Raw genomic sequence first — 72,089 nt, forward strand, 5'->3', positions numbered from 1 at the left:
TTAAATGAGTGTCTTAGGATGCAAGAACATATTTTAATTTTTAATTTAGGAGTTATTTTTATTACATTTTTATTGTTAATTCTCAGATTTAGATATTTCCATTGTAATTCAGAACTAATAATTTCTTAGCTTTTACTGCTGTTAAATGGCTCTTATGGTCTTATTTATATTTTTCAACACAGGATCATGCTCGGGAGAATCTTGATAATATGTAACTAATCTTTCCTTTCTCTCAGATAACAATTTTTTAAATGACTCTTCCCCTCATCTACTCCTGAACCTGAAATTCTGACCAACAGAGGTAATGTAATTTATTAAATTTCTCAAAAAGAAGGTATATACACAAATGAAAGAAGTTTTCCCAAAATGTTTTGTGAAGTAGATTCAATATTTTTATCCTCATTATATTACTGATTCTTATTTTTTATTTCACTTGTTTCAAAACAAAATGATCTGACAAAAATTTCTTAAAATTTTGATCTAGAAATATGGCAATGGGCAATATAATTGGCTTTTAAGCCAGGAAATTCTTTTCTGAATTTTCATTTACATCTTAGCTTCCTCTGCATGTATACCCATTCTGGCATCTTCCCTGGAACAGAATGGTTATAAAGTGTTTGCACCTAGTATGTAAGAAGCCTTGCACTCTCAAGGTCCATTAGGTTGGTTACTTGTTCAGTGGGTACTAGCAAAAGGAATTCTTTTCTCTGCCAGTCACTATTAGTTAAGTATTGCTATGTTAATACTGTTATCTGAACAATAGAGTAAACAGGTGTGCTTTTGCAGCCTTTAAAACATGTCATTCTGGCTATTTTACCACATTTGAATATTCTAAATAAGCATATTCAAGACAGTTCCAAAAATCTCTTGTGTGTCATTTACTTTACCTTAGACTTAAGAAGATCTTCACTACAAGTTATAACTTGAATGCTTAACAATATTTGAAAGTGAATACTGAGATATATAGAATAAATCAAAATGCTGAAGCCAAAGCCAAATTACTGATTAAACACCTCAGTTTCTTTTTACTTCTAATCTCACCTTCCCTCTGCTTTTCCTTATTATCTTCATTACTAGCTTTCTTTTACCGTTTTTCCTCAAATACATTTTCTCTTTCTTTTAACTTTTATATATTTTACCATCTAATTGGTCCAAATGCTCATTGTATTTTTTGAATAAGCCAGTTCATACACCACCAATCAGCATGATATCATGTGCCAAATATATGTGGAAGAATTTTCGTTGAAAGTCTGGTGGACATGGCAACTTGTTTTGTACTGTCTAATAAAAGAGCATTACAAACAACATTGCAAAATACATCAGTTTACAATAATGGCATTTATTAGAAAGTTTAAAATTCCTTGTAAGGTTTGTATGAGTTTTTTTTTTTTTTTCTTTCAATTTGCTTACTACTTTTATTTATCTTATTTACTATTACAAAGTGCAGATAAAGAGCTGGGTTTGTTGAGTGAGATAACCATTTTATCTTTACTGTGAGGGCAGCATAAAGTATTTCTACATCATGGTCATAAGTTTCATGCTTATAAAAGTCCTCCTCAATAAAAAGAAGTATGAATAAATTCTGCTAAATAGAGAACATATAATCATAAATGAAGTAAAGAATAGCATTATGTTTGAAATTAGAAGCTATAACAGATTATCATGAGGGATCTAATCACAAAAATTAGTGGTTTGGAAAGTAGGAGTTGCAGAGGGAGAAAGGAAGAAGACAATTACCTTTTATTGTGTTCTTACTGAATGCCTGGAGTTGTTTTTTACATCTATCATTTCACCAGTTGCTAATCTTTGACCTAATCCCCAGGGCTCTTTACATACAGTTGTCCATTAATAGCTAATGCACACAGAGATATCAAAGGAATAAGAATTTTCTTCATGTGTCTGCCTCACAAAGGAATAAAAATTAAATGAAAATGTAGGAAATATCATATTGTCTATAAAATTGTATGTTCATTTGCCAATGCAAAATGCAACAGTCTTTCTCTGGCATATCATAAATATGAATTAACTTCTCTTCCCTGTTTGCTTTTCCAAATTTCCTAGATCTCTGTTCTGTTTTATTCATTCATATAATAATTTTGAATTCGGAAGGCCAGGACATTAATTTATTCTCTCACCAGAAAACTTATTAATATTTCTTAAGATATTAAGTTTCTTTTTGCTTGAATATTGTGGCATTGTTATTCATTATCCATACCTCACACATCTCCTGCAACATGGCAGACTTTCAACAAAAATACATTGCATGAATCAGGGTAATGCTATTTACATGTTTACAACTAAACACAAAGAAACAATATTATTACAAATGTATCCCAACAGCAGAATTTTCTACATCCTGGAAACCTACTTGGCTTAATGTTTTTAAACTGGTTTTTGAAATCCTTAAAAATAACTTTACTGCAACCCATAGGTTTTGGTATGTTGTGTTCTCATTTTCATTCATCTCTATATATTTAACAATTTCTCTTGCTATTTCTTCTTTAACCCACTGATTGTTTAGGAGTGTGTTGTTTAACTTCCAGGTGTTTGTGAATTTTCTAAGTCTCTGATGGTTATTGACTTCTAATTATATTCCATTGTGGTCAGAGAATGTGCTTTGAATAATTTCAATTTTTTTCTAAATTTATTGAGGCTTGTTTTATGTCCCAGCATATGATCTATTCTGGAGAAAGTTCTGTGATCACTAGAAAAGAATGTGTATCCTGGTGATTTAGGATGTAATGTTCTATATATGTCTGTTAAATCCAATTCATTAATCAGATTGTTTAGGTTTTCAATTTCCTTATTGGTCTGCTGTCTGGTTGATCTATCAATAGGAGAGAGTGATGTGTTGAAGCCTCCCACAATTATTGTGGAAACATCAATTGCTTCCTTTAGTTTTGCCAGTGTTTTTTTCATATATTTTATGGCACCTTGATTGGGTGCATATAAATTTATGATTTCAATCTCTTCTTGTTGAATTTCCCCTTTTATTTGTATGTAGTGACCTTCTTTGTCTCTCATAACATCCTTGCATTTAAAATCTATTTTATCTGAGATTCATATTGCTACACCTACTTTCTTTTGGCTGTAGCTTGCATGAAATATTTTTTTCCATCCTTTCACTTTCAATTTCTTTGTGTCCCTGTGTCTAAGATGAGTCTCTTGTATGCAACATATTGATGGTTCATATTTTTTGATCCATTCTGTGAATCTATACCTTTTAATTGGGGAGTTTAATCCATTTACATTCAACGTTATAACCATGAAGGCATTTGTTGAATCAGCCATCTTATTCTTTGGTTTATGTTTGTCATATATATTTTTTCCCTCTCTCTATTAATATCCTTTAATGTACCCATACTGAATCTCTTTAGTACTGAAACTTTCTCCATGTCTCTCTCTCTTTTCTTTGTTTTTCTGTCTATAGGGCTCCCTTTAGTATCTCCAGTAGGGCAGGTCTCTTGTTAGCAAATTCTCTCAGCATTTGTTTGTCTGTGAAAAATTTAAGCTCTCCCTCAAATTTGAAGGAGAGTTTTGCTGGATAAAGTATTCTTGGTTGGAAATTTTTCTCACTCAGAATTTTAAATATATCGTGCCACTGCCTTGTCGCCTCCATGGTGGCCGCTGAGTAGTCACTACTTAGTCTTATACTGTTTCCTTTGTATGTGGTGAATTGCTTTTCTCTTGCTGCTTTCAGAACTTGCTCCTTCTCTTCTGTACTTGACAGCATGATCAGAATATGTCTTGGAGTGGGTTTATTTGGATTTATTCTATTTGGAGTTTGCTGGGCATTTATGATTTGTGTATTTATGGAGTTTAGAAGATTTGGGAGGTTTTCCCCAACAATTGCTTTGAATACTCTTCCTAGACCTTTACCCTTCTCTTTCCCTTCTGGAACACCAATGAATCTTATATTTGGACGTTTTATATTATCTGTCGTATCCCTGAGGTCCACTTCAAATTTTTATTTTTTTCCCTGTTCTTTCTTTTGTTCTTTCATTTTCCATTGTTATCTTCCAGGTCACTGATTCATTGTTCAGCTTCCTCTAGTCTTGTTCTGTGAGTATCCAGAATCTTTTTAATTTGGTCAACAGTTTCTTTAACTTCCATAAGATCATCTATTTTTTTTTTTTTTATTTACTCTTGCAATTTCTTCTTTATGCTCTTCTAGGGTCTTCTTGATGTCCTTTATATCCTGTGCCATGCTCTTCTTCATGTCCTTTATATACTGTGCCATGGTCTTGTTGTTCATCTTTAGTTCTTTGATTAATTGCCCCAGGTACTTTGTCTCCTCTGATCTTTCGATTTGGGTGCTTGGGCTTGGGTTATCCATATCATCTGGTTTTTTCATACGCTTTAAAATTTTCTGTTGTTTTTGGCTTCTTGGAATTTGCTTAACTTGATAGGATTCTTTTAGGATTTGTAGACCAATTGAAGTCCTTATCTCTAATTTGTCAGATCTACAGCTTTCTGGAGTACACTTTCTCTGACTAACCAGCAGGTGGCATCCATGAGCCACCTATTCTCCCAAGCCAGTTTTTCCCCACTTTGTCTTTGTGGTGAGTTGGGGTGTGAGTCTTGTGGGGTCCAATTGGTGTACCAAGCTTGCATGTGTAGTTGGTGTTGCCTGCCCTGCATATGGGGCATATGTCTGAGCAGTTAGGGAGGGGGGCATCTTTAACAATCATATCTCCCAGGTGTTCCTGGAGATTTAAGGTTTAAAGATTTAAAGATTTAAAGCTGTTGCAATAGTCTAATCCTTCAGTTCAGACTTGCCACAATTCGTCTCTCTGCTGTTGACCCACAAGTCCTTGGTACTGGCATATGGTCCCTGGGACTTGTGAGTGGGTCCCTCTTCCAAGCCATGCACTCGTAGGTCCTCCAACTGTGCTATGAACCCATGAATCTCAAAGTCAATTGTATAACAGTGTAGCTTATGAGGGGTGACAATGGGATTGGGAAAGCCATAAGGACCACACTCCCCTTTGTCTAGTTTATGGATGGATGAGTAGAAAAATTGGGGAAGGGAAAAAAACAAACAAACAGAGGCACCCAGTGTTCTTTTTTAAGTTAATTGCTCTTTTTAACTTTAATTATTATTCTTGTTATTTTTGTGTGTGTGGTAATGAAGGTGTCAGGGATTGATTTTGGTGATGAATGCAAAACTATGTAATGGTGCTGTGAACAATCAAACGTACGATTTGTTTTGTATGACTGCATGGTATGTGAATATATCTCAATAAAATGAATTAAAAAAACATGTTTAAGAACTTAAAAAAAAATAACTTTACCATTTGAATTCAAATGTGCTAACACCAAATAATTCATACCAGGGTTATATGTACTTCACCCTAATGATGCTAAGTCTCTACCATAAATTAAAAAAAAAAAAACAAATGAAAACAAAAAAAAAAAACTAGAATCTTATCTAGTGATGACAGAAATCTATCCTAATAGAATCTGTGCTTGAAATAAATCAATACAATACAAGGGGAAGAGAAAAAGTAAACATTATTCTTCATGCCCAAAGATATATATTTTCCACTTTCCTCTTTCCTGTTCATGCATTTCATGTGGGTTATAAAGAACTTAGAAGAAAATGTTAAACAGATATTAAATATATATATGGTCCTTCATGGCTAAAGGTAGAAGACTCAACAGGAAGCACAGGAGGATGGTCATAAAAAAAGGCATTTAAGTCTGAGCAGCTGGGAAGGCCCTGGAGAAAGTTCAAATCTTTATACCCAGCTTTTGGTTAAATTGCAGTGTGAAACATTTATTTGGAATTTCTTAAACTCTGTAGTTGGGCAACCTTTGTTAAACTCTGGAGAGGACAATATTTTATTTTGAGCCTAACAAATTAAAGATCAACCTGGGCCATCTGGGTCTGCAACAAGAACAAATAGCAAAAGCAGGGTTAGCAAATATCATAGAGTGGTTAAAGGGATGTTGCAAACATAGCTATCTATAGATGCTGTAATTTACAGGCATTTTTCTATTTCCTCTGATAATAAATTTAATTTATTCCTTTGGCCCTCTATTTTGGATAAATTTTCTCCCATTTTGCCAATACTGTGCCAGGGAATACAGAATAGTCAATGTTGGGTAGATAAAACTCAGGAATTTGATATGCTATAATACAATTTCAATTTTCTATAAATACGTTACATATAATTTTTTCCTACTTTTTTTATTTTAACAAGTGAAAGTTATTACAGTGAATTGTAAATGAGATATTTATAGCTTATTCACTATCTATTAGATTCACTTGGAGGAAATAAAAAAAAATAACAGGAATTTTCCATGAGATAACAATAATCATATGAAATATTATTAGAAAGATGGCATCTTTGTTGTATTATTTACACTAATGTTATTTTATTTTTTCTATTAAGTCAAATACATTATCTTCATTGGCAATTTAAACTAATGTCTTAAGGTAGAAGATGAAAAAAAAGATACAAAGCAATTGCATGGGAAACTACTCCTATATTCCTGGTGGCATTTGGTTCCTACTCACTTCCATCATTTTGTATTACTTTAGGATTCAGGTATTTGTTATTTTTTCTCAAAGAGTCACTGCTGCTTATTTATCATGTTGAAATATTAAATATTATAAAGTTAAAGTTATAATGACACTGATTTTAAAATAAAGTTATCCTGATGACTGGTGGCAATGGATGGATTCTGATGCGAAGTCTGTGATTTAATCAGAGGAGTTTTTAAAAAGTTGGACACAAATACTTCATGCGATACTTTATCAATATTATTTACATAAATAAAGTTCTTAATCATTCAAATGACTCCATATTTTAGAAAAATCTCCTTGACCACACACTTCTCTGTATCTGCAATTTTTAGATATGCACTCCAATTAAACCTTCTCTTCTTCTTCATCATGATTCATTTTCTTTCAGTTCACTCATCTTTCAAACATCCCTACACAGCAGGAACCCTAAAACTTATCACTTTAGCAGACTTGTCACTAGGATCCTAGGATCGCTGCCACCTTGAAATGTGCTACATTTTTTTTTTTTTTGCAACAACATTCCTTTATACATGCTGCTTAACATACTCTGAATTTCTATCTTCTATTCTGCTTACTCATTTTAAAAGAGCCACTGTCTCCCTTGAACTAGTCTGAAAAGCATTTGAATATTCAAAAATAACTACTTAGAGAAAGTAGTCTTTAAAGCCAATCTGTTAATTTCATGGGTATCAGGGGTTAAAAAAAATCATTTTTCTTCCTCTTTCCTGGTTCACAATCAATATTTGGAGGAAGACATGGAACTGTACCTCAGTTTCATGTCTTTCATCTTTAAGTTATTCCTCAATGTGGCTGAGAGATAACTTTTTACCACCTAAAAATTTCCGACGTCAAAATTTGTTTTCTTCACAGTCCTAATTCCTTCCCTCACTTGAACTTAAGTGAATACCTTAAGAAATCAGTTCACACTGTCATCTGTAGAGGTATTATGATGAACTCTAATGAATTCTTTCATATACCCCCTTTGTTCACCTCAGCCAATCATTATCCTCAGCTCTGTCTCTGTATTCTCAGTGGAAGTCATTTGTTTTCTGCCTTCTAATGGCAGCTTAACCATCCATATTGTTGATCACATCTACTACCCCACTGGGACTTAATTTCCACAGGTACAGATCTCCAACTCTCTTTGTTCAGGTTATCTGAACAATGTATCAGGTACGTTTACATTGATGTGATGAAATGAAAACTTTGCTAAAGTTACTTTAATCTGTATGATGCTTACACAACAAAAAGGGAAAGAGTAATCAATGCAGGGTTTTTACAGATGTTCAGTGCTATCAGAGACCCCACCCCATGGCTGATGCATCTTTAGACTTTGTATACCCATTCCAGGCAGCTGCAAAAGCCATTACTTGTGAAGATCTGTGCTTTATATTATTGAAGGGAAATAATCCCCAGGGATATCTGCATGTCTATTGACAGAATTGTCATATCGGTACCCTTAACTGAAAGGAAATTTTAATATGGTTTGTTCCCCATTCCTTATAATCAAGAAAGGAAAGGATAAAAAGGATTAGTAATAGCCATGGGTATACAGTCTACAGTGTCAGCCACAGCATTTAAATATACCACCTCACCATCTATTTTTGACCATATTTTGGTGTCTTCTGTCTGTAATTTTTTTCAATTGGGATCGCTACCACTTACTTTAGTGGTATTTGGAAATTAGTGGAGGAGAGTTTCTGATTATCACAGATGGAGTAGGGCTACTGACATGCAAAATATGAGTGCCAGAGATGTTAAAAACTGCATTGTATAGGGCAGTGTCAAACAATAAATGAGATTCCCATCAAAACTGCCGGAGGCACCCAGTTTGTCAGGAAAAAAAAAAAAAAAAAAAAAAGCTTTGGTTAACCTTTCAAGATAAATCAGTTTAGTCTTCCTTTTGTTGTCAAATCCTAATTCTTGTATATTTTCTTTGTGTCAAATTCCTAAAACATTCAAGTTATTTGAATGAATCAATTTGTTTTTGAGTTCTAGTTACTGGCAAATAATGGGATAGGCACAGGTTATAGATATACTGCAGGACTATAGATACAATCTGTATCTTCATGGACCTTCCTGTCTAGAGGGCAAGTCACATTTTACACAAATGTATTCTAGTGCAGTACAGATTATGAAAGGAGGAGTAATTGATATCATGGGAATTTACACTTTGGATGCTTACTACTTGAAGGTACTATTCCAAGCACTTCATATGTACTTTCTCAGTTAGTAGTCTTACTTTTATAGCTACATTTTAAGAACTATTTTAGTAATTATGTTTTACATGTAGGTAAAATGAGGCAAGGGCAGTTAAATGAATTACCCAAATTCAAACAAATGGAGGTATTGGAGCCATTTTTAATTATAGGTAATCTGATTACAAATGAATGTAGGAGTAAATCTTGAGGGTTTTAGGCTAGGGAGGGATATGAAATATAAGGCTATTATAAAATAATGACAACATGGAGAATTCACCAAAAACTGGGGATCCCAAGGTCAGGCAAGGGTAGCAGGAATAGGCCTGAGAGTTTGCTGAGGTGATTCAGTAAAGCTTGGAGAGGGTTAAAGTCTTCAGCACATGAGGTGATAATTCCGGGACATTTTTGTAGTAGTATTGAGGCAGTGTTAAAAAGGCTCAAGCATGGGAGGCAGAGAGCTATCTCAGCCATCCATCATCACAAATAGGAATGCTGATTCACTTAACAGAAGCCCATGAAAAAGTGTTATTTTCAAAGTTGAAGCCATGGATGTCAAGAGGCAAAACACCTTCTCCAAGATGCTATGACCCCCCCTTCCCGTGTTGTGGACATACCTATCCTCAGTACAGGAATGAGTGCCACCTCTCGTAAATGGAAAGAAGAGTTTTCTGAGTCTTTGAAAAAACTTACTTTATCTAAGGACAAAGTACCATCTCTGAAATACCAGCAACTTTTTGAAGATATTTGGGGACAATCTAACATAGCAATTACCAAAGATATGTTTGAAGAAGCACTGCATGCCTTGGCTGTTGATGACTTGTTGACAGTGACCAGAAAAACTGTTTGCTGCTTCTAGAGATGTTGTGAGAGGACTGCATTTGAACACTTGAATTCCTTGCACACATATGCTGCATGGGGAATAATCAGCTAATTCGCTGTCACCAGTGGGAATGGATTCTTAAAGTCATTATTTAGCTACATGAATTTTTTTCTATTTAGAGTACCAATTTTCATAATGTCTGTTTTTTTAACATTTTAAATAAAAATACTGTGCCATCTTACAAGTAGAACACTATTTTCTTGTGGTGCAGATTTTTAGTACTAGGGCTTCTAATCCATCTGTGTACTGGTATGTATACATGTATACACAGATAGCAATTCTTCTGAGTTTTTTGAAGAGGACAGATGGGGTCATAATCTTCTGTGCTAGACTTTTTACTAGCAGACATCCACATGCTTGAAGTTTTGTAATATGAGATAACAGACTCAACCAGGGCAAGTCAGTGTGAGTTCACTGAAGGACTGGAACCAAGCTCCCTTTATAGTCCCTGAGTGTAATTCTTTTAGAGCCCATCACACACTATTCTCACATCTACCATAAGATCCAAAAGTCAAAAGTGGTCTACAATGAGAGTGGTTGGAAAGGATTAGAATCGGGGTTTACTTCTGCCATGGACTTGATCTATTACATAAAGCTTTTTCTTAAATAAGTGATTCAGAATAAATGAAAACCCTAAGTTAAACTATGGACTATGCTTAACTGTGCAATTATAAAAACGTGCTTTCATCAATTGTAGCAAATGTACCTCACCAGCGCAGTGTCAATAATAGGGCCATAAATGAAAACCTTTATTTTATGCATGATTGTTCTGTAAAACCAAAAGTCTCTAATAAAAAAAAAGTTAGGAATGAATATTTCCCTGATGCCAATTACCCTGTCGTCATTCAATAAAAACTCTTTCATTTCTCCCATTAATTAGTGAAACCACATTTAACATGTGTTAAATACTGATCTATGTCTGGTTGTTCACTGTTCGTTGATCTGTGTGCTTCTTCCTGTACCAGAAACATTCAGAATCCCTTATTTTAGATTTACAACATGGTATAAAATCTGGTAGAGCAGGCACTCCATATATCTTCTTGTGGGATATTTTCTTGGGTGTTTCCACCTAGTCACTCTTCCAGGTTCATTTGGGAAAGTTACTTACTTTATTTATTTATTTTAAATTTTATTTTGAAATAAATTCAAACTTACAGGAACAGTTGCAAAAAGCAATACAAACCCCATACATAGAACTCCAGCATACCCCGACCCTCCTCCCCCAATACCCCGATCCTCCAACTTTAACATCCTGTCATGCCACCATTTCTTTCTTTTGCTCGCTCCCTCCCTCCCTCCCTATCATTCATCATCTATTGCTCTGTCTTCTGAACATATGAGAGCAAGCTGCACACATCCTTGAACAAACAATGTAATTTACATATACAATGTAATTCACATATACAATGTAATTCACATATGCCCCAGAGGCTACAGACCCACATGAGGATTTAACCAAACATGGAAAACAAGGGCCATTTCAGTACAAGCCATGATTGGAGTTATAGCTATCCAGAAAGGATTTGTGGAAAGTCCTATTGTCTGATGGTTTTAACCCCTGTATGCTTCATGCCAAGGCAACAAATTTTTCATGAGATATGTATAAATGGAACCACTGCCAGTCTGGACTTGGGGGCTGAGGGGCAGAGAATGGACAAAATGAAGGATAAATGTCTTCAAAGGCAGAACCATGGAAGTTGATGTCTGGAGTCAAGAAACCTCAGGCAAGGAGAGCAGATCAACCCACGCACATGGAAAGGGTGAGATTGTCCCACAGGCAGAGGGCAGGCCTTCTGCCTTGACTCAGGAAGAGGGCTGCCACCCCAGGCCTCAAAGAGTGTGGAGCACATTTCCCAGGGATTAGGGAGAGCCTGGTCACTGCCCCACTGGTCAGAGAGGAGACAGAGTGTGCCCTGTAGATGGAAGAGAGTCCAGGTGGCACCCCAATGCTTGAGGAGGGTGGAGATGAGAAGAAGGTGGTCTCTCTAATGTGTGGATATGTTGGAGCACTCATCCCAGCATTTGGAGAGAGGAAGGCTGCCACAAATCCTTTGGAAATAATTGAATCATTTGATAAATGATGTTCAGATTTTGAAATCTAATGAAGTGTGCCCTGCAGGTTTTAGAAACTGTTTTGGTCCTGTGAACCCTGTTTTCCTCTCAATTTCTCCCTATGACAATGGGAACATTTATTCTATGACTGTCCCTCCTTTGTATATTAGAAGCAGATAACTTGTTCTAAGTTTCACAGGTTCACAGCCAGAGGGCAATTTTGCCTTAGGACAGACCATGCCTGTAACTGATTTTGATAAGTTCTTATACTACCTATTGTTACTGGAATTATTTAAATTTTTATGATATTGTAATGGGATCAATGTATTTTAAATTTGGAAAGAAAATGTCTTTTTGGGGTGCAGGGATGGAATGTGACAGTTTGCATATATTATGTCCCCCCTAAGCCATATTCTTTAATGCAATCTTCTGGGGGTCAGATTTAGTAATCTTTCTGATTAGGGTGTGACCTTTTGATTGAATGCTTCCATGGAGATTTGACCCCACCCATTCAGGGTAGGTCTTGATTAGTTTACTGGAGTATTTTAAAGGGAGCTCACACAGGGGTCAGTGGGACAAAAATGCCCCAGGATATGCTAAGACAGGAGACCCAGATGCTTGCTGACACTTTGTGATTCTAGCCCAGAGTTTGCTGCTGAGTAGCTAAGAGAGGACAAAATGATCCAAGAACTGCCGAGAGAGACTTTTGTGGAGATGCTTGGGAGTTGACAGAGGTGCTCAGAGATGCTTAGAGTCACAGACAGAAGGATGTTTTGAGATGCTAAGGATGCACAGCAGCTGAAGGAGGAGCTGAAACACAACCGGGACCAGCAGATGCCAGCCACATGCCTTCCCAGCTGACAGAGGTATTCCGGATACCATTGGGTGTTCTTCAGTGAAGTTATCCTCCTGTTGATGCCTTAGTTTGGACACTCTTATGGCCTTAGAAGCGTAAATTTGTAACCAAATAAACCCCCTTTATAAAAGCCAATCCATTTCTGATATTTTGCATAACAGCAGCATTAGAAGACAGGAACACCTAAAGTGGAAGTTTTATTGCTGATTTTATATCTTTTTTCTTTCCCAATTGATTCAGTTTGCTAGGGCTGCTGTGCCAACATTCTGGTTGGCTTAGAACAACAGGAATTCATTGTCTCACAGTTCTGGAGGTTAGAAGTCCAAAATATTTACATGCTGGCAGAGCCATGATTCCTCTGAAGCCTGTAGGATTCTGGTAGTAGCTTGCATGCTGTCCATGTCATAACTCATTCTCTGCCTCTTTCATATGGCTCTTGTCTTTCTGTCTGTCTCTAAGTCTCTTACAGTAACCTCAGAAGGACACCAGTTATATTGGATTAGGGCCTAATCCAATTTGGCCTCATCTTAAACAGTAAAATATTTAGACCCTATTTACAATAAGTTCACATTCAAGGATATTAAGACTTTAACATGTACTTTTTGGGGACAAAATTCAATCCATAACACTAATGTATGCACTTAATATTGTAGATTTCCTTCTAATCAGTGTTTTTGCCACATACTACACATTTTAATAGGCTGTATTTTCACTTTATTTTAAAGTATTTTTAACTTATCTGAGATTTCAGATATGACCCATGTATTATTTAGAAGTGCTTTGTTTAAACCAATACTTGGGAATTTCCTGGTTATCTCTCTGTTATTGCTTTTCATTGTGGTTTGAGAATATACTTTTATGATTTCTATTCTTTTAAATTTGATAAGGTGTATTTTATGACACACTATGTAGTCTGTCTTGATGAACAGGCCATGTGAGCTTGAGAAAAATATGTATTGTACTGGTGTTTCATGATGTATTCCTTAAATTTCATTTAGATCAATTTGCTTGATAGACCTTTTCATGTCATCTATAACCTTACTAAGTTTCTATCTGCCTGCTCTATCAATTACCAAAAGGGAGCTTTTGAAGTTTCTAATTGTAAGAGATTTGTCTATTCCTGGAAAGTCTATCAATTTTTTGCCTCACACATTTTAATGCTTTGGTTTTAGATGCATATACCCTTTTAGACTTATGCAAGGTCCCTCTACAATCCTTATAATTTTCCTTGTTTGGAATTCTTCTTGGTCTGGAATTAATGTAGCTTCTCCAACTTTCTTTTGATTAGTGTTAATATATCTTTCTCAATTCCTTTATTTTTAACCTTAGTGTTTATATTGAAAGCAGGTTTTTTCTAGACAAAATACAGTTGAGTTTTGCCCTTTTTATCCACTATGACAAGCTCTAGCTTTACTTGGTGTACTTTCCATTCGGATTTAAAATATTTAAATCTGAATGGAATAGATAAAAATAGATAGTATTAATATCTCTCACTTTGTGACTGTTTCCTATTCACATCAGCCTTTTTCTTTGCTTTTCTGTTTCTTCCAGTTTTATTTCTGCATTCTCTGATTTCAAATGGGCATTTAACATGATTTCATCTTTTCTCCTCTCTTATCATATCAATTATACTATTATACATCCTTTTTTAAACTCTTTCAATGGCTTCCATAAGTGTGAAATAAATTTACAACTAATACAACTCCATTTCCATATAACACTATATTGCTTCACAGATGACACAGGTAACATATACCAGAGTATTTCCAATTCCTCTTTCTCATCCCTCATAAAATTGCTCTCAGTCATTAATGCATATAATTCATTGTTACTATTCTTACTTTGTACAAAAATGTATCTACTGGATCAATTAAAAATAAGAATAATTAAAGAGTTGATTTAATGTTCGCTTATTACTTCTCTGATGGTTTTCCTTTTTCAATGTGTTTCTCAATTTCTGAACTTTATCATTTTCTTTCTCACCAAAAAACTTCCTTTAACTTTTCTTGCTGGGCAGGATTGATAGTGATGAATTCTCTTAGGTTATGCTTGTGCAATTTTTGCAATATTTCATTACACTCTCTATGTGTGTGTATTGTTTCTGATGAGAAATCTGCTGTAATTTTTAAGTACATTCCTTTATTGGTAAGATTTTATAAATTGTAATCTACGGATTCTTTCTGAAATTTCTTTTTGGTTTGCATTTTCTGTAGGTTGAGTGTCTTATGCCTAGTATTATTTCTTTTCTCTGCATCTACACTAGTTTGTTTTCTCTGAGATTATTGAATCTATGGTTTGGTTTCTGTCATTAATTTTGGAAAGATTTGACCCTAATCATTTCAAATATTTCTTCTGTTCCTAATTGTGTCCCTTTCTGGCATTCAAATTATGCATATGTCATACATTTGGAAATTTTCCCATAATTCTTGGTTATTCTGTTCTTTTATTCTCATTCTTTTTTCTCATTGTATTTCAGTTTGGGTAGTTTCTGTTGACATATCTTATGGCTCATTGATTCTTTCCTCAGCCTTGTTGAGTCTATTTATGAGCCTATCAAAGTCTTCATTTCTGGTACAGTGATTTATTTTTTATTTCTAGTATTTCCTATTATTTTTCTTAGAATTTACATCTCTCTGTTTACATAACCCATTTGTTGTTGCATGTTGTCTATTTTTTCCCATTAGAGCCCTTAACATATTAACAAATTCATTTTAAATTCCCTATCTGAGATTGCTAAAATTTGAATCATGTATGAATTTGGTTCTTATGCTTGCTTTGACTATTCAGACTTTGTCATGGTGGTGGTTTTCTTTTCTTTATTTTAAAATTTAATTTTATTGAGATTGTTCACATACCATACAATTATTCCAAGATCCAAAGTGCACAATCAGTTGCCCACAGTACCACCATACAGTTATGCATCCACCACCACAATTATTTCTCTTCAATTTTTAGAATGTTTTCATTACTCCAGAAAAGAAATAAAGACAAAAAAAAGAAAACTCAAATCCTCCCATACCCCTAACCATGCCCCTCCATTATTGACTCATAGTATTAGTATAGAACACAAGTCACTGAGGAGTGCTGCATACAAAAAGGCCCCCAGAGGGGGATAAAGGAAAGACCACAGCAGAACTGAGGGCAAGATGTGCACACATGCAATCCAGTCTCTGTTTACTGGACCACTTAAGTGCAAAATGGACCTTTATGTATTGACCACCTTTCTGGATTGACTCCATTTGTGTCCCAAGGGCAGCATACCATAATGCAGACCAGAAGCAGAAAATTCTCACAGAAAAAGGGAGGGGGTACTGAGGTGCTGTAAGACAGGATGGGTCCAGAACTGAGGAGGAAAAAGGGGCATCAAATAAGGGAAAGAATTTAAACAAATCATAGAAGCTGGGGAGAAAATTCTGCACAAAAAATAAAAATAACAGTTCAGAATTTCCAGAGAAGGAAAAGAGGAAAGACGATTTCTCCTGGAGGTGAAACAATTGTACAATAATTGCAATCTTAAAAATTATACCACATCTCCAGGGCAAGAAACAGGTGAAGAATAGCAGAGAAAATCAGAACTTTTAAACATGGGACATGCCAAATGTCCAGAATAAGTTGGACCATGGGTCAAAGAAGAGCCTTAACGTAAAGCCAACTGATGATAAACTACTTGACAAGAGGGAGAAACTGTCTTTCAAAGTTACTGCATCAAAATAATCACAAGCCCAGACATCAGCAAAAAATTACAAGCTATACTAAGAAATAGGAAGTTATGGCTCAATCAAGGAAACAAATTAAAACTTCAGAGGAGACAGAATTTGGAAAACTAATCAGAAAAGTTTAAACAAATCTCCTCAAATAATTCAAGGAGATGTAGGAAAATATTAATATAGAAAATATGAAGGGAAAGATTTTTTTAAATTTTATTTTGAAATAAATTCAAACTTACAGGAACAGTTGCAAAGACAGTACAAACCCCATACACAGAACTCCAGCATACCCCGACCTCCCTCCCCCAATACACTGATCCACCAACTTTAACATCCTGTCACACAACCATTTCTTTCCCTCCCTCACTCCCTCCCTATCATCCATCATCTATTGCTCTGTCTTCTGAACATAAGAGAGCAAGCTGCACACATCCTTGAACAAACAATATATTTCACATATACATTTCCAATATACAAAAACATTCTTTTATGCAATCCAATTAAGTGCAACTAAGAAGTTCAAGAAATTCAACATTGATACAAAGCTTACATTCTATATTTCTTTTTTTTTTTTCTTTCTTTTGTCCCAGCTGTATCCCTTTGAGCCTCCTCTCTTCTATCCTCAGATCCCATCCAGGATCATCCTTGGCATTTAATTGTCATTATCTATTTAGACTGTCTTTTTTTTTTTAATTGTGGAAACATATATACAGCCTAAATCTTCCCATTCCAACCCCTCCCTAGCATTCCATTAGTGGGATTAATCACATTTAGAATGCTGTAATGCTATCTCCTTCCCACCATCCATTACTAGAAATTTCCCTTCACTCCAAACAGAAACCCTGCACTCATTTATTAACTTCTCATTACCCCTTCCCCCACTTCTCATAACCCATGCACTACTTTTCATCTCTATGGTCATGTTCTCCAATACTTTCTTTGTGTTTACTGTGGAGCTTAAATTTAACCTCTTAAATCTATAACAACCTTGTTTTTCTTCAATATCAACTTCACTTCAATAGGATATGTAAACTATGTTCCTATACTCCTCCATTCCCCCACATTTATGTAGTTCTTGTCAAAAATTACATATTTTACATTGAGTCCAAAACCACTGATTTATCGTTACAGTTTATATATTTTAGATCCTGTAGGAAGTAAATAATGAAGTTACAAATCAAAAATATAGTAGTATTGGTATTTATATTTACCATGTGATCTTTACTGGAAATCATTTCCTCATGTGGTTTTAGTCAATTGTTTAGTGTCCCTTCCTTTCAGCCTACTCAATTCCCTTTAGCATTTCTTATAGGACTGATCTACTGGTGATGAAGTCCTTCAGCTTTTGATTATCTGGGAATGTTTTCATCTCCCCCTCATTTTTACCCTCCAGGTGTTTGTGAATTTTCTAAGTCTCTGATGGTTATTGACTTCTATTTGTATTCCATTGTGGTCAGAGAATGTGCTTTGAATAAATTCAATTTTTTAAAAAAATTGTTGAGGCTTGTTTTATGTCCCAGTGTATGGTCTATTCTAGAGAAAGATCCATGACCACTGGAGAAGAATGTGTGTCTTGGGGATTTGGGATATAATGTTCTATATATGTCTGCTAAATTTCTCTTTATCTCTCTTTCCTTTCTTTGTTTCTCTGTCAGGAGGGCTCTCTTTAGTATCTGAAGTAGGGCAGGTCTTTTATTGGCAAAATCTCTCAGCATTTGTTTGTGAAAAATTTAAGCTCTCCCTCAAATTTGAAGGAGAGTTTTGCTGGATAAAGTATTCTTGGTTGGAAATTTTTCTCTCAGAATTTTAAATATGTCATACCACTGCCTTCTTGCCTCCATGGTGGCCGCTGAGTAGTCACTACTTAGTCTTATGCTGTTTCCTTTGTATGTGGTGAATTGCTTTTCTCTCGCTGCTTTCAGAACTTGCTGCTTCTCTTCAGTATTTGACAGTCTGATCAGAATATGTTTTGGAGTGGATTTATTTGGATTTATTCTATTTGGAATTCACTGGGCATTTATGCTTTGTGTATTTATATTTTGTAGAAGGTTTGAGAAGTTTTCCCCAACAATTTCTTTGAATACACTTTCTAGACCTTTACCCTCCTCTTCCCCTTCTGGAACACCAATGAGTCTTATATTTGAATGTTTCATTTTATCTATCATATCCCTGAGATCCATTTTGAATTTTTTTATTTTTTTCTCCATTCTTTCTTTTGTTCTTTCATTTTCCATTCTGTGGTCCTCGAGGACACTGAGTTGTTGTTCAGCTTCCTCTAATCTTGTATTATGAGTACCCAGAGTCTTTTTAATTTGGCCAACAGTTTCTTTCATTTCCATAAGATCTTTTATTTATTTTTTTTTTTATTTACTCTTGCAATTTCTTCTTTATGCTCTTCTAGGGTCTTCTTTATGTCCTTTAGATCCTTTGCCATGCTCTTCTTCATGTCCTTTATATCCTGTGCCATGCTCTCATTGTTTGTCTTTAGTTCTTCAATTAATTGCGCCAAGTACTGCGTCTCTTCTGATCTTTTGATCTGTGTGTTTGGGTTTCGGTTCTCCATATCGTCTGGTTTTATCATATGCTTTAAGATTTTCTGTTGTTTTTGGCCTCTTGGCATTTGTTTTACTTGATAGGGTTCTTTCAGGATATTAAAAACACCAATCTCTGATTTTTCAGATCTACAGCTTGGCGGTGTACACTTTAACTATCCAGCAGATGGCATCTGTGAGTCACCTATTCCCCTCAAGTCAGTTTTCCTCAACTTTGTTTTTTGTGGTGTGTGGGGATCTGATTCTTGTGGGGTTCAATTGGTGCACTAAGTTTGGGTGTGTTGTTGGTACTGTCCGCCCTGAATGTGGGGCATGTGTCTGGGTGGTTAGGGAGGCATGGCAGCTTTAATAATCAAACCTCCCAGGTGTTCCTGGAGATTTAAGGCTGTTGCAAGAGTCTAAGCCTTCATTTCAGTCTTGCCACAGATTGTCTCTGCCACTGACCCACAAGTCCTTGGTATTTGCGTAGAGTCCCTGGGATTTCTGAGCAGGTCCCCCTACTCAGATATGCTCTTCCAGGACCTCTGCTGAGGGAAGTTTGTGCCACATCACAACTGTGTGCTGGCCCTCCAGGGAAGCCCTGGGCCGCCAGGCCATGCAGGGGCATTCCCAACCTGCCATTTCAGAATGCAGACTCGCAGTTTCACCAAATGCACAGTCCCTGTGGATTTAGCAGATCTTGTCCAGCTGATGCATTGTTGGAACTGGTGTTCCAGCTTTCTGGCTTTTATATAGTATTTTTCATGGAAGTGTTTTTTGCCCTGTCTTACCTAGCCACTATCTTAGGTTCTCCTACTTACTTTAAAACATTAAATTTTCCATTCTGATGCATAGCTGTTCTATCTGACAAATATATGTGTATATATATATTTTTTCAGCTTAATTTTAAGATTATTTATTTGGCCTCATATTTATTATTAAGGGTTATGGCAGCTATTTTATTTTGTGTGTATATGTGGCATATAAATGAAATTTTTTTCATTATATTTTTAACTGGCTTATTGCTTCAAACAGAATAGTTATTTACTTTGGGTATATATAGTGAATATAGTTACTTTACTAACTTCTCTTATTAATTTTTAAATTATTAGGTGGATCTCTTGAATTTCTACGTATATTGCTAGAAGGGACAAAGGTATTAGAGTTTGCTTCCCCCAGTGCCAATTAATGAACATTCCATGTATGCAAAATTCAGTCCAGGTAAAGCTAATTGATAATGACAGAAATCAGGATGGTGTCTGATTTGGGGTAAAGAAAGGGAATGGCGAAGAGGAGGTATCTGTGGGGGTCTCTGCAGATCTGGTGCTGATCTGGATGGTAGTTACATGTTACATAGGTGAGTTCAGGTTGCAAAAGTTCATGGAGCTGTCTACTTGTGATGTGTGAATTTTTCTAGGTATATGTCACACTTCAATAAAAATTCTATTTTAAAACATGTGCTCACACAAGTGGGGAAGTTAGAATTAATTTATAATGTAAGATGTTAAGTATCCACCACTTGCATATGCTCCCCAGTAGTTTCCAGGGGTCCATTCCCTTTACTGAAGGCCACACTGGTAACTTAGTAGCTCAAGAGTGACTGTCTTCTGCAGACTGTGAGTGATGGTGGAAAATGCTGCATGGAACTGGGCTCTTTAATATGAATGGGGATAATGAAATTCTGAAGTAGCAGAGTTCAGGCAGCAGCATTTATATATCAAGAACATGACCCACAAAATCAACACAGTGGGTTACAGGAAGACCGAAATTCAGGATGCACAGATCCACAGGGATCTGGGCAATGGCAAGTGTATCATAGTCATTTCAAGGGTAACATAGTGGGATAGACAGCTAGAGTAATGCTCAATTTGTTATAATCACTAAAATAATAATAGGAGCTGATGAGCAGAAAGGTGATGTTAATTACCACCACCTATCTGAATGTAAGATACTTCAAAATCCCATAGCCTACTGATTGAATAGGAAGTGGGTTTCTCTGGCAGAATGGCACTGAAACACAAATTTAAATATATATAACACATATTCTTTAGATCTTTTTTCCAAAGGACTCTGTGACCCTTTTATACGGTTAAATACACAAGACAAAGGGGAATATGTTAACAATTTGAAAATTTTAGACAATTATTAAGTTGATTCTAATACCAAGAAATTCAAAAGTTCCTCCAGTTATGGTGGGGACTTATGGAAGCCAGGATATAATTGGAGCATTGTTCTCAGTCCAATTAATAGTAGGTATTATGGTTATTTTTCCAATGTTTATATGAATAATTTGGAGAAACATACTTAGCAACTGGCACAAATTTTGGTTCTCTGACCTGTGAAAAAAGGGCCCCCAAAACTGCCTACCTGTATTCTTCATTCTCTAGACAAGGTGGAAATATAAAAGCAATACTATATACTGGGAGAAACTACAGAGATGAGCACTACTGTCAAAGATTTGAGGACATCACCATAATTTCGATTATATTTTCATTCAATTCACTTTCATATGGCTCTTGAATAAAATCAGGAAGATTGTGGTAGATGTTGAGGGACTGCCAGGGACTTAGGCAGTAGTACCAATTAAGCTGCCATGGTAGATGGGTTATTGTTAATAAAAAGAATTGGCACCATCTTTGGCAGCTGACAAAGCTTTTTTTTGGTCAAACATTTTCTAGTGATCACTAGTATGATTGAAATCTGTTTGCTTTTCTATGGCAAGGCTAACAATATGACTTTAATTGCTTGCCTTTGTGAAACTTTACTCTCTCTTTGTCATATATAATCACAGTAACTTTGATCATCTTGGTATTCCCAAAAACATTATGCCAGTCCAATATATTGGTGACATTATGCTAAATTAACCTAGTGAGCAGTAAGTGGTGACTACCTTAGATGATCTAATAAAACATATTTATGCTAGAAGTTGGGAGATAATGCCTTGAAGATTCAGAGATCTGTCACATCCATAAATTAATTATGAGTCCAATGTTCTTGAGCATGACAGAACATTCTTTCTCAAGTAAAGGACACAATATTATATTTCACAAAACCTAAAACCAAGAAAGCAATTGTTAGTCTTCTAACAATTATGCAGAGCCCCCTTGTGGAGCTGGTGGAGAATGCAGGGGTATTGGCCTACCCCACCTCGATGGTTGCTAACATGCCCACAGACATAGGGGACTGTTGGTTTGATGGGTTAAGCCCTCTACCACAGGACTTGCCCTTGGGAAGACTGTTGCTGCAAAGGAGAGGCTAGGCCTCCCTATAATTGTGCCTAAGAGCCTCCTCCTGAATGCCTCTTTGTTGCTCAGATGTGGCCCTCTCTCTCTACCTAAGCCGACTTGAAAGGTGAAATCACTGCCCTCCCCCTTACGTGGGGTCAGACACCCAGGGGAGTGAATCTCCCTGGCAACTTGGAATATGACTCCCGGGGAGGAATGTAGTCCTGGCATCATGGGATGGAGAACATCTTCTTGACCAAAAAGAGGATGTGAAAGGAAATGAAATAAGCTTCAGTGGCAGAGAGATTCCAAAAGGAGCCGAGAGGTCACTCTGGTGGGCACTTGTATGCACAATTTAGACAACCCTTTTAGGTTCTAAAGAATTGGGGTAGCTGGTGGTAGATACCTGAAACTATCAAAGTACAACCCAGAACCCATGAATCTCAAAGACAATTGTATAAAAATGTAGCTTATGAGGGGTGACAATGGGAGTGGGAAAGCCATAAGGACCACACTCCCCTTTGTCTAGTTTATGGATGGATGAGTAGAAAAATAGGGGAAGGAAACAAACAAACAAACAAACAAACAAACAGACAAAGGTACCCAGTGTTCTTTTTTACTTTATTTGCTCTTTTTCACTTTAATTATTATTATTGTTATTTTTGTGTGTGTGCTAATGAAGGTGTCAGGGATTGCTTTAGGTGATGAATGTACAACTATGTAATGGTACTATGAACAATCGAATGTATGATTTGTTTTGTATGACTGCATGGTATGTGAATATATCTCAATAAAATGAAGATATTAAAAAAAACATATTTATGCTAGAAGTTGGGAGATAATGCCTTGAAGATTCAGAGATCTGTCACATCCATAAATTAATCATGAGTCCAATGTTCTTGAGCATGACAGAACATTCTTTCTCAAGTAAAGGACATAATATTATATTCCACAAGCCCTAAAACCAAGAAAGCAATTGTGAATCTTCTTTGGAGGCAGTATAGCTTGAACTCTGGAACATTTCTTTGACCATATCATCCAATGACTCAGAAATCTGAAGTTTACAAGTATGCCCCACAGCTACAGTTTTAGGTTATGATACAAATTGCCCAATAATTTATCATTATGCCCCTGTAGAGCCAATGGTGCTGAAGTTATGCATGTTTGGATAAGGATGCTGTGCAGAGTCCCAGGAAGCCCTCCTAAGATATTGCTTAGCAGACCCCCAGGAATGTGGAACACAGACATAAGTTCTGTGACCAAGAATAACTCTCTATTTGAAAAATAACTGGCATGCTACTGAGACCTGGCAGTAACTAAGCATCTGAATATGAGAAACAAAATGACTATGTAACCAGAGATTTATGAGCTGGGAATTTTTGCATCCATTAGTCATAATATTGGGTGGGCAGTTAAGAAATTGCTATTCAACCCGCAAAAAGCCAGTCTATTTTACAGGCCCACTAATGTTTGACTTAGGAAGAATTCTTGTTCATAGGACAACAAACATAGTATAATTTGTGTAAATCGGTATCTTCATTCAATTGAAAAACAGGTCTTCCCTTGATGAAATAAAGTTTCCTGACACTCAAGAATGATAGATAAACCGAGAATTCATCAGAATAATACTATCCTGTAAAGCTTCTTAGCAGCTAAGTGATTTCTCTTACAAAGAACATGACTTAAAAATTTAAAATTTCACAAATAGCCATTCAGTATATTTTTGGATAGACTAATGTCTGCTCACACTTACATATAAATTGCAGATAAAAATTATCTTTGGTTTTTAAAACATTAAATACTTTCTCAAGGTGACCTTGTTATCTTTGTTATTTCTATCCTTTAACATTTTTGTTGAGCCAAATACTTTGCTGAAGAAGTACAACATTAAAGAGGATCTAGATTTTGAACGACTTGCACTGGCAAAATAAAATTTTCCCTCTATCCCTTGGTTCCACTGTAACATCAATTAACTTACTTCTCGTTTCATAATAAAAATGATTTTTTTGGTCATGGGTACTTGCCTTTAGTGAATACGGAGAAGCATGAGAATATAACCGACTCTCATGTCAGAGTGACCTAGGAATAGAGAAAAATCTTTTTGTTTCAACTTTGTGTATGTAGTTCTATCAAACACCAGATGGTCTGGAAAGGTAGGATGATGCTAATGAGTCTCAAGATACTGCATTGCAATTAAAGCTGTGACCAAGGTCAAACAGCTGTTGTTTAAGTTTACAGAGCAGTTTGGTTTAATTTATAAATAAGTTTATTTTCTAGAAACAGAAAAAGATGGGAAATATCAATTAGAAAATATTTTTTTTTTAACTCCTTTTTAAAAATTCTGTCTGTTAGATTCCCTGAATACTTGTCCACACTATTTTGGGTTCTTTAGTTGTACAATAAATATTAACTCAGCAGGTCTGGGTTGTTCAAACCCTGTACATTCCAAAAAAAAGTTGTGACCTTGCCCAGCTCCTGGGAGATAACCTTTAAATACATGAAATATCCTCTTTGTTAGGAGTGTATTTGTTTACTTGAGGCCATGGACATGCCAAATAGTTCATGCTAATGTGGTTTGTGGTGGAGCCCTTAGGACACACAATATCAATTTGCCCCCTGGAAGGGCTGGAGACTGAAGGTCTTTCACATGGGTGGTCAATAATGCCAACATCACTGACCCCAATGAAAATCCTTTGACACCAATGCACAGGAGTGCTTCCCTGGTTGAGAAATGAGGTTGCTGGGAGAATTAAATGCTACCTGCATTACCTCACTGCAGCTTTGGCCTCATCTCTTCAGGATTCTACTCTCTGCACATTTTTCCACTGCTGATTTTAATCTATATCCGTTCAGTGTAATACACTATAACCACAAGTATAAGGGCTTTTCAGTTTTCTGTGAGTCCTACTAGTGAATCTTCAAACCTGAGGGTGCTCTTTGGTACTCGCAACCACATTTGCCTTTTCATTTCTTCGCTTTCTAATCTTTGCTACTGGTGAATATAGGACTTTTTGTCAGAAGGGTATGTTGAATTTATATTTTAAGATTCAACCAATATTTTCAAGAATGACAATTGTTTTTATACAAGCATTGTACAGGAAAGAATATGAGGATTAGTGCCCAAAAGAATGTGCCAAATTAGATTCCAATGGCATTCTTCCTTTCACAACTGAAAGTATATTAGTTATAGGTTTTTTTTTCGTAGATGTCCTACATGATTGAGGAAGATCCCTTGTTTTCCTAGATTGGTGATTATTTAAAATTTTACTATTGGTTTTCTAGAAGGAATGTCTTTGGACCATTACTGGATCTATCTCTTAAATTACCATGTTTAAATTTCCTTAGATGAACTTTCTGAACCTTATCTGTTCAGGGTATTCCTTGAGTCCTGAATGAATTAAGTTGCCCAACAATTCTTTCAGTTCTTTTCTACCCCATATAAGCCAGTTTAGGCATATTCTTTTATTTATAAACTATAGAGTCGTAACTAATTCAGGTGGCTATTGCTATCTTCAAGTTATTTAGGATACTTACATGAAATTTACTAAATTGCAAGTAAGTACACATGAAATAGTAATTGTCCTGTATCCAATAAGCAATGGAGCTGAAACTCATAACCACAGCTTCTTATTTGCATATATATATATATATATATATATATGTATTAGTTGAGCTACTATGCCAAGTTCTACAAGGAATGTTGATACCAATCAAAAGTGGTGGGTTCTTTGCCCGATGTGCTCAAATGACTAATTCTGAGACACCAGGGTTTCAAAGACAGAAAGAGTTTATTGCTAGTTGCAAAGCAGGAGATCAGATGGCCTATCAGACTAAAAATCTATCTCCCCAAACTGCACTAATTCTGATAGTTTTATAGTGTCAAAAGATGCGCAGCTTTTAGGATAATGTGCACAGTGGCTCTAGATGATGTAATTAGAGATGATCTAATTATTGAGCATGTGCAGATTGAGTACATGCTTAGTCACAGAACCTATGTGAGAAAATGGTGGCCTTAATATGAAGATGCCCATATTTTTTAGTATTATATCGAAGTATAGGTCACTTATAGGTTAAAGTCTATGCTACTGATGTTAGGCAGGCCCATTATGGTTAAATCCAGATAACTTTGGCATTCTTGGGGTTGGTTAGCTCTTAGGCTGACACAAGTCCCTTAATTAGTAAACATTAGGGGCTGTTTTCTAAAGTTGAAAAATTGGATAAAATGGGTATGAGTGAAGGTTAGTCTCAAGGTTTTTACAATCACAAGGGCACAAAATAAGGCTATGCAATCATTTTTGGAAATCAAGGCAACTGGATTACAGTTCACAGATTTTGGGTATTTCCCTCTGTTTAAATACCAGAAAGAAAGAAAGAAGGAAAGAAAGAAGGAAGGAAAGAAAGAAAGAAAGAAAGAAAGAAAGAAAGAAAGAAAGAAAGAAAGGAGAAAGAAAGAAAGTCTATGTAATGATATAGTGATCACAATCATCCCCTAAATTCTAACTTTTCAGTTACAAAGTGAAGAAAAATATATCAAAATCTTTGCTATTTATGATGTCACATCAAGCACTGCCTTTGCCACATCTCATAAGTTGTTATGTTTTCATTTTAAAATATTTGCCTCAAGATATTTCTTAATTTCCCTTGTGATTTCTTCATTGACCTGATGGTTGATTAAGAGTGAGTTTTTTAATTTCCACATATATTTGAATTTGCTAGTTCACCAAGTGTTATTGATTTCTAGCCTCATACTATTGTCATCATAGAAGACGCACTGAGTGATTTCAATATGTTTGAATTTATTGAGAATCATTTTGTGAGGTCTGTTCTGAGGAATGATCCATGCACACTATAGAAGAATATGAATTCTGCTACTGTTTGGTGAGGTGTTCTATATCTGTATATATACCAGTTAGATCTATTAGGATTATAGTATTGTTCAAGTCTTTTATTCCCTGATTAATTTTCTCTGTAGATGATGTGTCCTTTATTGAAAGTGGTGTATTATAGTTTCCTATTATTAATGTAGAACTATCTACTTCTCAAGCTATCAATATCCATTTCATATGCTTCAGGGCACTGCCACCAGGTGCATAGATATTTATAATTGTTATGGCTTCTTGTTGAATTGATCAATATATAGTGACTTTGTTGCCCCTCATAACAGTTTTTGGCCTAATGTCTATTTTATCTGCTAAGTACAGCTGTCCCAACTCTCTTTTTGTTACTATTTGCATGGTATATTTTCTTCTGTCCTTTCACTTTCAACCTACATGTGTCTTTGAATTAAGATGAGTCCCTGGTAAACAGCATCTTGGGTTGTTATGCTTGTTGTGTCCAAACCCATTTCCTTTCATAAATATATTTCATATACATTATTTGCGTTTACCATGGGGATTAAATTTAACAGGCTAAATCTCTAACAGTCACTTTTTATTTGCTACCAACTTAACTTCAATAGCATACACATACACTGCTCCTATACCCCTTTGTTGTATTTGTTACAAATTATATTTTCATATACTGTGTGTCCAAATCATAGATATATTATTACTTTTTATGCATTCGGTTTTCAGCATCTATAAGAAGTAAAAAGTGGATTTACCTCCCAAAATTGCAATACAATAGTATTGGCATTCCTGATTACCCATATGGTTGTCTTACTGAATGTCGTCATTTCTTTATGTCACTTCAATAGCCTGTACTTACCTTTCAATCTGAAGAACTCCATTTAACATTGCTTCTAGATGAAGTCTAGTGGTGATAAAATCCCTCAGCTTTTGTTTATTAGGAATACCTTAATCTTCCCCTCACTTTTGATTGATAGCCAAACTAGGTATTTTTCAGCACTTTGAATATTTTGTCCCACTGCCTTCTGGTCTCCATGGTTTCTGATGAGAAATCAACACTTTTTCTTACTGAAACTCCTTTGTACATAACATGTTGCTTTTCTTTGTGGCTTTAAGAACTCTCTCCTTGTCCTTGACATGCAACATTTTGACTATGATGTGTCTGGGAATAGTTCTCTTTGAGTTTATCCTATTTGGGGTTCATTGGGATTCTCTTATTAAATTTGGAAAGTGTTTAGACATTATTTCTTTGAACATCTCTTCTCTTTCTTTTTTATTCCCCTTCTTGGACTCCCATAATGTGAATATTGGTATGCTTCATGGGGTCCTGCAGGTCTCCTCAGCTCTGTTCACTTTTTAAAAATTATGTCTTATTTCTGCTCCTCAGTGAATCATTTCAATTGTCTTGTCTTCAAGTTCACTGATTCTTTATTCTGTCTGCTCCCACTTGATCTTGAAACACTTTAGGGAATTTTTCATTTCAGTTATTATCACCTTCAACCCCAACATTTCTCTTTGGTTCATTTTAAAAAAAAATATTTTTCTTAATTGAGATTTTTATATCATTCATTCATTCTTTTCCTTATATACCTTCTTTAGTTATTTCTCTGTGTCTTCCTTTATCTCCTTGAGCACCTTAAGGATCACTTTTTACATGTCTTTGTACAGTATGGCCAGAGTCTTCTTCATTGACGGTTTCTAGATTTTTGTCATGTTCCTTTTCATGGGCCATCATTTCCTGTTTATTTATTTATCTTACTTTTGTTGTACACTGCACATTTTAATATTTTAATGTGTTGACTCTGGATTTAGTCTTTGAGCTTTCAGTTGTTTAAATTGTTCCAGCTAGAGATACGACACAGATTTATTTCCTTCAGTGCCAGGAACTAACAAAAACAAATCAAGGCACAAAACACCTTTCATAGTCTTTCCAAATTGACTCTGCATTGGCTGATGCTCTCCTTCAGAGTTTAGTCCTTTTATCTAGATCACCATGAGGCAAATGTGAATTGCAGGGTCTTCTCTGTCTTTCTAAGCCCATGTCTTGTTCTGGGCTTGTGCTTGTTTGTGGCTGTGGGAATTCCCCTATTTACAGGTATTCAAATGCTCTCTCTACTTCCTAAGGAACAGATTTTCTCCCCTTCCTAGGTGCTCTATTTTATGATTTAAAGCAAGTAATCTAATCCTTTGCTCCAGTCAGCTTTGATTTAATTCTTTCTTGCACTTCTTGAGCTGTCTGCAAGCTGCTTTTGCCTGCATGGCAAGTTCTGGGAAAGCAAATCAGAGATGTGTTTCCTGGTTCAGTCTTTCAGACTGCCACAGGATAGAGTGGCACTGACACATAGGCAGTGTAACACATATGCAGGGGTTTCTTTCCTCCCTCTGGAACAAGACCAAGGACCCACAATGGGAACATAATCGACTCCACTTTGTGCATAGGTTGAATTGGACAGGGGCCAGCAAGTACTCTATGAGCTTCTCCTATCATATTTTTTTAGCTGTGTTTTCTTGATTCATTACTTACCCAGATACTGCAGCCCTTTAACTATTTTCTAGAGTTCTGAGGAAGAAGGCACTGCCAGTTTTAGCTAGTTGTTCAAAGATTTTTTGGGGGGAATGGCTACATGGAGTGTCTTCCTATGCCATCTTGGTCAACTAGAAGCCTGTTGTAATGTGTTTCAGTCTTTAAGTTCAGAGTATTTGCTAAGTTATAGTAAGAAAATGTTCAGAATTCTGCTTTAGCCTGTAATATGAAATGACTCTGCCACTTAAGCTTGTATTTTCTACCATTAAAGTACCTTGAAATCCCATTAAAGAACAGAGACTTGTCCAAGGTTAAATGTTAAATGAACATCAAAACCATAAATGAAACTTTGAAGCTCAGCTAATATTCCTGGACTTTTAACTTTAAAATCTCTCTTAGATATATTTGATGGCAATTAAAAATTTTCAAGGGTTATGACAGAAAACAACTACAATGTACTCTTTCTGTAATTTTCTTAATAAATGTGACATTTAGGAAAATACAATAAAACAAAAAGCAAAAATTGTCCAATTCACTATTTATCTTAATCAAGTCATTCATTATTTCAAAGTCCAGTTGTTGATTTTTCAGATTTATTCCCAAAAAGTGTCATAGTTACACAGAAGATATATTTAATGTGTGTGATCCAGTTTTTTTTAACTTAATCTTTTATGCTTATTACTTTTAAGTACAGTGACCCTAGTAATCATGTGAGAAAAATATATATATATTTTCTGGAAATGGGTTGGTTTAGTAGTATTATGTAGGAGGACTTTAATTTATGAATCTGCACTGCCAGTTAGTAAAGAATGTTGAAATCTTTGCCCTTTATATGTTAATGCTAACATAAATTTAAGTAAGAATATTACTCTCAAATATATAAAGTATTTTTACTTTCAAACTCTTAAGTTGAGTACTTAAGTACTATAAGAGTACTTATAATTTTAACAATGCATATATGGTGAGGATGATTATATTTTCTATTGACTATGTATTAGTCTCAGTAATCTTAAAAGTCCATAGCTTTTATTGTAACAAAGTAGAAAGAATGTCAAAATACTTAAAAACAACCAGAACTCTTAAGTACCCATCTTCTATATAAATAGTTGCTTTATTCCAAGTTATCGTAATCATTTTTTATGCTAAAAAATAAGAGAAGATTCTGTTAAGCATTAACTAGAGATAAGAAAACCTTAATTGCAGAAAGAGAATGCCAGAAACCTAATAATTTTTCTTGGTATTTGCACTGTTTGGGTCAGATTTAGAGGAAATATTATCTTTTCTTGAGATTTGAGAATATTACATTACAGAAACTGATCTGCAGAGGCTCAAATAATATTTTCTAGGTTTAAATTTGATAATTCCTCAAGTATATATGATTTCACATCCTTAAATATCTTGGATAGTTGTAGAAAATATTTATACAAATAAATCACTATGCACTGCTGCTATATCCATTTCTATTTCATGTGTTATGTAATTTAAACATTGTGGTTTCTAGTTTCAAATTAGCCACTCATAACTTGTAAATTATATTGGAAAATAGATATGAAACTCTTCTACTGTCACATATTTAATGGGAAGTTTTATGTATTTTTGTTATTTAGTTGATAAATATTTTGGATACTGTAGTTATAATTTTTTAATTTCATATAAACATTTACTCTTCCCTAATAAAATGTAACAATTCTTACAGAGAGCGCTAAATCATCTCCAGGGAGACTTTACTATTTATTTTAATTGACTAAAGCCTACAACTTTTCCCAGGCTATGTGCATATTTACATTCTGTCCATTTTATGTATTTGTTATGGAAAAGTGTTATAAACAAAATTTGAGCAGAGAACCTTATAATTTTATACCTTTTAAAATCGTCAAGTGATATGATTTCTTATGTGGCAACACTAGTATTTTCAGGTCAATTTTGTGACAGAGATGAGATGAATTTCTCTTTCTTGCTGAATATTGAAACATTAGTTTGCTCATTCCCCTTGAAACCCTGCATTTAATGTATTAAAATCCTCTGTGACTAAAGTCTCAGTCCAGGTTGATGTTCAAAGTTACGCAGGAATAAGTTTGTAAAAGATAAGTCTACAAACAGTGTATATTATCAGGAGAACCACAAAGTTCTAACTGCCTCAAGATTTTCTATTTATACTTTAATACAATGTATAAAATTTTCACACAAGATTTCTTAAAAATGAGCTTGCATGGATATATTGATAATGGGGAAAGATAATTTTTAAAAATGTGAACATCATAAGAAAATTAAGTTGAAAATATCCACAAAATATTCTATAATATATGTTTATAACTTCCCACAATTTGTTTTTCAACTGTAAGATAAGTAAAATATCACTCTGCATGAAAAATAGAAGATTGGCTCATATTAAAGCAATTAGCACAATCCGGTTGAGGACTGAAAACTGTAAAGCATTAAATGTTTTTGATTGATCAAATGTCTTGTTATATTTATGCCATTGGAGTCATAAATAAATAATGATTCAATCTTAATGAATAGGGTAACCTTAGAATGAATGGTTAATACTAATGAATTATTCAGTATAGATATAGTATCTAATTTCTAATATCTTTCGACATTGAATAAATAATCATTTTAAAAGATAGGGAATCATAATAAAAGTTATCACTTCTCTTAATAAAAAATAATGCTCATGCCATTGATCATGGTTTTAATTTCTAACATAGCAAAATAGCTGTCCCTCCTAATCAAAAAGTAGATAAACTCTAACATTCATCTATGTCTCAAAAAAGCATCTAAATATTTTCCACATATTGTTTATTTTTACTTTGCTGACTAATTTTGGCATGCTTGTGCATTTTAAGAGAAATTCTCATTTCTCAGAAAGATATTTTCATTTACATTTAAAGAATTTTTGTTCTAGAATGATCTTGGAGATAATTTAGGTGCTTAATTTTAGAGATGAGAGCATTGAGACTAGAAGAGTTTAAATTTTGTAAAATATGCTAATGTATTGTAAAATATGCTAATTTTTGTAAAATTATGTAAATATGATTTTGTAAAATATGCTAATGTATTGTCAGGATCAGTTTTGCTGTCTCCAGATTCTAATAACTGCTTTTTCCATAGTACAGCAATATTTCCCCAAATTCTAATTTAAGAAGTGTCAAGGGCTAGTGGAAAGTGTAAGCAACAGTTAATTAAAAAATAGTTGGTCTGATTTCAAGATCAGAGGTCAGGTTAAGAGTCAGTCTTAAAGACAGAATTTGTGTGGTTGATTTGCAGGACTTTACATCCATTGTCAACTTTTAGAGATAAAACAATGATTGAAAGAAATAATACTACTCTTAACACAGCACATAAGAATAGTCACAGCTTCTATAAAAATGTCTGAATATATGAAATTTATAAAATTTAGAGCAATATTTATTTTAAGTAAAAACAATTGTTTTATTTCTAGTCATTTATACCATATAGAAATTGAGTTTTAAAGAAAATTTAAATTCTTTTAAAACTTTGAAGTAATGTAGAAAATGTAGTGTTCCAAAAAAAGGTCTTTTAAGACTTTATCCTGTCTTTTCATTTTTAATAATCCTCACTATAAGCCCTTAAATAAAATCCAAACTCCCTAACAAGCAAACTCCCTACTTGACTTTCAGCTACTTTCACACGAGTATCTTAATAAACTGTCTTTTTATTAAAAAGTATTTCTTGCAAGTCCTGCAAATACACTCTTGTTTTCTTTTGTTTCTATCTTGCAGTTGTAATGAGCTGTTTCACTCCATTTTTTATGTTTGCTGACAGTTTTTAGGCCTTACCACTCCCTTTTACCCAACTGTCCCACATCTGGAGAAATCTGGTAAGAGAGCCTGGGTGTTCCCACTTCTGGTGACATCTTTGGGAGATTCACCCCTGCCCACCCGCGGGAATTCGCATACTGTCCCAACCCCTAATCACCTAAAAACCCTTCCTTGCTCTCTCTAAAGCCATTTCATCTGTTCTTGAGAAACCTGCCCTGTTCTCACCAGAAACCTCAATTATGTAACTAATAAACCTTGGTGAGTGTGTGGCCTCGATAGTGTAGACACCAGAACTGTATCTTGTCAGGTGACCATGACAGCAGTTTTCTGTATGATTACATAATTGTCTGGTGTTTTCTGTTTTACTTTCTGAAATTCCCATCCTCTTAGTCTTATTTCAATTGATAAATTCCTATTCATATTTCAAACCAGAACATATATACTCCCACTTCTATGGAACCTTCTCAATCACTTGGACAACGAAAATTTTCCCTCTTCTGCCCTCCCGACGTGTTTAGGGCATTCTAATAGCACAGCACTTGTGCATTTTTATGGCTGCTTTTATATGAACATAAAAATGAATTTGTGTGTGTGTATATTGTATAAGTATTCTACATGAATAAAGATATATTTTGTAAGGAAAGAAGTATTCATTAAAAAATTGTCATCACTTTCTTCTACATGGTTTTTTCTACCATTTCAATATTCTTTTCTTCTGGGCCATTTTGTAGACTTGGAATGCATACCTTCTCTTTATTGACCTAGTAAAACTCTTACCAATGATTTTCTTCTGATACCATTTCCTCTGTACAGATTTGCATAAACTCACTTATGCACTTAGTTTGTAAATGGTCTTTACATTTTACTGTATATGATTTTGTTGTTTGAACATGTGCACTCTATTTTAAATAATTTACCTTCCTTTCAACAACTCAAATGATAGCTTCTTGAAGTCAATTGTATGGTTTTTCTATTTTCAACATCTAACATTGTTCCAGACAAAATACATGACAATAAATATTTAAAACAAAACTGAAATTATCTTGGTTTTTCTTTCCTGTCATGAAATTTGGGTTTGAAATTATGTATTCTTTTGAATATCAAAACCATCTCTTCATTGATGAAAGTGAATTACTGAAGCTTTGCTTCAGATATCATTATTAATAATTTAAAAATATTTTCAATTCTTATTGAAGGAGATTGTTTTAAATAAACATGCATTTTGTATGTGTTCTATTTCTTCTGTTGGAAATACTTAGATCTCAGTGCATTTAACATAAGAGAGATTTTTGGTTTAGGCTGGAAGATATATGTAAACACATTAAATGATGTTTTGTCCTTATTTCTCACATCCCCCATATGGCTTAAGTAATTCATAGACTGCAATAGTGTGTGTATATAAATACATATATATGTATTATACTATATTATTCCTGATTTATTTATTAATTATTTTGAGATAACCTATTTGCTTTGTACTTTTCATTCAACATACCTGGGATATACTAAAATTTGTCAAAATTCCAGTTATGTCTTTGTTTCATTTTAGAAGGTCCATAACTAGAAAATATTGACTTTATGCTAGGAATTATTGAATTCCTATGTGACTAGTCAAATAAGGAAGTAGTGAAGTAGGAAAAGAAACAGCAGCTTGCATTTACTGAGTCACAAAAGACTGTGACTTTCTTTTTTCTTTTTTCATTCAATCTTTACAACAATCTTTCAAGATGGATATTTTAACACCTAATTAGGTAGACAAAAAGCAAACAGTGTCTGAATCAGGTTTTAAACCCAGGTATGTTTAACTCCATAAATCTGTTTACGTAAATTGCCCCAAGTTTGTAACCTACTATTTTGTATAGTATTGATGCATTAACGTCTAATTACCAATATACTTACCCTTGTAAAAGCAAGTAACCTGCAGCACAAATAATTTATATGAAAAAGCCTGTAAATATCATAATACAGAAATGTGTAGGTTAAACAAAATTTTATGCATTTTCACAATGGAACTAAAATATTGGTTACATTTTCTTTGAGAAAGTGCTACATGATTTTCTCTTTTTTTAAATGAAGAGGTTCCATCTGATGGCTATTTTGATTGTTTAAATCAGTTTCTCTCTCCTCCTAACATTTCCTCCTTCCACAACATTTTATAAAATCACTTAGGAAAATTCTTATGTTATGTATTATATTAAAGTTACTTGCAATTATGAGTATTTGTTCTGCCAGCTTTTGCATTCTGCAGGTCAGAACTGTTTTTTGCTTTATTAAAGTACAACAAACACACTGAAAAATCACTCAAATGATAATTTTATACCTCAACGAATTTTCACTAAATGACTAAGTGTGAATTTCCATGTAACTAGTATCCTGATCAATAAACAGAACATATCAAAACCGCAGCACTCTCGTATGACCTTCTAGTCAATACCAACTCCTGCCAATGTAACCACCACACTAACTAGATTAATTTAGCAAGATTTTGATTCTTACATAAATTGAATCAGAGAGTATGTATTCTTTGGAACCTGGTTTCTTCCTTTCAGTATTATGTTAGAATAATGTATGTTGATGCATATACTTCTATTGTGTTCATTCTGAATATCCTATGGTTGTCTACTGAATGAATATACCTCAATTCATCTGTTCCTTTGTTGGTGAATATTTAAGTTATTTTCAGCTTTGGGCTCTTACAAATAGTATTGCTATTAATATTCTCAAATATATTGTTTGCAGAACATTAAGGCATTTCTGTTAGGTTTATATCTAGGAGTAGAATTGCTAGGTCATTAAGCATGCACGTGTTCATCTTTAGTAGACAAATCGTGTTCAAGATCTGCACACGGAAAACTGACATTGCTGACAGAGATTGTGGAGACAAATAAATGGAGGGAAAAACTGGGTTCATAGGTGGAAAGACTCAATGTTGTTAAGATATCAGTTCTTTGAAAATTGAATATTAAATTTTCAGAACTGTGAATTTGAAGCAATCTTTACAAAAATCCTAGCAGGATTTTTCTTTCGTAGAAATTGACAAGTTATTCCTAAAAATTCACATACAAATGCAAAGGGCTTAGAATAACTGAAATAACTTTTAACAAGAATAACAAAGTTTGAAGAATAACATTATCTGATGTCAAAAGTTTTTATAAAGCACACTATTCAAGATTGCATGGTATTGGCATAAAGTCAAAATAGATCAATGGAACAAAATAAGGAATCCAGAAATAGACCCATACATATACAGACAACCAATTTTCAACAAAGGTACATAGGCAATTCAGTGGAGAAAAAGCAGTCTTTTCAATACATACTGCAGGAAATTTTTGAAACTCTATATACAAAAATCTGAATTTGGATCCATACTAGCACTATGTACTAAAAATCAATCAAAATATATTATAAACCTAAATGCAAAACCTAAAATCATAAAACTTCTAGACAGAAACTTTGGAGGAAATATTTTTGATCTTATAACCCCTCCCAAATATTTCTTATGCACTACAGCAAAACCATGATCCATTAAAAAAATTGATTTCATCAAAAATAAGAACTTCTCCTCATCAAACAGGCTTCTGAAGAAAATGAAAAGACAAGCCACAGACTATGAAAAAAGATTTACAAATAACGTATCTGACAAAGAATTTTAACCAGAGTATGTAAACAACTCTTAAAACTGAGAAACAGAAAGAACCAAATCAATAAAAAAGTGACCAAAAGACAGACACTTCACCAAAGAAGGCATACAAAATGACAATATGCATATTAGGGGAAAGTAAATTAAAACCCAAGGAGAGATGCTACATTAGTAAAAGCACATCTCAGGACCGCGGGGCCGGGGAGCACAGTTTGCCTGGAAGAACTAAGTAGCTGCCAGGAGGAGATAGGCCGTCAGCTACCATTCACCTGCCCTGGTTCCTCTCTGTGCATCAACATTCTGGCAGTTGAACCGAGCATATTCTTTTTTTATTTAATACAATTTTATTGAGATATATTCACACATCCTATAATCATCCATAGTGTGTGATCAATTATTCACAGTACCATCATACAGTCGTGCATTCATCACCAGAATCAATTTTTGAACACTTCTCTTATTCAAATAAACAAATAAACAAATAAATAAATAAAAGTAAAAAAAGAACACCTAAAACATTCCATCCCCCACATTCCACCCTATTATTCATTTAGCTTTTTTCCAAACCATTTTTCTACTCATCTGTCCATACACTTAACGGGAGTGTGAGCCACGAGGTTTTCACAATCACACAGTCACACCATGTAAGCTGCATAGTTATGCAATCATCTTCAAGAATCAAAGCTACTGGGTTGCAGTTCAACAGTTTCAGGTATTTCCTTTTAGCTATTCCAGTACACTAAAAACTAAAAAGAGATAGCTATATAGTGCATAAGAAAGAGTGACCTCTTGACTCCATTTGAAATCTCTCAGCCACTGAAACCTTATTTCGTTTCATTTCGCCTCCCCCTTTTTGGTGAAGAAGATTATCAATCCCACAATGCCAGGTCCGGGCCCATTCCCAGGAGTCATGTCCCAGGTTGCCAGGGAGATTTACACCCCTGGGAGTCATGTCCCACATAGGGGGGAGGGCAGTGAGTTCACCTGCCATGTGAGCTTAGAGAGAGAGAGATGGACCACATCTGAGCAACAAAGAGGTTCGAATCCAGCATATTCTTAAGAGAATTTTCTTAATGGAATTCTAAAAATTGTTGTTGAAATGTTTCTACCTCTACAGACCATCTGACATTGGAACAAACTTTCTTGTCTCAAGTTTTACCAAAGATTGAAATCATTCAATGACATCGTATATAGATTAACCAGTCAAGCAAGAGGACTAGCTGCTTAATTATAAGCTAAATTCAGAAATTTATAAGCCTAAATTCAGAAATCCATAGACCCCTAAGCCATATTTTTAAAGCCACAGTGCAAGTCTTAGGAGCTTTTGCAGCCTGTATGTGCCACACAGAAATCTATCATTCTAGAAAATATTCATAGCCTTTCCTCCTCAGTCCTTCATGTAATTAAAAGTACATTTGTACATTGTAAGAATAACGAATTTGTAAATTCTTGGCATTTACTCCTAGTTTCAGACTTTCAGACTCCTTTCAAGGAGGCCTGTCTCTTCAAAAGCAACTAATAGAATTATTGGATATGGTTTTAATGTTTGAGGATGATATTTTGAATATGGTAGATTCCTTCATTGTTGCATAGCTTCTCTGTTATTTCCAGCAGGGGCCATGCATTTCATGTCAATACTTGGAAGCTTATAACTAAGCAAAGCCTTAAGTATCAGTTCATTTTACAGAGCCAACTGAAACATAGAGATATAATTACTAGCTTGCGTGAAGACATTTTATCCTTCCATTCTCATTTACAGTTAACGAAGTAGATAACATAGCCAGACACATAAGATAATGCAAACTACAGATTATTTCATAAAACAGTCAAATTGTGTCATTTCTTCACCAACTCCTTTTGCACTACACTAAGGAATTTCTTCCTTTCCTGTCTGATTCTTGCTGTACATTGTGCCAGCTATATCTTCAGATACAGGGAAAGTTTTCTCCAAGCCTAATGTGATCATGATTCTGAAGTACAGCAGGAAGTAATAGCTGGTGCTTTCCTAGTGACACTGGATCCACATATCACTCAGCTTCTCACACTCCAAACTGTTCAAGTGGTTTTGGTCTGTGAATTAGACCTGCCATGTGAACTGCAGTTTCCAAGTCATCTACTACTTGTTGTCATCATAGATAAGTATGCCTTCTCAGTCAGTGGATGCACAGACTCTATGGTGCACAGAAAGCCCAGACTCAGAAGCTTCAGCTAGGATATCGCTATTCAAAGCCATTTTCTACAGTGGTGAGCAGTGTTCTGGTGAACTCTCTCTACCTGTTTATTTACAGGGAGTAGAGTAAAGGGCAAGCCAAGGTTGCTGTCAGCCTTAACTACCGTGCTTGTGTTCATCTGTGCAGGTTTATTGCTTTCTTTCATCCTTCACTGTTTTCTTAAACTGTGTGCTCCTATGCTGCATACTGTGCTTAGTGCTAAAGTGATCACTTCATTGTTAGTTATGGATTCATGGTGCTTCCTTGCTCACTATGGAACTGCTGAACTCTGGGCACACTATTGTCACCAATAGTGGCTTATTTGATGAAATCTTCCCCTGGAGAATGTTATCAGTGCACCCACCTATCAATAACGATGAGACATCTCTTCTTCTTGATGGCCCCACCCCACCAGTTAGAGTTTGTGTAGAAATTTTCCACTGCTTCTGTGGCAATATATTTCCTTCCAAGCTTTATCTGCTGACCTTGGGAAACAAACTGCAAACAAGGTCACAAGAATAGGCACTGCACATTGCAGGAAATGGCTGAGCAGGGGTCATACTTTGGGAGAATTTGAGTCTCTGAACACTGCATTTTATGCTTTGCTTGCTGTATGTAATTCTTGCTGGTTAGGTTTTGGATATTGAACAAAAAACTGCAATTATGGAAGTTGGGAGTAAACCTTGGCCTTTTTTAAACATTAGAGGGGTTACAGTTCAACCTTATGTTCAAAAGACTCTTGGCCTTTTATTTCCACTGTTGGAATTTTTCATTCAAATTCTAGAGAGTCAGCTGATAAGTCAGGTAGTAACTTTGTAGACCTCACTACTTAAATTAGAGCCTCCTGATCATGTTCATTTAACAACGCTGGGTTTTGTATCTTCTGTAGGGAAACTTTTTATACTTCAAGCTATCCAGGGTAAAATTCCATCCAGCCTGTCTTGTATTTTTTGCCTTACTGTAAACTGACAGGAACTGGATGCTACTAGAACAGGATAGCTTAGAGGCATTTACTCAGTTTGCCAAGGGAAGAAATCATGAAGAAATAGTTCCCAGGGTCTCAGTTCTGAAGAAACTGAGACCAAAGTTGCATCCTTTCTGTGGAATACCAGATTTGTAGATGAGACTGAAGTTGCCTGAGAAGAACACATAAAACAGAAAAAAAAAGTATTTTCTAGGGATGCTTCGCTGAAATGAAAGCAAAGTTGTCTCCTTTATAGCTTTGTGCAAAAAAATCCCATTGTGGATTACAATTGGAAGAGTGCAAGTCAGGATTACAAACAGCAACAGGGGCTTTGGAGGCAACTGTTATAACTCCAAAAGCCTCCTGCTCCATACAGGCTTCTAATGAAAATGGAGGCACTCCAGGAAAAGACTGACAAGCTAAATGGGTGTACACTCTAGAGTGAAACTTGAATGGACTGGACTATCATCACTAGACAGAATTGAGCTTGATGCTTTGTCAATCCAAACATGTATTTTGTAAGTGAAAATACTTATGTAATTATATATCTTCACTTTCTAACATATATGAAACAGATTTTTGAAGTTAAAAAAACACATCAAGATAAAATGACACATTTATTAGAATGGCTGAAATTTAAACATCTGATACTACTAAGTATCTGCAATGATTTTTACAACTGAAAATCTCACACACTCATGGAGGAAAAAAGTTTGTTAGTTTCCTAAATATGTAAACATAAGCCTATCATATGATCCAGTCATTCCATTTCTATGATTTATCCAGAATAAATGCAAGCATGTATCCATACAAAGACTTGTATGTGAATGTTCGTATCAGTTTTATTTATAACAGCCCAAACCAGAAAACAGTCCAAATGTCTTTCAACAGATGTATGGTAAAACAAACTGTGGTACAGTCACACAATAGTTCATTTATATAATAATGATGAAAATATTTCATTCATATAATAATAATGAATCATGCAAGGAATGGATGAATCTCAAAATGTTCAGGGTGTACAAAATAGATCAGAAAATGTGTGCATACTGTATCATTCCATTTATATACAAGTCTAGAAAATGCAAACTTCTCTCTAGTGACAGAAAGAGATCACCTGATCTCTTGGTGGGGAATTGGGGGTAGGGACGGTAGGAGGGATTATAATGAGGCACAAGGAAGCTTTCATAAGTGAATAATATATATTCATTATTTCAATTTGAAAATAGTTTCATATATAAAATAAAAACTTATCCAGATGTAACTTTTAAATATGTAGAATGTACTTTATGTCAGTAAACCTGTTAAAGTACAAAAGAAAGAACACAATAAGAAAAAAAAATCCTCAAGGAAACCATAAAGCATAATTCATATTATTCTAAGAATCTGTAAGTGAACAAGCTATTACATTGCTTTAGGAATTCCCATTTATAAACATGACTTTGTTGTTTAAATCAGTATTTGACAATGGCACTTTTCCAAATTGTCAAATTGCTGCTAGCTCAGGTTATTTTTAAATATGTCTTCTAAATAAAGTCTTAATTAACATTGCCTCTTATAAACTCAATATATTTCCATCTCTTAGAATTCAGTCTATTTAAGACTAGACAATAAATCAATATGCTGCATCCTTAAGGATAAATCAGCAAATGGTGAATTGAAGAAATTCGTTCAGCCTGTAAACATTCCATCAGAAAGAATGACAGTAACTATCATTAAAACAGATAATATTATATCAAGAATTAAAACATGGGTTTTGGTTTTGTTTGTTGATTTTTCTCTGTTTTATTGTTATTGGACTTCTCTATTGGTCCTCAAGCAAATATCACAAAACATTTTTATGTGTGATTCTCTAAATATCTGTATAAGTATCTGTATGAACATTTTGAATAGAGTGAAGAAAAGTTGTGATTTCTGTGATCACAAACTCATTTGGCATCAATTCTCTTATGTCACAAACATTCAATTTGTAGTGAAGAGCCTCTGCCTAGGTATTACATAGTTAGAGAAGCAAACAGCTGGAGGGTTGTTAGCAAGGCAAATAGGTAAAAGTTTACAATGCAAGGTAGTGAGAACTCTAATAAAGGTATATGGAAATGAGCAAGCATGGTGGAAAAGCCTAATGGAAAAATCGTTAGACTTGGAAATAAAAGTCCAGGTTTAATCTTGTCTCTGCCACTTAATGGCTATAACTTTAGCCAAACATAATCTCCCTTATTCTTAGCTTCCCCATTTGTAAATTGGGGAAAAAAAAATGAAAGTTATTTCAAGTAATTACAAGCATTAAATTAGCAATACTTGGCACAAAGGCAGGCACAAAGCAAGAATAACCACTAACAACATAGTTGATTTTGAATCTGAATCTAAATAGAAGCATAGTGAAGAAAAGATAATTTTGTCTGAGTAAATCAAAGAAAATTACTGCAAAGATGTGGATTTCTATTTAAACTGGTATTTGCAAATAGTGGTTTCAGACTTTGATGGATAAGGAAATGACTATATTGAGAAACAAGGTAATAAAGCCCACCTTCACCATTTCTATTCAGCTTTGCAATGAAAGTCTAGTGTATTGAAAGAAGGCAGCAAAAAGAAATAAAAGAAAAATTTTTTTTTAGGAATAAGAAGAAAAATTTGCTATCCTACAGATGAGATAATTATATTCTTAGAAAATTCTGAGACTTATAAAAATTTTGATAACTAATAAATTAATTATCAAGAACATAAAAGAGAAGATTAACACAACTATCAAGTGTATTTTTATATAATAGGAGCAAATGATAGGAAAATTAAATAATCAATTGATTTGTTTTGTATCAGTAAACTTATACTTAGCGATAAATTTAACAAGAGATAGGTTTAAAACTACAAAATGCTACTGAGAAAGATTAAAGAAGACATAAAAATAAAGGGATACAGATGGTCATTTAGGACACTTAATATTGTAAATATGTCAATTTTCTCCAAATTGATCTACTGATTCTGTACAATCACAATCATAATTCCAGCAGGCTATTTTAAAAAATAAAACAGACAAGGATAAACAAAATTTATTTGGATATTTAAAGTATCTAATATTCTCAAAAGAATTTTGATGGAGAAAAAGTTGGAGGACTTACACAACCTGTTTTCAAGACTTATTAAAACTCTACAGTAAATAAGGCCTTGTAATGGTAGAACAAAGATAGACACTGAGAGCAACAGAAAATACTAAAGAGTTGAGAAGTAAATCTATGCATATACGTGCAAGTGTTTTTCAACAATTTCATCAATGTTATTCAATGGTGAAAGAACAATCAATCTTTTCAAAAAAAGGTTTTGCAACAACTGTACATCCAGATATAAATTTAAATGATCTTCAACAAGGACCATTTGATATCCCCCAAAATAACTAGAATTGTGTCATGTTCCTCAAAGAATAAAATATCTGGAAGAAGACATAGGAAAACTCTTTGCAACTTCAGAATAGAAAAATCTTTTTTAGATGGGATCTAAAAAGTACAACTCATAAGGGAAAAAATGACAAATAAGCTACATCAATCTTATAGTTTTCTCCTCTTGAGAAGCTGTCAGTTAGTAAATGAAAAGACAATGTAAAGAATTGGCAATATGTTTCATTTTACACATATAATATATAGGATTTATAACCAGAATACATAATGAACTCTTACAAATCAATAAGAAGACAAGCAACCCAGTTTTTTTTTTTTAGTACATGGACAAATTATTTGAACATACATTATATAAAGTTGCATTAATGTACAATAAGTATATGAAAAGTCATCAGGAAACTAGGAGTTAACACTGAGATATTAAGAGAAATACACTAACATGATTGAATAAAAAGATTGGCAATACCAGTGTTGGTGAGGATATGGAGCAAATAGAACACAAATAGATTGCCTGTCAGAATGTAAAAAGATAAATCATTTTGAAAAATTGTTTGGCATTTTCTATAAAGTTGTGACATGACCCACACATTTCACACATTTAATCAAGCAAAATGAAATCTTATATTCACATGAAAACCTGTAGGCAAATATTTATAGCATTTTATTAATAATATCCAAAATCTGAAATAAACCCATATGTCTATCAATAAGTGGAAGGCTAAACAACTTGCAGTGTATCCATTCAGTTTAATACTATGCAGCAATGGAAAGAGAGGGAAGCAATACTGAAAGGAGAAACAACACAGAAGAATCTCAAAATTATACTACTTGAAAATAACCAACACAAGGGTGTCTACTATATGATATACATTGATCACAAAATACATATTAGTTGCCTGAGACTTGCTATGGAAATGTACATGAGGGGTTGTTGACTCCAAAAGGACATGTAGGAACATATTAAATATTTGACACATCTTATGCCTTGATTGTAGTAGTGGTGATAGGAACGTATTAATCACAATGCATCAAAATGTAAACTTAAAATAGATGCATTTATACCTCAAGAAAGTTGATTTCAAAATAATTTTATCCAGTAGAGTTTAATATTTGAAATCCAGATCATTTTACCTCCCCCACTACTGGAACTGGTTCAAAGTATGTTTTTGGGTGCCTAAAATGGGTGAATGAGTAGACCCTGAATATGACATACTTTCTACCCAATCTACTTCTTTTCCAAAGCCTAAATCCTCTTAGAGATGTGCACCCTTATCTCCCTTTGACTCCCAGAAAAAATCTGTGCAACAAAAGCTTCTCTGTACTCAGTGTCTCATCACTTAGTTATGTGGCATCCAAGGCCATTCTGTTCTCTAAGTTCAAATTGTTTCTTGCTGAAACACAGGAATGGATGCCTTCCTTTTCTTCATTTTCTGAGGTGGTAGAGAAGTGGAATGTTTGAGGCGGTGCCCATATTCTTTCCAGGCACACTATGGCATGGTCCCTTCTAGCCCTTTTTGACACAAAATACTTCAGTGAACATTCATTCATAAAGGTCTCTGTACCCAATACAAGAACCAATCTTCACAAATAACATAGCCCCAAACTTTAGGGCACCCATGTCAAATTCTTCTAAGAATTCTTCCACATTATCTCCTCTATTCTAATGACTACACAATGCAGGTTGTACAGCACAGTTACTATTTCTGGAAGTAGATGTCTTTATTTCCTTCCTGTAAGAATTCTCAATATCCACTAATAATTTTATCTCTTGGAATCCTTTCCACTGGTTGGAGCATCCCTTCTTTGCTCACATGAAACAAGGGAGTAACTTCTCACCATGAACACTGTAAAGTCTAGAAGGTAAGTAAGTATCCCTTCCATCTGCTCCTAAGTCATTTCCTTTTAGAAATTGAAGATAGAGAATAGTGGTGAAATATCAATAGATCATTTCTGCTACTTCCGAGTGAGTTCTGTTGGAAATCATAATGGCTGACTGGTGTCTCATAATTGAGACTTATCATCTATCTCACCTTTGGGGGCTTTAATTGCACTTAGAGGCAACAAGATAGGTCCCTTTCAAATCCCACTACATTGCTTATTGTTGTTATTTATATGATTATTTTTAGCTTTTAAAATCTGAAAGTTGCAGACAGGAATCAACATTCAAATTGTTCAATGTTTTGCATTAAATGGCTAAACCATTTACATTACCATGTTAAAAGGAGTGTAAACACCAACAAAGGCTTCCCAGGACAGCTTTCCTCAAGCTGGGATTCACACACCTTGGAGATAGAAGACTCTGCTAAGGGTAATCAGGCAAGGATCATTGAGAGAATTGTTCATATATTTAAACTTTATAACTACTATTCCTAAATGTTATCTTTCTGGGAAAGAACATTTGGTTAAGGCATCATGTCAAGTCTCCTGTTTTACCTCTAGTACCTCAATTATCCTTCCCCTAGGATCAAAAACCACAGATACATTTCTCATATCCTAAATCTCACAATTAGGTATCATCCAGGTTGTAGAACACTCTACACAGAAGCAGATAATTTTGAGGAGCTTGAAGCTTATACAAGGTATTATAAATACCACAATATTGGTATGAAAGTGAATATTTATTCAGATTGAGAAAATAAATCATAAATAATAATTGGAGCACTTGCAGGTGTTACAGTTTCAGTTCTTGTGGAGATGCTTTAGGCAATTGACCAGAACTGCTTACACAGAAATATTTTTTGATTACAATCTGTCTCCATTTCCTCTCCTAGAACAGTCTACAAGTACCAGTAACTCCAAGCAATTAAGAGACTGTTCAAGGGAGGGGCTCTGAAACTTGAATTTCATTAGTTTCAAGGTCATCTGTTTCTGATTCCAAGCCACCAACCAAGCAAAGATACAATTTGAAAAATGAGTGGCAGTGAAGCTTCCCTTAACCAATTAGGGCACCATAAACCCTCAGTAGGACGATGGTCCTTTCCTTGTCTTACATAGGGTTGTACTGAGGCTGAAGTATGTAGATAAAGTAGATATTTTTTTCCCATGTTCTAAATTCAGATATATTGTAGAATAGGACAGAAAGGATGACAAATTTAATTAAAGGCCATGTCATGCCTCTGGAATTTCACCCCTAGCCATAAGGAATAACAGATATCAGATGAGTCTTCCCACTCTAACATTCCATTAATATGAACTACACATAGACAAAAGTTTTCAGGCAGTGGAAAAGATAGCACAAGACTGGGATCATAACCATTTGAAAATGAAAATTACAACTTCCATTTACAATGAATTAAAAAACATTAAAAAACAAAACAAAACAAAAAACCTTGGGCAAAGTGAACAAAATATTTGCAAGACCAATACCCTAAAATCTCCAGAAACTCCTGAAATAAATGAAAAGACTTCATAAAAGGGGAGATATATAATATTAATTGGTGGAAAGAATCACTATTATAAAGATTTGCATTATTCCTAAGTTGATCTATTAGCTTAATGTGATTCTTATAAAAAATCCAGCAGGCTTCTTTTTTTTTTTTTTTAAACTGGGAAGCTGGTTCTAAAATTTATGTGGAAATGAAAAGGACTTATAATAGCCCAACAGTTTATTTTAAAAATAAAAACAAAGTTCAAGAACATACAGTACTGTTTTATAAATTAGTATAAAACCACAGTGAATAATACAGTACTGTTTGGTCCTAAAGAACAACATATAGATCAACTGTAAAGAAAGGGAGTCCAGAAATTGACATACACATATTTGGTAATAATTCAAGAGGGAAAGGTTAGTCTTTGTGACAAGTTATTCCAAGATAATTAGATTTATCTAGAAAAAAAATTTAAAAGGGAATATTTAACTCAACTTCACATAATAACTGCATTTAATTTAAAATAGATTGTAGATCTAAGTGTAATCATTGAAACTGAAAACTTCTAAAACTAAATGTAAGAGAAATTATTCGCAAATTATGGGAGGGAAAGATTTTATATAGGAGACTCAAAAACACTAAGTATAAAAGAAAATACTGATAAATTGGACTTCTTAAAATGTAAAACCACTATTCAAGAGAAACTGTCAAGAAAATGAAAAAACAAAATGAAAACTGTGAGAAAATAGTCACAATATCTAAATGACTTTCATTCTTATAAATGACATATAAAAAGCTCTTGCAAAGGAATAAGGCAAATAAGCCAATATTAAATGACAAAAAGATTTCAACGATGCATCATCAAAGAAGAGACGTTGTGAATGACAATAAGCACACGAAAAGCAGTTCAATATGCTTCGTCACTTAAACCCACAATGAAATTCATTTAACAATCATTACAATAACTAAAATTCAAATCACTGTCATTACCAATTGTTAATGAAGTTATGCAGCAACTAGAATTTTCATACACTATTGCTGGAATGTAAAATGGCACAACCATACGGCCTACTAATTCCACTCCTATATATTTACCTAAGTATAATGAAAACTTATTTCTATAAGAAAGTAAATATAGGAAACATAAATATTATCCAAAAGCAGAAGATAACCCCAGGGCTTATGAGCAGGGGGATTGTGCTGGTTTGAATCTGTTATGTACCCCATAAAACACTATTTCTTTTAATCCACTCTTGTATGGGCAGACCTATTGTGGTTGGGATCTTTTGGTTAGGTTGTTTCCATGGAGATGTGACCCACCCAACTGTGGGTGAGATCTTCTGATTAGATTATTTTCACGGATAAGTGACCCTGCTCATTCAAGGTGGGTCTTAATTAGTTTACTGGCATCCTGTATGAGAGGATAAAAGCAGAGACATTTTGAAGAGACCTCAGAAATTCTTAGAGAGAAAATGCCCAGAGACATTTTGGAGACAGTCATTGAAACCAGAACCAGGAGAGAAGCTAATAGATGAAATCCAGAGTTTTTCCTGGAGAAGCTAAGAGAGGACCCCCAGATGCTTCGAGAGAAACACCCTGGGAGAAACAAGCAAGGATACATGGGAGCTGAGAGAGAGAAGCTAGGACAGAAGCCCAGAGACATTTTGGAGAAAACAGTGGAAACCAGAAACTAACACCAGGAAAGGTGCAGCAAACTCTGGCCATGTGACTTCCCATGTGACAGAGGAACCCCAGATGCCATCAGCCTTCCTTCAGAGAAAAGTATTGTCCATTGATGCCTTAATTGGGACATTTCCATGGCCTTAGAACTGTAAATTTGTGAATGAATAAATCCCCTTTATAAAAGCCATTCTGTTTCTGCTATATTGAGTTTTGGCAGCTTAGCAAACTGGAACAAGGATGCATAAACAATTGTGGAATATTGATACAGTGAAATACTACCTAAAATTAATAAACTACTGAAACATTTATCTATGTGGATAGATATTTTATCAGTGGAAATAAACCAAACTCACAGTGTTGAGATACAATTCTTCATGGGTCTCTTGTGTTCCTACACATATGGTGAAGAAGCACACCTTTTGTTCTTAATGTTGTTTTAAGGATGTCTGTAGAGTCATGGGCCTTGAAAATAGAGAAAATGCCTCCTTTCAGGGCAAAAGTCAGATTTGTTTCCTGACCAAGATAGTAAAGATGTCACCCTCTGGGACAAAGATTGGGCAGATTTTCCATCAGCCCCTAAATAAGATTGAAAGTTTCCTAAGTTTAGGGTTCCTCAGTTGTGAGACAGTTTCACTGTGTGTTCAGCAACCACCTCTTCTACTCTTCATTACTCCCATGGATGCCACCATCTTCAACTTCCTCAGAATGGGTTTGGATTGCCTGAGACTGTCTTGACCACTGCTCCACTCTCAGCATTAGGTCTTCCCTTTGGAACTGCATCTAACAGAAGGTCACTCATGATAGGTTTGACCCTCCCCCCTCTGTAGACTACTATTACTTTCTACTTGATACTTGTGAGTCTTGTTAAGATAGAGAAGGGATTTTTCTCTGTTGTTTTCACTGACCATCAGTCTTAGGCAGTCTTTGGCAGGCACTCTGTCCCTGAATATATGGAACTGAGGACTTCTCCGTGATTCTATCCTCCACCAACGATAGAAGATCTCTAATGGTCTGGAACAAGGCTGTATTCTTACCCTTATCTCATTTCTCTGCACCCTCACCCCTATGTTGCAGTGGATTGTAACATATGTCCAAGGCAAGGGGCTCTGATGCTCTTCACTGAATGCCTTAAGGATTTTGTTTCTAGGGGACTTAGGGAAGAAAGAGCTGTGTGGGGCTTTGTACCATTCCCTCAGCAGCTTCTATTCCCAACTTCAGGACTGTGACTAAGAGAGGACCCTTGCTCTAATGCCAGTATTTCTCCTGAAGACTCTTCATGGAGAAGAAACTGAGAGTAGGTGTGAATTCCATTTGTGTTTGAAGCTCACATTCAGCCTTTAGCAATTCCTTAACAATTAGAGCTGTATTCTTCTTACTGGCTTTTGTGGCATCTGATGCCTATATCTGGTAAGCAAGTACTTGCATCCCATCTCTCCTTAGTACTTGTCATCCTCTCGATTTAGGGTTAGTTGGTGTGCTGCAACCTCAGCTATCTGATGGTTCAAGAAAAGTTATGATTTTGAAATCTGTTTCTTCATTGTTACTGTAACAGTAGGAGAGATGTTCTTTCTAACTTTCCATTCCCTAAGTGGAAGTTGGATGTCTGTGCCATGCTTTTTTAAGACATTTTTAGAGAATCTAGAAAATGAAATTAGGCCTGGATATTTATTTTCACATCTGATGGATGCAGTTGGTGGAACCTTAAAAGGCATCATTTTCAACCATATTATGGTAATTTTTTCCTAGTTTCATTTAATTTTAGCTTAATTAACAAGATGAAATAAAAGTGTTGCAAGTGCATCATTTGATAAGTCTTGATAAATAGGTAGTTCCCAATTCTTTGCTTTCAACAAAATTATAAAAGCATTTTTAAGTTGTCAGCACATGGATTATTAATTTTATTTTTTTATTGTACATTTTTTTAGTCAGTGTTCTACAGAGAAAAAGAACCAACAGGATAAGCACATACAAACACACACATATACATATATAGAGAGAGATTTATTATAAGAAATTGGCTTGCACAATCTTGGGAACTGACAAGTCTGAACTCTTTAAAGTGCACTGAGCTCAGTGCTGCAGCTAAGAGAGACTTTGGAGAGTTGCTTGGAGCTGACAGCTTTGGAGATGCTAGCCCAGAGTTGGCTCTGGAGAAGCTAAGAGAGGAAAAACACCCTGGATATGCTAAGCCAAAGCCCAGATGCTTGCTGACACTTAGAAATTGTTGGAGATGCAAACAGAAGGACATTAGGAGATGCTAAGCTAAGAGATGAAACCCAGAATTTGCTCCAGAGAAGGTAAGAGAGGCCCAGAGACATTTTGGAGAACATCGTTTTGAATCACAACCTCAGAGCAAAGGAACAGCAGACACCAGCCACTTGCCTTCCCAGCTGACAGAAGCATTTTGGATGCCATCGGCTCTTCAGTGAAGGTATCCTCATGTTGATGCCTTAGTCTGGACACTTAGAACTGTAAACTTGTAAGCCAATCCATTTCTGGTATTTTGCATAATGGCAGCATCAGCAAACCAGAACACTTTTCTTCCACTCAATTATTGCTACTGTTTTAAATAAAACCAGTTGGGAACATTATTACCTGGCCTTTTCTGACAACTTCTCTGCAAGGACTTGTCCAAGGTCTGGAGACAGTGGAATTCATCTTCTTCATGTTCATAAACTCAATCGACATTGCATGAATTGTGGCTGTCACTGGGTCAGTTCCTCTTTTTCAATATTACACTATTTCCCAAGAATGTTGAGAACCACATCAAATGTGGAGTAAAGAGGGGTTGTTAACAATTTTGCAAAGTGGTACTAAGATTAAGGAAAACATATTTAATTGTCACTATCTTCTTTGGAATTATGGTGAAATCTTAAAATTTAGAAAATGCTAAAAGAAATATATTAATTTATATAATTTAAAATCTTCATTTAATATATGTCACTCACTCTTCCAGATCTCATCCCATTAAAGAGAGCATGACCTATCAGAAAGTTCTCAACATATAAACTTAGGATATCATTTGGCTTCTATATATATTTATTTCTCAATAAAGGATTAATGCATCATTCAATAATTGATTGATTAACTGATTGATAGATTTTATCCATGACTGTGTAGCACTGCTCTTCTCTATTTGGATAGAATTTCCCATTGTGAATGTTATTTGTGGCCTGACTTCACTGTCTCCTGCTGCAAGGAGGGAAAGTCCCCCTTCATCCAATGCTGGCAGCCAGAGTGCAAGCAAATGACCTACCTTTTTCAATGTGGTGCACTTGTTGGAGATGTTTGTGCTTGAGCATGTGATGAAAGAAGCAGAGACATTTGGAAGTTGCGACATCTCAGCAGTGGGAAGCGCAGTGACATTCAGACTTGTAGTGGAAGGGTACTGACTAGAGTATTTCTGCTGCGGTAGATTCTTAACTTCCATTCCTTATGCTTAGAGCTCTGGAGTTCACAGTTCTTTCCTTTCCAACCCTGACTGTCCTGCCCTCCAGTTAATAATTTGTGCATAACTTGTCTTGATTCAAATGAGACAACAAAACAGTTTTCCATGGCTAAATATAGATTTCATGAGATACAAGCATATTACTTGGCCTGTGATTACTTGGCCTGTGATTTATTAGTCATTATTTTAAAAAGCATCTCATAATGCAAAATTGACTATTATTCAAAATTATCCCCCAATTCTTTGGGAATATCATTATTGGAGATTAACATAGCTTCTATAAATAAAACCAACTTCAGACATTTTGTCCCTACTTTGCCTTGGTTCAGTTCCAGATAAACTTTATTTTTAGAGCATATGCAATATGGAAAAGTCACTCAGCATGGAATGATAGTCATTCTATGAGGGGCACATGAAAACAGATTTCCTGATGAAGCAACAGAATCTCATGCCCCATCTCATTTTTATCATCTTGAATGGTGAGCAAATTTACTCTACTTAAATTGTTTTGCTTTCTCATTCTCTGCCAAGCAAGTAGAGTTGCATTCATGCAAGTTAAATGTGTCCCTGACATGTCACCCTTATGTTGAGTACTGTCTTCTAATGACTGTAAAATGCAAATGGGTATGAAATGTAATAAAAAGCAGGCACAGCTTGAGACCTCTATTTGAGTGCACTGTAGAAAGTGCAACAGATTTCCTAAAATATGTTCTTTCATATATAGTTTTTGCTTATTCACATATGGAACATATCATTTGATTATTCATATGGCATTTCATTCTTTGTAGTTCTCTTCATTCAATATTGTCTGTCCAAATTCATCAGCGTATAATTTCCTTTTGCCTTTAATTTATTTAATATCTCTTTTAAATGTTATTCTTAGTCTGTTTTACACATTTTCTCAAAGATTTGCACAAGACTTAGCAGTTTTCTAATTGTTAACATCTACCTTCTGACAGTTTCTACCCGTAGTCCAGGCTTCATGTTGTAGATAGTAAGGGAAAAGTTTATTTTCTCTTTTATTTGAAGTATTATGATGTATTTGAACACAAACTTAAGGTTCCAGATTTTCCCATTTGAAAATTAAACCCCCAATCTCCCTCCAAACTTTCTTCCAAGATTATTGTTTCATATTGCTCATTACTCTGAATATTATTCAGTTTGTGTACTTTCTCATTATAGTTTCTGTTCCTATTCATGGACATGGTATCTAATTATGGATCAAAAAACTTACCACTGATCATATTCTGAATATCATGACTGTCTTGGTGCAAATCTTAACATAGAAATCATAACCTGTAAAAAAATAATACCACTCCAAATGATTATTTGGTATCACATTAAATTACAGTCTAAAAATTCACAAGGATTAATTAAGAATTGATAATTTTGTATCCCAATTTCAACTTTTCTCTCCTTCTTTGTACTTTAACACAGGTTGTGCCTTTTGAATCATTTATTTTAAGCTTAGCCTTAATAGATTTGACTTTCAGTCCTTAATTGTTGACTGACTATGAGCAAGTTTGTTAATTCTGGGCCTTCATTCATTTACTAGCGATTTGACTCTTGGGAAACTTCTCTGCTTGATATTGTAGATTACATACTTTGAGTCATTCTGTCATCAATGAATGAAATGACCTATGATCAATGTTTACATGCTATCTGGCATATATTAATTGCTCAATATATATTTGCTGTTGTAAAAAGATAAATCCTTTTTTATATACATTCAATTTTCTTGGAGACAATTCTGCCACAAAGTGTTCAATTTATCCGTTTGTTTTATGGCATCTATTATTTCAGTTTGCACAAAAATGATGCCCACTATTCAACACACAGGCAAGAATATTTATTAGCTGTCCAAGGGTAGACCTCTAAAATTTACAATTTGGAAAATTTTGCCAAGGTTCACATGACCCATAGTGTATTGAGAATATCACTACTTGGTCCCTGAGACACAACATAATTATTTCAGACTGTAATTAATTTCATGAAGTTGGGAAAGTAACCTCAACCCTCAGGGTGTTTAATTTATTTAACAAATTAGGGAATTTTCTTTGATTATCCCCAATTATTTTTAGCAATAATTTTACATTCTCATGATTTTACTGAAAGAGATAGACAAAAATATGATCTTTTTCTTATGATATAAATTCAACTTCAAAATCAAGAAGATACTTCTTTATGCACATATATTCATGATATTAATAAAATAAACAGTATATGGCACCTGCTAAGTAGATGAAATAGATAGTAATTGTTATAAAATTTCTAGGAAGTGGCTGATTATGTCTAATTCAGATACCAGCGAAGGCTTCACAGAGAAAGTCCGGAAGGAAACAGGTAGGAGAAGGAAGGCAGGAAATAGGAGAAAGACATGAGATTGCCAAAGGCCTGGAATATAGGAAAGCTGTCAAAGTCCTGACATATTGGAAAATTAAGCATTTTTAAGAACTGTGTACTCTGCTAATTAAATTAATTGGATTTTGATGAAACTTGAAGAAAAAACTTTAAGTATATGAACTGTGAATGAAAATTGCTGTGTTGTTAAGCAAAGATTAGTTTTCAATAATTTAATGAGGTTGAGGTTTTATTTTTCTATATAACAAAGCACAATCACTGGTATTGAGATATAAATTATCCATGTGAATTGGTTTAAGGATAAATTGTAGAACTCATTTCTTTATTTCCATCTATCTTTCCATATACAGTTCATTCCAAATAACCATCAAAATGCTTATTATGACCCTGTCATTCAGGTAGGTTCTGGAAAACACAGTGTTTCAGTTTGCTAATGCTGCCATCATGCAAAATTCCAGAAAAGGATTGGCTTTTATAAAGGGGGGTTATTTGGCTACACAGTTACAGTCTCAAGGCCATAAAGTGTCCAAGGTAAGGCATCAACAAATGAGTACCTTCACTGGAGGATGGCCAATGGTGTCTGGAAAACCTCTGTTAGCTGGGAAGGCACATGGCTGGTGTCTGCTCTGAAGTTCTGGTTTGAAAATGGCTTTCTCCCAGGATGTTCCTTTCTAGCTGCAGCTCCACTTCAGTCACTCTCAGTTGCTCTCCAAAATGTCACTCTTAGCTCCTCTGAGGTCCTTGTCTGTGAACTCCTTTATACAACTCCAGTGATCCAATTAACACCCACCCTGAATGGGCAGGGTAATGCCTCCATGGAAATTATCCAATCAAACATTTCACTCACAGTTGGTTGATTCACATCTCCATAGAAACATTCAAAGGATTCCAATCTAATCAACACTAATACATCTGCCCCTACAAAACTGCATTGAAGATAATGGCATATTGGTGGACATAATATATCCAAACTGGCACACAGTTTCTGCCCTCAAGTAACCTATATTCAGACAAACACAATATGTATCATGTCATGAAAAGGGAAACAGAAGATTGGTATGGAAGCACATTTTTGAATGCATGAATAGTTGAGTTACAAATATTTAGGAATCTCTTAAAGTAAAATTTCAGTATAGACTATTTTTGTTTCCATGACATTCCTTATAGGTTATTTTATGCATGCATATATGTAACACAGTCATTTATAATCTAGTTCTCCATTATTTGAGATGTCCAGTCCAAGCCAATGAAATAATTTTAGTGATACTTACCAACCTAGAAATATTATAAAAATTAAATTACTTTCTGAATAATCATGTTTCCTTATTTATATGATGATTTTACTGTTTTACTCTACATTAAGTTTGGCACACTTTCCAGGTAACATTAAGGATGAACAAAAATGACAGGAAAACGTTTCCTAGGTAAGGAATCCTTCCAGCCCCCTCACAAATAACCCTAAAATGGAACATGTAAATTATTATCCAATTTTGCCTTTTATGTTTAGAAAAATTATGTCCCCATCATAGAGCTACTTGATGGAAGAGTGAAATACATAGGAATAAGAAAAATTATGTATGTTAGGTTTATTTACCTCTGATTTTGTTTATGCAAATTCCATCTCTTTACAAAAACCAAAATGAGTCACAGTTATGATTATTTCTCTGGGACATGCTTTATTTACAAAAGTGAAATGAGCATAAAAGTAATTATTATATATATGGAAAGCTGGCAATATGGCTTTCAAAAAGTACTGTGGGGGTGGGGAACAAGTCTCATATATCTTTAAATTTAGTGGTAAATTCACATTTGAAACTTCCTCTAATACAAAAGTAAATTAATTCTCTTTGTTTCTCAATAAGGTAAAAAAGCAGGAAATTAAATTACTTCCCTGCCATTCTATGGCTTTGATAAGAAAAAGAAATGCTTTACTTCTTTAAAATAGTTCCTGTGGCTTTGATAAGAAAAAGAAATGCTTTACCTCTTTAAAATAATGAAAGCAAAGAAATTTATACTATAACACATGAGAAAAAAAAATTACCTTCAGGGAGAGAAAACAGTACAAAGATACAAATATAGCTGGCATCAGAAAACATGTTAGTGACTTGTTTTTCTGCACTTTCTATTATAGTAGAGAACTCAAAAATTCTACTCTAAGAATAAAAAGTGAAGAGCAAAAATCTCATAGAATCACCAAATAAATGTAAGTAAAATAAATTCACTCAACCACTTGGTATTTATTTGGAAAGTTTATTGCATACAGTAAAACATTTACATATATTTCCCAAACACTGAAATGATAAAACCAAATAAGTTAAAATGTAATTAGGCAGAAATAAATACCTTTTTCTTGGAGGTGTGAAACAAAAGATTGCAGTTGAACAATTTATAAAAGATAGCTAAGAAACCAAACAGCTTTATCAGGAAGAGGATACAAATCAATGTTGATAGTTTGAAGGTTGCAGAGAAAATTATCTTATAATTATTTCTGAGTGTATTTTATGTTTATATTTAAAATAAAAAGAATAAATACATACCTTGAGATTATGAAATTATAGCTAATGTATGCTCATCATTTCCTTGGTCTATTATTCTTTCTCAATTTGTATAAGTATGGTTTTTGATCAGCATAGTTTTTCTCTTATTACAAATCATCACTAGGCAAAATTCTGAAACAAAAATGAACTTACTACTCCAAGATAGATGTACATAATAATAAATTATTTTTCAACCACCAACATTATGTACAAATTTTTGTTTAGGTAAAATTAAATGAAATGTCATTCTCTGTTCTTCAAACATTTTATAAGTATAATCAGTCATATGCAAAATGTCTTTGTTTCATGTGTCAGCTACTGATAATTTTACATAAGCAACTGGAATATTGATGCATATTCACCTGCCCTACCATTTTAATGGTTCTCTGGAAGTCTCAAACTATGTGCTCAAGTGTAACCAGTTGGTGCTATCCCATGAAGGTATATATATATTCCATTGCTGCAAGAACTCTTTGATATCAAGTCCAAACATAATATTCTGCCTTCTATTTTCCAAGTGAAAGAGGAACATATTAAGTAGAATATATTAGCAGTCATAAATCATATCCAGTCAAAATTTAAAAGACATTTAGAATTAATTATTAATATGAAAAACTTCCTAATATGCCCATTCAGGTTTCTAAAGTGCCATTATGCAAAATACCAGAAATGGATTGGCTTTTATAAAGGGGATTTATTAGGTTACAAATTTACAGTTCTAAGGCCATAAAAGTGTCCAAACTAAGGCATCAACAAGAGGATACCTTCACTGTAGAATGGCTAATGGCATCCAGAACACCTCCGTCAGCTGGGAAGGCATATGACCAGTGTCTGCTGGTACTTTGCTCTTGGGCTACATTTCAAAATGGCTTTCTCAAAAATGTCTCTGGACTTCTGTCTCTTTTGGCCTCTCTCAGCAATCTTCTTGGTTCTCCTGGGGTGTTTCTCTCTAAGCATCAGGGAGTCTTCTCTAGCTTCCCCAGGGCAAATTCTGGGCTTCATCTCTTAACTTAGTATCTCCAAACATCCTTCTGTCTGCATCTTCCAGTGTCTCCAAGCCTCTGGGTCTGTGTCAGCTCTTAGCTTCTCCTGGAGGGGCAGACTACATATCTTAGCTTCTCTCCAAAATGTGTCTTTCAGCTTCTCTGAACTCCTTGTTTACATGAGCTCTCTTAAAGGACTCCAGTGATTTAATTAATACCCACCCAGAATGGGAGGGGTCACACCTCCATGGAAATGACCTAATCAAAGGTCTCACCTATAGTTGGTGGGTCACATCACCATGGAAACAACCTAGTCAAACATCCCACTCTAATCAATAGACTAATAAGTCTGTCCCCACAGGATTGTATCAAAGAACATGGCTTTTGTGGGGGACATAACAGATTCAAACCATCACAATGCCCTAGAATTTACATTTAAAATCCAGCGCATGGAGTACCTGACCCCCAATATTTGAATTCAACCCAATCTATAGTTAGTCTTCTGCAATCAATAAAGACATATTACATTCATAGCATTTCAAAAGGCAATTTTTTTACCTTGTAGTTTTAATAAAAAATTTTCATTAAATTATGAAATTATGAAAGGAATTTCTCTTCTAAAAGGCAAAATGTGCTCCTTGAGCAGAGAATTTTATTTTCTACAACATATTCTTACTAGACTGAACTGAATAAAGAAAAATTGGGCATTCTCTTTGGAAAATAGTCCAGTAAATCTTATAATATTTAGTAGTTTCAAATTTTGACCACAGTTTAGAGGAAATAATTGATTATTATATGTTTTAGAAAACTCATGTATTACAACAACATGTTTTATAAAGCAAACACTGTAAATTACTTTTCTTGGAATCATTCTTTAATCAAAGAAATCCCAAATAATTTGTTTTCCAAATTCATCATGATTGGCCATCTGAACACAAACAAACATTGATTAATAAACCTCAGAAATAATGTGTCAAGAACATGGATTAGTTATAATATGGAAAATAGTAATATGCTATAACTTCCAATTATCAATATTAGACTATATCACAAAAAATCTATCTTACATTATGACATACAGACACTTAAAATTGTTATTCTTGGCTACATGTCATAATAGACTCCCAAATTTAGTGCTTACGTCAGTAACCTACATAGTTACACTTAATTATCTTTTCTCTGACTACTGAAAAATTCTCTCCTCACTCTGCCGCAATGTTTATATGGCTAATAATCTAAAGTTGGGAGTGGTGGGAAAAAGCTTTTATTAAATTATGTGTGTCTGCAAACATATATTTTTTTGTTATACAATTAATTTAAAGATGCCTACCAATATATATATAACATAAAACTTTTAGTTTTTATTTTTTTAGCAAGGAAAAATGATCATTAAGAAAATCATGCTTATTAGAAACTAGACAATTGCAATATTAAGATTGGATCAGGCAACATATCTCCTTGTGTTAGGATGATTGGGCTCCTTTCATGACACTATCTGCTTTACATATGGCTTAAATTAGTTTATCCCTATTAAACTGTTTTATGCTTCTGCATACAGCAGTAAGTAGAACATAAGTGATTTACATATGATTTTAAATGGCTTATAAAACAATTTTGCACAAGATACTGCCAAATGAAAATCTGTAAGCAAATATGCTGATTCATAATAAACAAAATAAAAATGTCAAGTAAATAAGGTAGGAATATGAAATATATTGAGGATAAAAAAAGAACATAAATCATTTAATTCTAAATATGGGTTATTAAAAATGGAGAGTGCTTAGTGTAAGTGTCAGTGGAAGAGAAACACTAAATGTAAGAAAATAGTAATAGGGATAAAAGTAAAGAAATAGCTATCTTAATTTATTTGATAGGCAGTACCTTAAATAAGTAAATCGCTTTGAGGTTCTTTTAATTCTTTGTTTAATTAATTTGACCTTTAGTGTCATTCTTTAAAATAGAGAGAGAGAGATTATTTTTCTGTAGTCTTTTTTGTTTTTCTTTGACTGGATCAAAAATAGGTAAATTCAATGAAAGTGTTTGCATATTTTAAGTTATTTATGCATTTTTCCATCTTATGCAAATTGTAAACTATCTAGGTACAGTAGGATAAGTGGTTCCTTAGTACATGGTAATGTAATTTGAAGCATGAAACAAGACTTCCCACAACTATAGTATACTCACACATGCATATACACACACATTATATATACTAAGGACACATATATACACACATTCATATGTATATGTACAATAGGTACATGTATATGTATACATACCATAAATACATATACATATGTGCACGTGCACCAACACACACACAAACACACACACACCCCTATTCTATAATGCTTAAAGCTTGCAACACTTACAGGATTTTATATCAAGAAGCACATACCCCTGCTTTTCTGGGGTGAATCTCTGTAGAGGTTTATGTATATAATTTCCACCTGTTTGATAAAAGCTGAATGGAATATGGGAAGTCACTTATTTGATGAAAGGTAATCTAGTGCTTGTCCAGTGGGCAACTGGATTGCTTCAAGAATTTGAAGTGAGATATATAAACACTGAAAGAAATGGAAGCTGAGTCACATAAACACCAGAGCATTAGTGCAATCCCTGCTGCGTTAATTCCTGTTCTTGTGGTTCCTCCTCTTTCTTATACCTGCTGGTTCATTGGGTTGCTTAAGATCTGATGTTAATAAATCCTTTTGACTTCAGAAAGTTTGGCTAATGTGTTATTTCCATACCAAAGAACCCTATGAAAATCCAGTTTTGACAGTGACCTCCTTTCCCCCTTTCCGTCTGATCATTACCATGTGCATTGCCAATAATTTTAGCAAAAAACTGGACCTTTCTCCTGATTATGCTATTATCAGAAAGTGGATAAAAATCTTACTATAAATGTATGAATTCATTGACACCAACCTAAGAATAGCATATAAAGTTAAAACTTGGCTCTATATGGAAGAAAATTCATTTTTTCTTTTCTGATTCTTTAACAAGTTTTGTAATAGTTTCAACTTCCTTACTTTCAAGATAATTTTAGAACTTCTTTTTTATCCAATGGAATCACTGCCATAAGAAACCACCTAAACAGCTTATTCTCACTATAAGGTAATCTGTTACAGTGTGATAACTAGCAGTCATCATTGGAGGAAGTTTTATGGATAAGGAAGTGTTTTTTGAACTTTCTTGGAAGCTGCCTGTGAAAGTAACAAATCCTGGTAGGCATAACCAGTGATGATAATCCATATTAATATGCCTTGGTAATTACTGATATTATCAAAAAGGGATTGTAGAATCAACTTTCATTAATTATACAGTTATAATGAGGAGATCTTTGCAGAATTAAAGAATTCATTTGTGTTCTAAATTTAAGATATTATACTATATTAGAAAAGATTAAGAGTATTATATTTTATTAATCAACAAATGATTAAATTATTTATGGGAATCTATAGTGTAAATTTATTTCCATATTTGTATTTTACTACTTAAAATAGTGTGGATATGAGAATTCCTTTGAATCTCAAATATTTCTCTGTCTTTAACAAACGTTTAAATTTCACCAAGCTTCTTTTCTAAAACTCAAATGTGAAGTTTTTCTCTTGAACAAAATCTGAAGAATGGAATAATCATTAAGACATTAAAAAAAAAAAAACTACATAAAAACTTTCTTTCAATGGTCAGGAGACCCAAAATGCTCTTTATCCCTATTATCAAATAATAATTCAAAAAACAAATGCAATTATAAAAAAATCTAGGTTTTAGATAGTTTGAGGTATTCTGTATAGAAAAAGGATTTACAAAAGCCAAATCCTGGCTTTTGGAATCCATTGTTATGCAATATTACCCTCAGATTTCTATCTATTAAAGATAAAAGGAAGATATGAAATATATAAGAAAAAGGACAGGATTTATGTAATAAGAAGGAGCAGGTTTTATCCCTGCTTTACTACTAATTAGCTGTGTGATTGCAACCAAGGAATATATACTTTCTGTACCTCAGTTACCAAATTTGTAGAATTTGATGAGAGCCATGGTTTTTAAACTTGATTTTTTGAAACTAAGTGATTCATAAAGGTACCACAGGGCTATTGTGAAAGGATAGTCAGGTGGAGATTGCTATCAATAATTTAAAATACTTCCTTATAAATAGTTTTTGTGTTAAAAGATTTGAGTATCACTCTCTTGTGCGTAAATAAAATAAACTTATTTGCACATGTATTGCTTATCAAGTACTTAATTTACCTCATTTTATTATCACAGCACTGCCAATATCACAACTAATTTTCTAGATGAGAAAACTGATGCAGAAGGGATTAATTAACTTGCCCAGGGCCACAGACATAGGAATTGTAATTAGATCATAGTTCTTTGTAATGCCAGCTATAATGCTGCTATCCCTTTCATCAATGCACTTTACTTATATCCATGTATTTCCCATGGAAGCCCATGGAAGCCCTCAAGTGGTCCTGAAATGAGTGTAAAAGAGCATATTTTACATGCATATTCTGCATCTTTATTGAAAGGTTGTCTCTAGGCAAAAGCAAAATATTATGTCAATTTTTGTTATAAGATATGATTACTATGATAGAATTTTATAATGAAAATGAAGACAAAAGAGTGAAAATGTTTATTAAGGGGGAAATCTAGCATTTGCTTTTCCCTTCTACTGGGAAGGATCCCTTGATTTTATTTTGCAAAGTTTTCTCCTGTTGCGGACCCTCTTGAATGTTCTTCCTTATAGGCCAAGGGGCCTTGGACACATGCCAGAATAAGTCTATCTGACTCTTAGGTTTAGCAGTCATTTTTTTCTTTGTGCTTTCCTGAATCCTTCCAATGTATTTCTTTGCTTAAATTAGCTAGAGAGATCACTATTGTTTGATTAGGAAAAAACATTGATTATTACACATATATAAAATGTTCCTATAAGTTTACAATGTAATCATTAGAGTGTTCAAATGTCTGAAAGAGTTGTCAATTGTCAAAACCATGAGTGAATAAATTCTCTCAACAACTAACAAAATATTGTGTATAGGCTTTGTCTACGGTAAAAAAATTTATTCCTTAAAATTATCTTATATATCTTCTTACAAAAATACTGAAGCAAGAAAAAGCAAAACTAACAAGATATCATAGTTCCCAGAAATGTGATATTGAGAATATGGGGAACATAGTAAAGTACACATGTTTATAACTCAATAAAATGTGAAGCTTAGTCAACTGGAAGCCTGTATTACTCCGGGTTCCCTAGGAAACAGAATCAACAGGAGTTATCTGCAAATACGAGATTTTATAAAAGTGTCTAATGCAACCGTGGGGATGCACGAAGTCCAAATTCCATAGGGCAGGCAGCAAGCTGGCAACTCAGATGAAGGTCTTTGGTGAACTGCCAAGGAGAGGCTGGCTGGCTGAAGAAGAAGTGAAAATTCTCTCTTCTCCCATAGAAGTCTTCAACTGATTGGATTAAATACAGCTTATTGAATTACTCATTGGGGAAGACATGCCCTTCATTGATTTAATCAGCACAGATGCAATCAATTGACTGATGATTTAAAAACCAGCCCTCTGGTTTATTAACCAGTCACAAATGTCCTTGTAGTAACAGTTAGGCCAGTGCTTACTTGACTAGACACCTGGTCACCATCACCTGGCCAAGTTGACACATGAACCTAACCATCACAGGGCCCTAACTCAAAACAATTTTTTATTTCTGCTTCTGGACATAGCAGGATCTAGTTATGATGCCTGAAAATGTTGCAGCCATCTTGTTACCTGCCTGAAACAAATACAGTACAGAAAATGGCACCTCCGAAATAAAAATGAAGTGCAGCTGAAACCCAATATACATTACTGGGAGCTTGCATTTCCTCTGTACAGTCATGTGAAATAATGTTTTGTCCTTGTTTAAGCAAACTAAGTGGAATCTTTTGTTAGATATCTGAAGCATCCTAACACTCCCTGTGATGACATATATTGAGAAAAATAAAGTAATATACAAGAATTAACATTTTTTAATGGGGAATCATGGCATCCTTTACCAAACTTTCACTTAGCTAATAAAGTGAGCTTGTAGATGCCAATTCCAAATTTTCCACATTCTTATGTGATGATTTATATAATTATTACAAAAGTGAAAAGGTATAACTGGAAGATAAAGATGATATGTGTGTTGACATGCTAGATACCATTACAAATATAACTTTTGTGGTTAATATACACAAAAGTAATCATGGCAGTGATATGCTCGTGGGGAGTAATTGAAACTTTTTGCTTCTAAATTGTCCAATAATACAGAAACCCTGTTCTAACTCAAAAAGATATGTGTTGGGGAGGAGGGAGGCAGGATTGGAGATCGCAAAAAAACCCACAGGAAAATAGACTTTAGGTCTCAGAAATCTGTATGCCTGGGACTCATCCCTGGTTGACCTGCTATAGTTAGTAAGTCATCTTGAGAGTACTGGAACTAGTAGATAAAAGGAGTGCCACCATCACAAAATGAACACAACTTGAAAACAATGCTACAGGACTCGTGGTTCATTTTGAGACCTGCACATTCACTATACAAGTGGTATTAGCATGTTCTTGGGTGTTGAGCTGTCATGAAAATGTAGTTGTCATAACAAAGCAAAGGCAGATCAACTCTAGTTTGAATGTTCAATGCAATTTATTTGCTTGTTTAATCATAGGCTGCCATTACAACTAATGCACAATAGTCAGGTCAAAGCACATGATACATTTAAAAGTGGAGGATATGAGAGTCTCAAAAGTCCATTGACCTGAGGACCAAGGGAAAAAACAAGTGGTACCTTTAAGAAGAGGTCTTGGGGGCAGATTCAACAGAAGTGGTGTTCCGTTGAAGGTTCCAAAGTCAAAGGTCTGGTGGCAGTGTACCAGTGAGAAAGGTAGCAAATTTCACAGCATAGCATGGGCATCGGAGGGGTAGTCACAGCTGTCTGGTATCAGCCTGTCTCTTACCTGATGCTTGTGAAGCGGTGTCTGCACAAGATTCTATAGGAAGTGCCCTTCTGGCTGACATCAAGCTAGTGCAATATTCTTGCATTAATATCTGGTTATCATTTGTTTCAAAAATATGTTTTACTCAATTCCTGTATATTCTGGTAGTGGTCAACATGTTTACAATGATTTTTGTCATACAAGATCATTAATATCATATCAATGCACAGCAATCCACTCTTTGATTTTGGATCACAATATTTTTGCACACACTCTATAAGCATTTTAACACTATAATTCCTAAAATAATCAATAGAATAGGTGCTACATTTTTTTTAACATGTTCAAACATCCATTCTCCAAATTTGCAAAAGTTTAATTTTCCAAACTATATCCAAATTTTACCTTGACAATTAAATAAATATAATTTTATAACACTAATAGTTATGCAAGGGCTCATAGTATGCTGCAACAATTTTTCTGTTGCCACATGGTCAGTATTTAGTGCAGCCGTTATTTTCGGAAAATGTATCTCATGATCCTTTTCCATCTTCTGTAACAAGGAGCAGATCTATTTCATCTCTTCCTCCAAGTATTGTTTGACCTGATCATATTTTGCCAACATTTTATTTAAATTAATTAAAGTTAATTCATTCTTAGCAATATGATATGCCTCATTGTTCGACCTCAGAGTTCCTTTATCTTTTGTGGACCAGGTATAATGAATTTTCCTATCAATTGTAGTGCTCATAATTTTTTGAAATGTAATGCAAACTTGGAGGAGATATTCCACATTCCTTTTGTTATTTCAACAAGCTATATTTCTTTCATTTTCAGAATGTGCATGTGCAATTACTTATATTGTATACCAGTGCTTTCTCTGGCCATTTCAACTAACATCACAGGTATTTTTATTTCCAGTATCTCTGTGTAATTAGGTATTAGGTAAGTGCTTAATGTTTACTCTTCCATATTCTGTGCTGGAATCTGCCTTCTATTTCTGCAGGTGTTTGATCTGTTCTAAGCATCCACACTCTTCTTTGAATTTAGGGTATTGCCATAGTGTGATATCTTGATTTTTGTAATCCTCCTTTTAAGACTAATATTCACACCTCACATTCTCCTAATTCACCACAGCCATTAACAAGTCACATCTAATTTGGATCTAGTCAGATTATTGACAAAACTCAGTGCCCAATATCTACCTATTACCAGTGCAGTCTTAAAATATCCCACATATCTTTTAGCTTCTGTTGTAGTGTGTACATTGGTTTTCAAGTTGTATTTTGATGACAGTTTTCCTAATCTTTTAAGTGTTAAAGTCCCTCTGTCCTATAGTTGTTTTTAAAGTGTCCAAAAATTCCACTACCTTTCTCTTGTGTTCCTGAACATGATCCATAATTTACACATAGGTATGATTTTTTTTTTTTTAATTTGTAGTCCTAAATGTAAGAGAGCTGCCAGGGCATGGGTACTGAAATTTTCTTGTGTTCTTTTAAAATCTTCCAATTGTACATCCATTTCCTCTATCTGGTACTGTGATATCAAGATTCCTATCAATCCACCTACTAATTCCCACAGGAATTGAAAAAGTTTCTTCCTTCTATAGTTCTGTTTAAAGTGATAAATCCATAAATGATAAAGTATATGTTTCTTGAAAATATTTACTGCATATTGGTGCTCTCACAGTAGCTATAAATTCTCTTTTATTAAATTGTATAGTATATGGTACCACAGTATGGTCAACTACAACAGATATCTTTTGTAAGTAGTTAGGTTCCCAGATTCTAGGAGTGGAAATAATTGCTGTCATCTGATAGGCTGTAGTATACCAACAGGGATAATGTTCTGTATAATAATCCTTATTCTGTATTGTTCCTCTGTTTATCTTAAATGGTTCATCCTTTGTAACAATGTTAGGACAAAAAGTCTATGGATATGTTTGCAAAATTTTTACAGGACTATAATGGTTATAGCATAACATCATCATATCATGCTTCTGGTGACCTCAATTTGGTCTATGTATCCTTATGGTGAACTGTGCCTGTATATGTGTATCTTTAGGGCAAGGGTAAAAGGTTATCAAGTCAAGGAAGTTACAGAATTTTCAGCTATAGCATTTTCCAAAATATTGTCCTCAACAGACCAATCTGTGAAATCCCTAAAAGAGGCAGGACATTCTGTGACTGTCACTGATTCAATATTACTGTTTTAGCTATATTAGGTATAAATAGATTGGTTTCCAATTTTCTAAATGACCACTTTGAGGTTCTTGGTAATACAAGTTAACATTTTCCTAATTGTCTAATTCTGTTAAATTAGTTTGACAATACCACTAACTGTATGGTATATTAGCAATACCACCATGCCATGTATTATTGGTTGTCATTTAAAATTTTTTCCTAATTATTCCATTGTATTATTTTTGCAAAGTCTATATATAACTCCCCTAGTTACATTGGTCAGTGATCCATAGGTATTATTAAGAGTGGTGTATCCCATTATTGGGATCTTAACCCCTATTCAGGTGTTATTGACCTTTATATTGCAAACTTTTTCATAAGTTATTTTATTCACTAGCATTGAAGTATTAATGTGGGCCTATTGTAATGCAAAACTATGTATTTAAGGTCATTCAAAAATGTTATGAAGTGTCCTATCAAGTCTGGTCCTTCAGAGATGGTAGCTGTTGCTATTACCCAGTGTGTGGTCTCACATATAGTCATTATTTCATACCCCAATGGTCAGTATTTGTTTACTACCACAGTAGCATCCATGGGCATGTTCTCTGTAAAGCTCTTCTTCCTGTGCTTAGTTGAAAATTTCTTAATATGTAGTTATCTATTATGCATTTGTCTGCATTAATAGCAAATTATTTTTTAAAACCATCAGTGACTTTCTTGTGAGTATGGTTAATTTGTAAATTCTGATCTGAATTTTGAGAATTCTTATAATCCACAAAATTAGCTAACACTAGAGGAAATAGCTTATGTTGCCAACCTAATTCTGCCTAAGTAAGTTCACTGTCAAACTGCTCCCAGAAAACTTCTGGATTAAATAATTCAACTTCTGATGTTGTTAATTTGGTTTCAAGTATAGTCATATTTCCATAATGGAACATCTTTGGCCATTCTGTGTCCTTAAGGGGTACTTGGGTACCACAGCCATGGTACCCCTATTCTCATCACCTCATTGTATGGTAATGGTGATAATTTCATATTAACTTTAGGCCATTCTTTTGTAGAATTTAAAAATTTTTACTTTATGAGAGTTATAAATATGGTGCATGGCTGCTGTATAGTTTTGGGTATAGGGTTATTTCCCTTACCTTCCTCTTCTGTCTCCTTGTCTTTATTTTTCTTTTTCTTCATCATTTTGGTCACTATCATAACCATCATCATCATCATCATTAGTTTCCTCAGCTATCCCTTGTGTCATAGACAAGTAGTACAAATCTCTTGTTGTCAATTCTAAGTACCATTCACAACTTTTCCTATTTTGTGGGTCATGTGGGATCATGTCTGTTATAAGACTTATCATGTTTCTGCCTAAAAGATTATAGTAACTATCCATAGCATATCCCAGAATTGTTTGGCAATTTACCTCTGTTTGGGAAGCCAAAGGTGTTGTTATTACTTCTAGAGCAATGGCAGTCTTTTTGCTTTGCCTATGTGGGCAGATAGATTATGGACTTCTATGTGCTTATGGTGTTGATCTCAATACCTACTTAACTATCTCAGTGTATCATAACATTTCCACTACAAATGTTGATTATCTTAATCTGCCCAAGCATAAGTGAATAAATGTTCTAATTCTGATGTATTCTGGTACTCATATAGGTATTTTGCAGGGTGAAGGCTTCCTGTTTCGGCTAGCTAGCACATGCAGTCAGAAATTAAATATTATCCTTTAATTTGTACATTGGGTCTTTGGTAGTTGTGTCTGTGGTTGCAGTTTCATTACCAGAATTACCAGTTACACATTTTCTATGACTCAAATGCTTGGTATTATTGAGTATATTACTCAGCAAAAAGATGGCAAGTGTAACTAACACTCATAAATAACAAGATATACAGCTTTTTAGAGCAAGTAGCTGGTATTCCCCACAGATGCATTATTAGTTTTTCTAAATGGAGACTACTCGATAGCAGAGACATCTTAGATCCATTAGGGCTGCCTCTGCTGATGGTTCCTTCAGTTCTAGAATACTGATAGCCTATTGTGTGTAGAATGCACTTGCTCTTTCATTATAACATGTGATGAAAGAAACCAAATTGGGTATTAAATCCGGGTGTCTACCCTGATTTGAAAAGTGCCTAAAACTGCATGTAGCACAATCAGAAATCATTCAGCAAAGTCGGTCTCAGTACCTTCAGTAGTGTAATGATCCTTAGTGCCCCAGGTTGCCATTGGCATTCCCAGTTGTTCAATTCGAGGTCCTGGACTTCGTCACAGTCAATGCTTTTCTCCACTGCTTCTCTCCATTCTTCAAAAGTGCTGAATTTACTCTGCTGTAAGGCTGATTCAGTAGGAGGTTATGGGTGTGACTTTGGATTCAATAGAGGTATAGTCCGTGGCATGACAGATAGTGGTATTGCAGAAGTGGGAATAGGGTGGACTTATTGCTTCTGATTTCTTCTCCATATTCTTGCAGTGAGCTTGGCTTTCCACCAGGACTGCCATGATCAGTACCCTGCAACATATCTGCAAGCTAGAGAGGCATATTAGTATGTTTAACCTGTGCTAGGTGTCCTTTTCCTAGGGTTAGTCAATAAGTCTTGTATAAGGCTAGTGCTATAATTTCTGCAGTCTCCATAGTTCCATTCTGATGCTGTAACTTCTACAATCTGCACAGTTCATTCATGCTTCTAACTAATACCTTTTCCTCTAATCCCTTTCTAGTCTACCTTTCTTTTTACCTAGTATTCTTATTTCAGTAAGTTTTGTTCTACTCATGTTTACAGGGCTAGATAATATCAACCTTTTCCTATGATTCAAGGTTTTAGCAGCCTTCCAAACTTGTTTAGATCAACTTTTTAGGTGTTTTTTTTTTTTTTTTTTTTTTTTTTTTTTTTAGTATTCCCAATTTTTCTTTTAATATTTCATTTATCTTTCTTTGCTTCCTGCTGCTGTGGGGTTGATTGATAAATGAAAATTCCAGCATATTCCTTTGTTTTCTGCCAATTTTTAACCTATTTTCCTGTAGAATGACTACCTTGATCTGATTCTATGCTATCCGTGTTTCAAGAGCTTTAATAGCTGATTTCTGATCATTCTTTTTACCTGGAGAAGGCATTCCAATCCCTGACCACATGTCTACTATATTACAAAAGTAACCTTTATTTTCTGTTAGTGGCATTGAACTGATACAGTCAATTTTGATTATTTGATATCCTGTATCTGGTTTTGTTTGTCAGATAGAGGGTGCTTAAGTTTCCATGATTTAATTCTTACAGATATCACATATGTGAAAAACGTTTCTCACAATGTGTGCACATCTGGGCAAATTCCTCTTTTGTATCCATTTAATTGTGCTATGTAATCCTTTGTGTCCTTTCTGTTCATGTGCCCATTCACATATTTTCATCCATAGTCTATTTTCCAATTAGCTATTTTATCCCACAATTTCTTTGCTCCAAAGGCTTTGTTGTTTTTGTTGTTGCTAATGGCTCTATATGTTGTAGTGTTTCACACAGTGCCCAGGTATTCTTTTCTAATGGAGAGTATCTGGTCTCAATCTATGGAAAATTTTTAGTCTAAAAACTGACTGGATCAAATTTAGAGTCTTTTGATGCCTTGGTCTATAATGACTGTGTGGTAAAGCCTGTGTAAATATGCATTCTAGTCTAAATTTAGTGCCTGGCACTATTGATGTTAATGTCTGATAAGTTGTATTTGCATCTTTAAGTTGTTGTAATGCTAATTCCTATTTTTCTCCCCAGATACATGTTTTGCTTTTCCTTATTGTTTTATATATTGGTTTCAACAGTGAAACTTTATGAAGAATACACTATTACCAATAGCCAAATAGATATACCAATTTTTGTACCTCTTCTTTTGTTTAGGTGGTTGCACTATTACAGTTTGTTTATGATTGGATGTGGTATATTTTATCTTTCTGAGAACCAATGTATTCTTAAACATTTTACAGTAGTATCTGGTTCTTGCACATTATTAGTATTTATAGTCTAACTTCTTTCTGTGAGAAAGGAAATTATTTGTACTTTAGTGCTCTCCTGTTTTTTGTCTGTTGCAATTACAATGATGCCATCAATGTAAGATAAGATAGAATCCTGGTGTGGATATGAATTAGAAAATTGCCTGTAAATCTTCTGTTAATAGGTTTGTGTACTACTACTGGGATGCTAATATATCCTTGTGGTAATCCGGTGAGCATACATTGCTTTTCTTCCCATGAGAATGCTAACATGGGTTGTCTTGGACTGGCAAAAGGTATTGCAAAGAACATAGCACTAAGATCTATGGTTGTATACCATGTACCTTTCCTTGTAGTATTTTTATTAATTAGTATACCAATATCTGGTGTTCCTTCCAGTTTAGGAGGAGACATTGAGTTTTTTTTTTTTTTTTTGTTTTAACTGGCCAAATGGGATTATTATAAAGTAAAGTGGTAAGGATTATCTTGGAAACTTCCTTTAAATTATATTTTGAGGTACTCAGTACTCAATTTACATCTGGTAATACTACAGGAGTCCACTTAGCATTTGCTAATGCAACTGTCATATATTCCTTATTTCTATTTACATGTGGTGTGATAATGTCCATTCCCAATATGTTTTCTAAATTAGGTCCTATTAGGCACTTAGCTTTTATGGGTTCCAACTCTTTTATTACAAATTTTTAACTGAAGTTCCTATAGTAATATTGCCTTCCAGACATTCAATATAACTTTTTTCATTATTTTCTTCATCTTTGTTAATGTGTCTTTTAAATCATTTTAATTTGGAACCCAGTATCTACTATCGTATGTTGCTCATATTTATAATTATCCTTAGAAATGGTCAACCTCATGTAGGGGTGATTGTCTTTGGCTTTGGCCATGAGATGGATACTGACTGCTGAGTGTCTATAGTGAGACAGCATCTCTATGCATCTCATCCTTTACTTGATTTACATTGTATTTCCCTCATTACTGCCCTGGTTATGAAAGGATTCTGGGTGGTCTAAATTTCTGTCATTGCTATTGTTTCTAAATGGTGTTCTTATCTGTCTAAATCTCCCATTCCTGTTATTGAAAGGATTCCTAAAATTTTGTATCCTATTTTGTTTTTGCTTTCTCTATCAGTGCAGCTTTTTCCCATTCTGGATTAAACAGGGATGTTCTCATTGGTTTTTCAAACCTGAACAGTGCTCTGAATGCATAATTTTTACTTGACTTAATTCTTC

At 34.5% G+C, this 72,089-nt stretch overlaps 1 pseudogene; it reads left to right on the plus strand.

Moving 5' to 3' along the window:
- Positions 1–20,484: 20,484 nt before the first annotated feature.
- Positions 20,485–39,071, plus strand: LOC119511893 (annotated as a pseudogene).
- The last annotated feature ends 33,018 nt before the right edge of the window (positions 39,072–72,089 follow it).

The sequence above is a fragment of the Choloepus didactylus genome, chromosome 2, assembly GCF_015220235.1.
Source record: "Choloepus didactylus isolate mChoDid1 chromosome 2, mChoDid1.pri, whole genome shotgun sequence".
Taxonomy (NCBI): domain Eukaryota; kingdom Metazoa; phylum Chordata; class Mammalia; order Pilosa; family Megalonychidae; genus Choloepus; species Choloepus didactylus.